The following is a 72,089-nucleotide window of genomic DNA, read 5'->3' as shown; positions in this document are numbered from 1 at the left end:
TCTGTGCTATAGGCTTTTCTACATTCCTCATACACAGTGTTCCCATGGAGCATAATTTTTCACATCTTAGGAGATGAGTGTCCCCTAAAGCCTTTTCCATTCTGATGACATTTCAGGGCTTTTATCTTATTGTGAATTCTCACATCCTCATCATTGATTTCATGGCCAGCCTCACAAATAGCTTCCAGTGGTCTCCACTTCCTTGTATTCCCACCTTGCATAGTGTGACCGCTCACATTCTATGAGGGTTGATATGGGTGACCAACACAATCAGGGAGGAATGATGATGTGTCATTTATGATGATAGATTATAAATTACCATATAGATTCTTGTCTCTCTCTTGGATCACTTGCTTATGGAAATCAGTTGCCATACTGAGAAGCCATTTGTCCTGTGGAGAGATATATGTGGTGAGGACCTGAGGCCACCTGTCACCAACCAGCATCAACTTGCCAGGCAAATGAGTTAGCCATTATGTAAGTGGACTCTTCAGCCCTCAAATACTCAGATGATTGCATTTCCAGCCAACTTTCCACACTGATTACATTCATAGTGATTCTCCTCAGTATGAACTTTCTTGTGCCTTTCGACAATACATCTAATGCAGAAGACATGAAAACATTGATTACATTCAAAGGATGAATTCTCATAGGCAAGCCAAGGGATGAGGGATTCCTGAAAGCTTTCCCATAGTCACTGCATTACTAGGGCTTCTCCCCATGTTGTATTCTCTTATGAACAGTAAGGCAAGAACTACTGCTGAAGTATTTTCCGTACTGATTACCGTCATAGGGTTTTTCTCCAGTGTGAATTCTTTTATGTTGAGTAAGGTTAGATTTTGTGCTGAAGACTTTAAAACAATGATTCCATTCATTGAGTTTAACTCCAAAGTGGCTTCTGCCCATTTTCATATTTGAATTATTGTTTTCTAAAAACAATCTGCTTAGAATTTAACCCTATGGCTTCAAGTACAGTTTCCAAATCTGGACAGATGCCTTGGAGAATTCTTCTCTCTTTTCTTAATACCTTATCTTGTTCCAACTGGAAAATCAGACTGGGCTTATCAACTTGATTCCCATCTGATGCCAGTTTCCTGCAGTTTTTCATCATCCCATATCTGTATAGTGTTCTCTAAGAAGGGTTCAGTAATGCCCAGTCATCCTGGGTGAACTCCACAGCTACATCTTTGAAAGTCACAAAGTCTTGTAACCCTATTTGACAAAGACATATTGGCCAACTGTTTTCTCTGGATCCTTTCTCATGAGAGGTTAGGTACAGGGAAAACAATTGAGCACAAATGGGAGACAGAACAATGGATGCCATCTTGTGATCCAAACCATAAATTTCTAAACAGAGTAGTAGGGGATCAGGATGCTCTCTTCTTATTTCCACTCAATATTCTCAGGATGGGGATCTGGTCATGAAGAAATGCACAATCAGTGAGGATGGGTGAACCTTGAGGCTAGTTTCAACAAAAACCTGAATTTGAAAAATGCTTTTCTTTTCTAGTCCTGCCCCTGATTGTAACTGTCAGGGTATTACATGGATTTAAATAATCAGTCAATTGGTGACATCTATGAATGATTACGTCTGCAATCAGCAAAGGAGATTGCCTTCAGCAAAGATAGAAGTCTAATCCCATCTACTATTGTTCTTAAAGAGAGAATTGATGATTTTAGCAATAAAAAAAAATATTTTTCCCCTACTGCAGCCAGTCAGCTTCTCCTGGAGAATTCATCAAAACCTTCATCAGAATTCCAAACGTGTGATCACTGTAGTCACATGAGCCAATTCCTATAGACAATTTCTTTTTCTTTGTTTCTTTCTTTGTTTCTTTCTTTGTTTCTTTCTTTCTTTTTCTTTCTTTCTTTCTTTTTCTTTTTTTTTCTTTCTTCTTTTTCTTCCTTCCTTCCTTCCTTCCTTCCTTCCTTCCTCTCTCTCTCTCTCTCTCTCTCTGTCTGTCTCTCTCTCTCTCTCTCTCTCTCTCTCTCTCTCTCTCTCTCTCTCTCTCTCTCTCTCTTTCCATCTGTGTGTGTTTGTGTATGTTTTTTGACAGTTCAGTTTCTCTGGAGAACCATATTATAAATCTTTTTGTTTATGTTGGGTTGGTAGTTATTTCTCCCCTTTCATTTCAGATTAGTGTCATTTGTGCCTTCTCCCTCTTTTTTTTTCATTGTCAATCTAATAAATGTTTATCTATTTTATTGGTCTTTCCAAGGAACCCACTTTTCTTTTGTTGATTCTATTTTTTTTTTTTTTTTGGCTGTCACTTATATCTGCTGTAATTTTTATTTCCTTCCTTTTCCTCCCTTTTGGTTTATTTTCCTTTTCTTTCTCTAGATCCTTTGGTTGTGAGGTTAAGTCTCTGATTTGAGGTATTTGTTCTTTTTTAATGCAAGCATTTGGAGCTTTAAGTTTCCCTCTCAGTATTGCCTTTACTGCATCTCATGAGTTTTGTTATGTTGCATTTTCATATTCACTAACCTCAAGTTATATTCAAACTTGGCTTGTGATTCCTCCTTTGACCCATTGAGTTTTCAAGAGTGTTTCTTAATTTCCACACATTGGTGAATTTTCCTTTATGCCCTCTTTTATTGATTTCTATCTTCATTTCATCTTGGTAGGAGAAGATACATTGTATGATTAAATATATTTAAATTTATTGACACTTCTGTTGTGATATAACATCATTTGTCATAGAGAATGACCCATGTGCAGAAGAGAAGAATGTGTCAGTTCATTTTGACGAAGCTGGAAAATCAGTTCTTTAGTGGAAAGGTAGCTTTTTCACTAAATAGTGCTGGAGCAGCTATGCATTTATAGGAAAAATTCAGTATCACCCTAAATCACATGCCTTTTACAAAAATTTATCCAAAATGCACCATAGTCTTAAGTGGAAAATCTAAATGTATACACTTTCAGAAAAGAATAGGAAAAAATTACAGGATCTAGGATTACGGGGAACATTATCTAAATTTGACATCAAAAACCCAATTCTTAAAAGGAAAATTTCAGATATTGGACCTTATAAAAATTATATATGTTGCTTTCTGAAAGAGGATGGAAAACAATCTACCAACTGGGAGAATATATTTGCATATCACACATACATTGACAGAGTAGTATCTAGACTATATAAAGAACTATAAAAACTTAACTGTAAATAAAGAAACCCATTAGAAAACAGGAAAATACATGAAGATACTCTTACAAATACAGCTGAATCTAAAATTATCTCATTTAAAAAATTGAGAAAGGATGAGCACTTTCATTCCTGCTGCATGGGTGTGCCAGCAACCAGCTTGAACAATAAAGTAACTCAAACATGGAGCACCAACTTAGAGGCAGCAGAGCATAAAGTTTGGAGCATGTCTCCCTGATGATAACATGAAGCCACCCTTTAAATCTTATCCTTGCAATTCTTTTAAAGAAGTGAGAGAAATAAAAATCCTTCTTGTTAATGCCAAATGTATATATAGGAAAGTAATTTCTGAAGTCAGTAATCTAGGTTTCCAACTTGAGAAATTAGGTAAATAATAGCAATATAAATCTGAAACAAGCAGTTGAAAGGGAATAAGTAAGATAAAAGCAGGACTCAACATTATTGAAAAAGAAACATGCATGAAAAAACAAAAGCCTCTTCTCTTTTGTTTTTTCTTCTGTTGTTTCACCTTTCTGACATATAGTTCTTTTTTCTTCTTCCTTTTTCTTTTAAGGGCACATGTGATTAGATTAGGTCCAACAGATAATAAGGATAATCTCTCCATCTCAACATTCATCATGTTTCTTTTGCCATACAATTCCCTGGTGTAATGAATTCTTGCAATATCTAATTACTACTACTATCTAATGGATAATTACTCTGAGTTTTCAAAGGTATTTTCTTTAGAGGGACTTTATGTCAAAGATGTCATTATTATTAAGGAGACCACATATCATACATAACAGCACTTTTTTTCCTGCACAACAGCAGTCTTCCAAAATGGATTGAGGATATAACTGTTGGCAGTGAAGTAATGAAAAAGACAAAATAATCCTAAACTTATAACTTTAAGGAAACAATTGCTCAGAGTAACATAGAAATACATATTAAAAAAATGGTTGAAAGAGATGGAAATTTTCTATTATATGATATGCTCTGTCATATCATATGTGATTTTGAATTTTGTTATCTATCTGAATACCTGAAATCTCAAAAGCTGAATTTATGTTCAATTATAGTAGTTATTCCATTCTTTCAATTGGCCTGCTTCACTCCTCCAGATTTGGTTTTCCAAAATTATCAATTAAAATTAACTTTATTGCACAAATAAGTAGTTTGTAAGCCATCTAAAATAGTTTTGTGCATGAAGCATTCAAATACTTTTAATAAAAATACAGTAATTTTCCTGTAGTATCTCCAAAATCTTAAGCATTATGCATATGTAGACTAATTCAGTACAAAAGTAATGAAGAGCTCACCATCAAACATTATGGTATGCCATTTAATCATTTAAACTGTGTTTGTGTTTGCATTTGAATGGATGATATGTGAAGTCAGAAGTCAGACAGTTTACTCAGCTTTTTTAATGGAAGGAAAATAACTCTAAGATAGTTGTAATTACTGTCCAGAAGAGCTCAACAAGTCAAAATTAGGTTCATTTAGCATCTGTGCTCAAGCAAGCGATTTTAACAATAATGTGCAAATCTTTATGTTGAATTACACACCTATTCTGTAAAAGGAGCATTTAACAACTTATCTATGAGAGTTCCCTAAATCATCCATATTTTCATTAATTGCTTTTTTTCTTCTGACCTTATCTGTGCAATTCATTCTTTTCCTTACACCCACATGAATATGTGCACAACATAAGTGTGTTTGGATGTGATCATCAATTTTTATTATTAAATTTTCTTATTTCTCCATGGAGAGTAAATGCGTCTTATAGTACTATATATAACTATGGGGAGTAAATGTTTCTTACAGTACTATATATAACTTTCTATGCAATGTATGTTAGATCTGTTCTATAATATTTGATTTACAACTTCTTAGAAAAATCACATCTGAGTCAAATTTGCTGCATTTCTGGAATTATCCCCAATGTGTAGAAAGTAACTCCAATCCCAAACTCAATCTCCATCCCTTTTAGAATAATAGAATAAAGCTATTAATTGTGTATATGTGAGTTATATCTTTTCATTCACCTTTACAGAAGAAGCAGATTACATCTTTGTTTTAAAGACATGGTCGATTACATCTATAAAATGTGTTAACTAATTTTAAAGCCAGTGGATTCACTGCACAGAAGAGACACACCTGTAATATTTGCTAAGGCCATTAAGGGTGGACAATGCCCAAGAGCTCAGTTTTAAAATTTGTAGACTCAAATGGGCAAGAGTGACAATCCATGCAAACTTGGGCTGCCTGAAGATTTTCTGTGAAAATAAAAGAAAAATAAAGCCAAATTATAATTTCATTTACCATCTAAAACATTTCACACTAAAGTACTAAATGTGTATAAACTTTCTTCAATCATTATCTCCAAATGAAATTCTCCCAATGAAAATTTGATTGTAAGGAATGTTAGAGTCTGTAACTGAACCTCAAAGATGGTCAGAATATGGTAGCTAATAGGTGATACTACTAAAATATAATTTCAAGTCTCTAAGACTACAAAAGCCATGCTTTTCTTTCAGTGAGTAGAACATCCTCCAAAATTGTAATCATGTTTTATTCACTTATGTAATTCAATCTAGAGCCTACTACATGAAAGATGATGAAAATTGTTTGTTGAATGAATCTCCACATCTTTCTAGACTAGCTTGTATCAAGTACTCCACCTTTGATGATATAACCATTGCCCTCAGAATAACTATCCTCTTTATTGTGTCTGCTCTTTCAGTAAGCTGAATTACTGTGTGACTATTAAATAAGATTCTTGAAATAAAACAAATTGTAAAGTAAGAAATATAATTATTCTAATCTTATCCAAGTTATGATCACCTTCTAAATACAATCATGAAAAAAAAAATAAATTTCTCCAAACTTGGAGATGGTTTCACTGAGTTCTATAGAAATCTTTAGAAACTACTATTTATACAACCTTGAAAGAAAATCACTAGATAATTCAGCTATGTGTTGACATCTTTATTTGTTCAAATATTTCATGTTCATTTTTCTGGTCACCCTGAAATAATGATTTTCTCTGATTCAGGGATTGTGTTATCCAATATGGAATCTATCATGACAATATATATATTACTCATATTCAATGAAAGTTTGTAAAACTGAATTGAAGGCAGGAGATAAAAATCAAATTGGATCAGAAACTAAGATGGTGGCTAGCTGAGACAGGGCGAAAAAAACGCCTCCGTGAAAAACACTAGTTAAAACCAGAAAGTGACCTAGAATACCGGTTACAGTGATGTGCCAGCTGGACAAGGGCTCCTAGCTCCAGAGGGGCCGTATACTTGGTGAAACCGGGAGTTGGCATTCTGAAATGAGTGAGTAAGCTGGCTGGAAGACCCGCAGCTGCGCAGTGGGCTGGGGAAGCCACGGTTCAGCATTTGCAGACCAGCTGGCTCTTTAAAAAAAAAAAAAAAAAAAGGAGCGGCTCCAGCAGCAATTGTGGGAACCACACAGTAAAACACAGCAAGAGGGGGCTGGGCTGGCCTCTTGGTGTCTGGCCAGGAAGATAGCCCACAGCAGATATTCTTGGGTTCGGGGGAACGGAGGGGAGAGCTGGAAGCAGAAAGAAACCCTGCGGCTGGCAGCTGGCCCCCCGGAGGGCTGGATAAACTCCTGCCCGGGGCTGTGCCCACAGCCCAGAGCCCCGCCAGTTGTCCTGGAGCTGGGAAGGAGGAACTGTGTGAGGAGGAGGGGGCTGAAACTCCCTGTTTGGCCATTTTTGCTTCGGGTGGAGAGTGCGCCACTGCAGGCCTGGCGGCCCAGGGCTTCCCTTGTGGGACGGTGCGCACTGGTGACGTAGCACAGCATTCCCTTGGCTGAGCTCCTGGAGGAGCGTGGCCGGGAGGGGGGATCCACTCAGAGAACCCAGGGACGCTATGCCAAGTCCGGTGGTTTATGGATCAGCGAGAGAGGGGCTGCGGCTGAACTGAAATGAAGGCTTAGACTCTTGTGGCGGCCTTGAATCTCTGGGATCCTGGGGGATTTGAACATTAGAACTGCCCTTCCTCCCTGGCCACCCATACGCATGCCCCACATTCAGGGTGGACAGCTCCAGCAGCACACCCAAACTGAGTTCTCCAACTGTACCAACAAGAATCATTTCCCCACACAACATGGAAACAAGGTTGAGAACTTACTTGAGGGATATAGGTGACTCACAGATGCCATCTACTGGTTAGTTAGAGAAAGTGTATGTCACCAAACTGTGTTCCTGAAAAATTAGATTGATATCCCTTTTTCTTTACAACTTGAAAGAACCCTGTCAAGCAAAACAAATGCCAAGAGGCCAAAAACAACAGAAAATCTTAACACATATGATAAAACCAGAAGATATGGAGAATCCAACTCCAAACACACAAATCAAAATATCAGAAGATACACTACACCTCGCAAAATTAATCAAAGAACTACCATCGAGGAATGAAAACATGGCAAAGGATTTAAAGGACATCAAGAAGACCATGGCCCAGGATATAAGTGACATATAGAAGACCCTTGAAGAGCATAAAGAAGACATTGCAAGAGTAAAAAATAGAAGATCTTATGGAAATAAAAGAAACTGTTGGCCAAACTAAAAAGACTCTGGATATTCACAACATCCAGACTAGAGGAAGCTGAACAATATCTCAGTGTCCTAGAAGCCCACAGAACAGAAAATGAAAGAACAAAAGAAAGAATGGAGAAAAAATAAAAAAAAAAACAAAATGGATTTCAGGGATATGATAGATAAAATAAAACGTCCAAACTTAAGACTCATTGGTGTCCCAGAAGAGGAAGAGAAGGATAAAGGTCTAGAAAGAGTATTCAAAGAAATTGTTGGGGAAAACTTCCCCAACCTTCTACACAATATAAATACACAAAGCATAAATGCCCAGCGAACTCCGAATAGAATAAATCCAAATAAACCCACTCCAAGACATATTCTGATCAGACTATCAAATACTGAAGAAAAGGAGCAAGTTCTGAAAGCAACAAGAGAAAAGCAATTCACCACATACAAAGGAAACAACATAGGACTAATTAGTGACTACTCAGTGGCCACCATGGAGACGAGAAGGCAGTGGCATGACATATTTAAAATTCTGAGAGAGAAAAATTTCCAACCAAGAATACTTTATCCAGCAAAACTCTCCTTCAAATTTGAGGGAGAGCTTAAATTTTTCACAGACAAACAAATGCTGAGAGACTTTGCCGATGAAAGACCTGACCTACTTCAGATTCTGAGGGGAGCCCTGCTGGCGGAAAGACAGGGAAAGGAGAAAGAGATATAGAGAATTTTAACAGACATATATAGTACCTTACATCCCAAATCACCAGGACACTCACTTTTGTCTAGTGATCACAGATCTTTCTCCAGAAGGTACCATAAGCTGGCACATAAAACAAGCCTCAAGAAATTAAAAAAAAAAAAAAAAATTGAAAATACTCAAAGCACATTCTCCAACCACAATGGAATACCAATAGAAGTCAATAATTTTTGAACTGTAATTCCACAAGTTACTTCCTACATGATATAAAATACACAAACTCTAAGGACAAATCAGTGGTTTTGAACTCAATGTAAAATATGTAATTTTAGACAACTATATAAAGGTGGGCGAATGAAGGAGTATAGGAACACAGTTTATGTGCCCTATCGAAGGGAAGGTGGTTTCAAAGAAAAACAAGATTGAAAGGGATTTAAGAAGTTAATTTTAAGCCCCACAGTAAACACAAAGAAATTATCAGAGAATATAACCATAGAGATGAAAAGTAGAGTTTGGGTTAAGAGAAATGGGGGAAGGGGCAATGGGGAGTTAAGAAATGAGTGTAGGGTTGCTGTCTGAGGTGAAGGGAAATTTCTAGGAATGGATGGTGGGAAAGAGCATTACAACATTCTAAACATGATTAATCTCACTAATGAAAGGCTAGGGAGGGGTTGGAATGGGAAGATTTAGGCTGTATATATGTTTCCACAACTGAAAAAAAAAAAAAAAAGACAGTCTAGCTAGATGACAATTGAATGCTAAGGATGAACTTGGATGGGACTGGAGGATAGAGGACAGGTGGCTCAAAGGAACACAGTTGAGATATAAGGAAAAGGAAATATAGAATGTAAGCTTTGTATCATTGTTGAATCTATTGTACTTCTTAGCTGTGCTTAATGGGATTGCATAAAAGAATGTTCTTGTTCATGGGAAGTGTATACGTGAATTATAGTGTATGCTCAAGGATGTGTGCAGCTAACTCTAATATGTTCAGAAGACAGAGCGATAGATGATGGATGATAGGGAGGGAGGGAGGGAGGGAGAGAGATAGCGATGTGACAGCATGTTAAAGTTGGTGGATTGAGCTATCGGGGGAGAGGGGTCAGGGTATGATGGAATTGTGTGTATGGGGCTAGTATTTTTTTGCAACTGTTCATATAACTTTGAATTTATTTCAAAATAAAAAATAAAAAAAATCAAATTGGCAAATTCACAAATTACACAAATGCAATTGACAAGACTTTTTAAAAATTTCTTGAGGAGAATTCTCTAATGAGAAAAAAGAAAACAGGTCATATTTCCCTAATATTTTCAGATTCTTGATTCTTTTATCATGGTACTTTTAACATACCAGGACTTTCTTTGATAGCAGTAATATATACACCCAATTCAGTAATGCACAACAGTATCATGCTCATTAGTTAAGTATAATTTATTTTAATGAGATACATTCCCCAGATTTAATATATGTAAATATCTTAAATCAATGCTTAACATATATTGTCACTTTATAAATGTTAGCACTTATGATGATGATAATGATAATAATCTTTGATATATTGGCCCATTATTTTACAAAGTGCTTCTCATTTTGTTCTCATTTGATCTTATGATCATAAAAACAGAAATTGCAAAAAATATATGAAACAGTTTGACAGTTTTTTTAATAAACCAAGAATTTATTTTTTAATTTCTGGAATTGAATGTTCTTTGCTGATGCTTAAAAAATAAGAATACAGGCAAAAAATGGTGTTAGACAGACATAGTTCAGGCTTACCTGTTTGTATTGAGGGAAATTTCATGCTTACCTTTATTAACTGAGGTAAAAGGCAGAGGTAAAATCAGAAAAATGAGTTTTTAATGTTAGATAATTTCTTTATTGAAACAGGTGTTACCATCTTCTAAACCACATTCTGTTGTAAGAACAAATATTGCTCTTTAAGTAGACAAGATTCTCTGCCCTAGGGATCAGCTCCTTTCCCATGTTAATTTCTAATTGAACTTAACCATTCTGCCTGCCACTCAAGAAGTTTGGAACAACCAAATACGTATCTCGCCATACCACTCCTAATGTATTTTCTCAGTCTGTCTTTCTGTAATTCTTGATGCTAACTAACTTCAAGCGCATTTCACTTGTCTCTTGGTAAGAGAGATTGGGACCATATTGAAGAGTAATTTTACGATATAGTGTTCATGATATATCTCATAAGCCCTGGCAAAATTAGAACTATGTTTTAGCAGAGTGTGATGAGTGGAAGACTTATGAACCACATGTTAAAAATCCCTACCCTTTATCATATGTCCAGTTGAATTTCTATGTGTCAGATATTTCTAAGAATAGAGAAATGATTGCAATTCAAATGCAGATCATCCTAATTTCAAAAGAACTTAAGAAATGAAATATGCCCCATTTCAAGCCACAGTTTTATATTTTTGTAATTTTAGGGTGACGGACTTACAAAGCTTTTAGCCAATTATTCAAGGATAAACAATTAAGAAATTTATAGCAAATTTTAAATTTGTAGATAAAATATTAGTTAGAATATGTTGGTTTCATAAATTAATCCATTTAACAGAATTAAGATTCTAAATGGCCCAGTTTTCAAATAATATGGGGACTCACAGACTACCATAAGTGCCTCTTGTAAAAGCACAAAGAACATTGGCATATTAGGAAAGTTCTGCCCATTTTCATATATGTTTACCCATATATTTTCCCTGTTCAGATCTTAGAGCCTTCTATTGATAATAAAATCTAAATGTGGAAACCTGTGATAGGATTTTATATGAAGAATAGATTCCTCCCTGAGTCAACTATTCAAGGCTGAGTCTGTTGGAAACTATTCCCCAAGAATTTGAATCTTAAAAATAGTGTGTTAATAAAAACAAAATAAAGGAGTTGAAATTCACTAAGTCTATTAGACACTCCATGCAGATACTAACAACTTCCTGTTGTCATTCCATCATCTAGTTCTTCAGCTTCTCCTTTGTTTCAGTGAGATGCCCATAATTTTTTTTTCTTTTTATTTGAGGTAATTTCTATTGTTGAAACCAGATGCGAAGTCATAAACCAAGAGTTTTGTTAACAGAGTAATAACAAACAAAGCTGCAAAGCAATCATGGCATTTATTTGGGGTCTTAGAATAGCAATTCAGGGAGTACATATTCAGGTAGCAACCCAAATGGTGTCCTACCTTGGCAATTCCAGGCAAGGGTTTTAAGGAAAAGAAGATTACATAAGTTGTTTGTTGGTCATGGTTTTGGGGGTATTCCAATTGTCCTTCAGGTTAGATAGTTCTTTATCTTCTGGTTTGTTTATGGTGTCCGGATGTCCTTAAGGTTTCCAGGAACATTGCTCCTTGGGGCTTTGCATGCTGTGGCAGTTTGTGATATCTGGCTGAGACCTGCACAAGAGTCGACCTCCCAGAATGACCTCCCAACTCCATTTGACATCTCTTAGTCATAGAAACTCATATTTTGCTTGCTTTCTTTTAATAGTTTTTATATTTACATCTATTTCATGCAAATTTGAGAAGTTACTTAAACTTTCTATACCAACACATGTATTATATGTATTCATTATGATTATTTTTACAAAGTACTTTGCTTGTTAGCTAAACTATATCAGATCAATGCTAAATAAAGATCAGCTATTGGAATAACTTATTTTTTGTGATTATTGAGAAATATAAGCATTGAGAACATCAAAAATTTGTAATTAGAGTTTAAGATATTCTATAAAAGATGTAAAAGTAAAGTCTCTTAAGTAGAAATTTCTTTGCAATGAGAAATTCAATAGAAAGGGGTCTAATGTTGGAACAGTAATGTCATCCTTAATATGAATCTTTCACCTTTACATCAAAATTGACCAGATGTACATCATCAAATCCCAGACAACAAAAAGTGGGCTTGGGGAGACATGGAGGGATAGATGAAAAGCACCCACTTTTCCTTTTTAGTTGTACAAATTGGAATCATCATTCAGAACTTCCTGGCATGCTCTGTCATCTAAATTTAGTCACAAAAACAACACCAAACTGGAAGAGAGTCTAGAAAATTTTAACTCTAGCTGCAATGCCTTGTGATCAGCTAAGACTTTCTCTATCATCTCTGTCATTAAATAAGAGAATAATGAGTATCAGTGGAAATGAATGCCTTTCCACCATTCATGTCTTTCTGACCATCTAACTATGCACTTGTCCAATTCTTTCCCTGCACAGAACATGCCTGAATGCTCAAAAGTTAAAACTCCAAGAAGTCACTGCATCCAGCTTAGAGTCAAATATCTACATCAAACTGTGTCTCCTCTTGTTCTATTAATTATAAAACAACAGAATTTTTCCATAACATGCTACCTTCACCATATACATGGGCATGCACTCACAGAATACAATAGAGGAGAATATTATGAGTCTAAAGGAATTGGAAATAAATTCATTCATGAACAAAGAAGAATGTATAAATAGACGGGCAAATATGTTAGAAACATTGATCTACACAATGACCATGCATTCAAAGCTATTATTATGCAGGGATTCTATTATTATTCACCAGTTTTGATTTTTATTATTTTGTCATTTTTTAAGAATTTAGCCAATAAAATACTTATGTAGCATGATCTCATTTTGTTTTTAAGATTCATTTTAATAATAACTAATGATGGTGAGCATTTTATCATGTATTTTTTGCTTTCTGTACAGCACCTTTAATGAAATATCCAAGACTTTTGCCCATTTGTTAATTAGATTGTTTCTTCTCTTAGTGCTGAATTTTGGAAGTTCTTTATATATTCTACACACATTTACTCTGTTGGATGTGTAATGTGAAAACATTTCCTGTATATTGTTTTGCATTTTCTTAACAATATCTTAGAGTAAAATATTTAATTCTAATAAATCCAATTTATCAATATTTTCTTCTGTGCATTTTTCCTTTAGTAACTTATCTAAGAACTCATTGTCTAATCCCAGTTCACAAAGATTTCTGCTATGTTTTCTTCTAAATTTATATAGTTTCACATTATATATTTAGATTTATGACCAATTTTGAGTTAGTTTTTCTATAAACCATGAGTTTTAGGTTTTGGTTAAATTTTTGCTTATGGCTGTTCAATTGTTTGGCTTTATTTGTTAAAACTACAATCTGTTTAGTCTTAGGTTCCTGACTGCTATGACAAATAATACACAGAGTACTGGCTGAAAAATGGAAATTGGGTCATGGTTTTCAGGCTAGGAGAAGCTCAAAATCAAGGGCAAGGCAATGCTTTGCTCCCAAGATCTGTAACGTCCTGGCTCCGGATTCTGGCAAATCTTGGGTTTCCTTGACTTGTGTCTCTGTCTTGCATCACGTGGATATGTCTACTCTTTTCTTTTCCAGTTTCCATAACTTATGTTCTCTGGCTCATCCCCAGACTTTTTCCTTATAAAGCTGTTAGGACTTTAATCTAGGGACCATTACAATAAGTGTTCCCATGTTAAGCTGTGCTCTAAGATTCAATTCTGAGTTAACACATAGTAGATGGTCCATATTGGTGAGGCATTATAATGTTTGCCTTTTTGTTTCTGGTGTAATTCACTCAAAATTCTGTCTGCAGGATCCATTCACCTCATTGTGGGTTTCACAGCTTCACTCCTTCTCACAGTTGCTCAATATTTCATTGTATGCATATACCACAGTTCACCATTCTGTTCCTCAGTCTACATACCCTTACACCACCTCTACCTGTTGCATATCATGAATACTGACTCCAAATTCTGAGATGCTGATCCCTTTGTGTATAACCTGGTCAGTGTCTGGAATTTTTGGTATATGCATGACACCTGAAATTCAGAGCTAGAGCTCGGCAGATATGAATGTCAGTGTTAGCACATACAGCAACTGCTTAAAAAGCTGAAAAAGAGTCCAGACTTCAATTAGAAATATGAATGAAGCAGATCTGGTTAGGACTAGGGCAAATCAGGCCAAAGGGTAAAGGACAATACTGACTGTCTTTTAAAACTTTAACTTCAGTGTGAGACCAAGGCAAGAGATGTTTATTTGGTGCAGGATCTATATTTTCCAAACAATTTAACATATGAAGTCAGCTTGTTCAAGCAGCATAATTACATGGAACTTTGAATAGGTTAGTGTGAAATAGCAGCATATCCCAAAGTAATTTGGACAGAGAATAAAAATAAATATGCAGGTCTCCCTGAGAAGCTGTGGGAAAATGCAGAAGTGTTGGAATTCCTCACCTGGTTTGTTGCTGATGTTCTCACAAACAGTTAGGACAGGCTGTTCTAAGTGCTGAGCCCTCTGTCTCGGGACTTGCCCCTATGAAGCTTGTTACTGCAAAGGAGAGGCTAAACCTGCTTATAATTGTGCCTGAGAGTCTCCCCCAGAGTGCCTCTCTCTTTGTTGCTCAAATGTGGCCCTTTCTCTCTAGCTAAACCAACTCAGCAGGTAAACTTGCTGCCTTTCCCTTTACATGGGACCTGACTCCCAGGGGCATAAATCTCCCTGGCAATGCAGTATATGACTCCCAGGGATGAATGTGGACCTGGCATCATGGGATTGAGAACATCTTCTTGACCAAAAGGGGGATGTGAGATGAATAAAGTTTCAGTGGTTGGGAAATTTCAAATGGAGTCGAGAAGCCAGTCTGGTGGGCATTCTTATTCACTGTACAGATACCATTTCTTAGGTTTTAATGTATTGGAATAGCTAGAAGTAAACACCTGAAAATATCAAACTCCAACCCAGTAGACTTGACTCTTGAAGATAATTGTATAACTATGTAGCTTACAAGAGGTGACTGGGATTGTGGTTTTATCCAGTGTATGGATGGAGGAGTAGAAAAATGGGGATAAAACCTAAATGAAAAATAGAGTGGGATGGTAGGGATAATCTGGGTGTTCTTTTTTTTTTTTTTTTAACTTTAATTTTTTTTATTTTTATTTTTATTCTTTCTGATGTAAGGAAAATGTTCAAAAATAGATTGGGATGATGAATAGCCAACGATAGGATGGTGCTGTGAACAATTGACTGTACACCATGGATGATTGTATGGTATGTGAACATATCTCAACAAAACTGAATTAAAACAAAACAAACAAACAAAAATAAAGAAGGCAGAATAAAGCCATTCTTAGATTAACAATTGTTGAGAGTATTTGTTGTTAGAAGCCCTACACAGGAGGATTAATAGATAAAATCCTTCAAGTTGAAAGTATTTTGTATCATAAAATAACTTAATTTTTAAAAAATAAATCCCTTTTTCAGTCTTTTCAATCTTTTCAAATAGGTAATTGTAAAATACAGTGAAAATATATGTATTTTCTCTTTTACATGATTTAAAGACAAATATTTAAAATAATAATTTAAAACAATGAACAATAAATTTGAAGGATCTTTTGCTAGGCTAACAAAAAAAAAATTGAGAGAGAGACAGAGACAGAGAGTGAGAGAGAGACAGAGAGAGGAAATAAATAAAATCAGAAATGGAAATGGGACATAACTGCTGACCCTGCAGAAATAAAGGAGATAAATAGAGGATACTTTGAGAAACTATATGCTAACAAACTAGACAAGTTAGACAAAATGGAAACTTCTTAGAAAAGCATGAACAACTGACATTGAATTGAGAATAAATAGACAACCTCAACAAACAAATCACAAGTAAAGAGATTGAATCCATCATCAAAAGGCTCCCAAAATATAAATATCCAGAATCAGATGGCTTCACATGTGAATTCCATCAAATCTTCAAGAAAGAATTAGTACCAATCCTGCTCAAACGCTTCAAAAAATTGAAGAGGAGGGAAAGTTACCCAACTTAATTTATGAAGTCAACATCACCTTAATACCAAAGCCAGACAAAGATAATACAAGAAAAGAAAATTATAGACCAATCTTTTAAATGAATATAGATGCAAAAATCCTCAACAGAATACACTGAGATCAAATCCAGCAGCACATTAAAATAATTATAGACCAAGACTGAGTGGGATTTAATCCAGTTATGCAAGGGTGGTTCAACACAAGAAGATCAATTAATGTAATACACCTTATCAGCAAATCAAAGCAGAAAAATCGCATGATCATCTCAATTGATGCAGAAAAGGCATTTGACAAAATTCCACATCCTTTCTTGATGAAAACACTCAAAAGGATAGGAATAGATAGGGTCTTCCTAAATCTGATAAAGGCAATATATGAAAAACCTACAGCTAACATCATAATCTATGAGTGAAGATAGAAAGCTTTCCCTCTAAGATCAGGAACAAGACAAGGTGCCCACTGTCACCATTGTTATTCAACATTGTGCTGGAAGTTCTAGCTAGAGCAATTAGGCAAGAAAAAAAAAAAAGGCATCTAAATCAGAAATAAAGAAGTAAAACTTTCACTGTTTGCAGATCACATGATCCAATATGTAGAAAATCCTGAAAAATCCAGGAAAGCTACCAGAGCTAATCAATGAATACAGCAAATTGGCAGGGTACAAGATCAGCATGCAAAAATCAATAGTGTTCCTATACACTAGTAACTAGCAACATGAGGAAATCAAGAAAAATATTCCATTTACAATAGAAACAAAAAGAATCAAATATTTAGGAGTAAACTTCACCAAGGCCACAAAAGACCTATACACAAAAATCTTCAAGAAATTGCTACTGGAAATCACAAAGGACCTAGCTAAATGGAACAACACACTGTGTTAACAGATTAGAAGACTGAATACAGTTAAGATGTCAATTTTACCTAAACTGATTTATAGATTCAGTACAATACCAATTAAAAATCCAACAACTTACTTTGCAGAAATAGAAAATAAAAGAAAAACAATAACAAATTTTATTTAGAACAGCAGGGTTCCCTGAATAGTCAAAAATATCTTGATAAAGAGGACTGAATTGTGAGGTCTCACATTACCTGTCTTTAAAGCATATTTGAAAGCTACAGTGGTCAAAACAGCATGAAACTGGCATAAGGATAGATACACTTACCAGTGGAATCAAATTGAGTGTTCAGAAATAAATCCTCTCATCTATGACAATTGATCTTTGATAAGGTTGTCAAGCCAACACAACTGGGACAGAGCAGCCTCTTTGATAAATGGTGATTGGAGAACTAGATATTTATATCCAAAAGAATGAAAGAGGACTCCTGTCTCACACCTTATATAGAAGTTAACCCAAACTGGATCAAGGATCTGAACATTGGAGGACTTTTGGAAGAAAATGTAGGGAAATATCTTAAAGATCTTATGATAGGAGGTGGTTTCCTGGACCTTTTCCCCAGAGTGAGCAATGAAAGAAGTGGATGGATGGGATCTGCTCCGCATTGAACACTTTTGTGCATTAAGAGGACTTTGTTGGAAAAGTAAAAGGGTCACCCATGCAATGGGAGACAATATTTGGAGGCCATGATTCAGATGAGGGGTTGATCTCCAGAGTGTACGGAGACATCCTATATATAGTCAGCAATGGGAAGAATGACAATCCAATTGAGGAATGGGCAGAGGGTATGGACAAACACTTTTCTGGAGGGGAAATACAAGTGTCTCTGGAATGTATGAAGGGGTGCTCGGCTTCACTGTTTGTTGGGGAGATGCAGATCAGGGCCACAGTGTGCTGTCATCTCACATCTACAAGAATGGCCTTTATCAAACAGGCAGAAAATTACAAGTGCTGGAGAAGATGTGGGAAAGAGGCACAATTGTTTGCTGTTGGTAGGAATGTGGTATGGTGCAGCCATTTTGAGGGGCAGTGTGGTTGTTCCACAGGAAGCTGGGTATAGAGCTGCAATGTTATCCAGCAATCCCATTACTGCACTTGGAGGAACTGGAGGGTTAGGACACGAACAGACATTTGTTAGAAGGATCACTTTAAGTCCCTGCTTTCAATGTTTTCAGATGTGAATGGGAGTGGGTTTGCTGGGTCATATAGTAATTGTGTTTGACTTTCTGAGGAACTATTAGGTTGTTTTCCACAGGGGCTGCACCATTTTGCATTTCCTCCAGCAGTGTAGAAACATTCCAATTTCTCTACTATCTCACCAGCATTTATCTTCTGTTTTTGAATTATGGCCATCCTAATGGAAGTGAGGTAATTTCTCTCTGTGGTTTTGGTTTTCATTTCCCTGGTGGGGGTTTTGAGCATCTTTTCATGTGCTGTTGGCCATTTGTATGTCACTTTTGGAGATGTGTCTCTTCAGGTCCTTTTCCCTTTTCTTAGTTGGGGTTTTGTCTTTTTGTTATTGAGTTGTAGGGGTTCTTTGTATATTCTGGATGTTGGGCCCTTGCCAGATGTATGTTTTCTAGGTATTTCCTCCCATTATGTAGGATTTCCTCCCCCCCCCCCCGATGATGTCCTTTGATGTACAAAAGTTTTAATTTCAATGAGGTTCAGTTTGGGTTTTTGTTTTTGTTTTTTTTTTTTGGATGTTGTTGCTCATGTCTTTGGTGTCATATCTAGGAATCCATTGCCAAATTCCAAAGTCTTGATGATTTTCCCTTATGTTTTCTTCTAGGTTTCTTTTTTTTTAGTTTAGTCTCTTGTATTTGGGTCATTGATACATTCTGAGTTAATTTTGGGTATGGCATAAGATAGTGTGTCCATCTTAGGTTTTTTGAACTTCTTTAATATTCAATAGAAACTAAAAAGTGACAATGTCTAAGAGTTCAGATGTAACTGTGGGTCATTTAATAGTTTTACAATATTTATATATTGTTTGTGTGTAAGTATACAAAGGTTGACTTTTCTCCTATTCCTGTTGAAAGCCAAGACTAAAGAGTAACAATATCTAAGACTTCAGATATAATTGCAGGTTAATTAACAGTTTTACATTCTTTATATATAGGTTGCATGTAAGCATACAATGACTGATCTTTCTAATGTTCCTACTGAAAGCCAAATCAGCATAATTGTAAGTGTTAGATGAAACTTAAAGAAGAACTTCCCCAAATTAATGCTTATTAAATATCAGGGAAACCTATCAAAATGACTTTTGGAATTTATCTTTTTGTGATTTTCAGTAAAGGAATTACAGTTTTTGTATCTTCCTTAAAAGTACACAGCTATTTGATTAAATCATCCCAAATTGTTAACTGCTGTTGTGTATTTTTGAATTCTACCAATGAGTTTGCTGATCCTGATCTTCCTTCTTCCTTTCATACTTTTGTTTTTTAATATAACACTTCTATATTCATCCAATTGCTTCCTGAATCCATTCTCAATTCATGGTTGAGAGTACAGGCTTATTTTGTGGCAGCAACATTGCCCAGTAGAAAGTCAGCTGATTTCTGAGTTAGATCTGAACATTAATCCTAGCTTTATTGCTTCTTTTCTATGTAATCTTGAACAAATTACTTATTCTGATATTAGTTTCCTTATTCATAAAATGGATGGTGATATTATCAACCATTCAAGGTTGTTGTGAGGATTAAATAGGTTTCTGATGCACTCAGCTGAGCTCTGGCAAACAGCATACCCTAGATAAATGTTTTCTTCTTCCTAACAAATTAAGTTTGTTTTATAATTGATGTGTTCATGATCATAATTAATACTTATTATTTACCAAAGAACATTATCTAGATGTCTGTATTCTAGTCCATGAGAAAGGTCTTATAGTTAATTATCCTGTTGTGGGAGAAATGTTTGAAGTCATATGAATCTATATCCTTAAATATCTGTATTTATAGAATGCAACCGTGTTTGTCTTTTCCTTATAAATGTATTAAATTCATCTTTAAATATTTTTCATTGCACAGGTGTTTCATGAATACATTTAAGTTATAAAAATGCAAACACTACTGATGAAGTCAGTCTCCCCTGCCACTTCTTCAATCCTATCACTATGTAAGGTTAAGCTTATATTGTCAGCTTAATGTCTGTCCTTTTAAACACTTCTTTTCAGTTACACAACCATTATAGTGTATGTACATTTTTCAAAGTGAGTTATTTTCCAGTGATCAGAGCCATAATTTAACTTGCTTCTTCAATTTGCCATAGAGGTTTTATTTTTGTAATGTGTATGTATTTTTAATAAAACATAGTGTTTATATGTTAAAAAAATATCCTACTCATCGAAAGATCCTATTTACAAAGAATCCCCCCCCACAGAAATGGAATAAATTTAAGAACATGATCTTTTCTGGGGTACATACAGCATCAAATCATCACAGTGGGGGACATTATTATCTATCAAAATAGTCATATACTTTAAGAACACAGCTCTCATTTGCTTTTCTCTGCAAAAACAGTTAAACTAGTTCACATCACTTAGAGTGATGTGGCAACCCATGGCCTGAGCAAAACAGGCCTGCAGATCTCTGGTGCACAGCAGTCTGCATGACCAAGGCAGCTAGAGGTTTAAACTATTGTCTTTCTAAGCCAGTAAAGAAAAAAAAAAGGTAAATTGACTTTAAAATGTAACTTTATGGGAAGCAGGCAGGAAGTGAGAGGCTCTTAGTCTCACAAAAAGAGCAAAATGTAATTGTCCAAGTGCTATTCTAGCCCTTCCTGCACCACCCTCCAGGTCAGAGTGACCTGTTCCTGCATCTATGCTCCCCTCGGCCTTAGGAAGGCCTTTGTCTTACACCCTTATAAAAGGCTTTCTTTGCTTTTTGCATCACTCAGTCATCTTCCCTGCGAACGTGATGCCTGCCAGGCCTGAGAGAGCCGTCATGATCTCCACGACTCCTCACCCTGTAAGTAAGCCCTGAATACAACTTCATATATCAGAAAATGCTCATTGTCTTCTTTGGCCTTTGGACTGGCATGGCCCTCTTGGGCTGTGACAAGTGATTAATATTTTTAAAATATTATTTTACCCCTTGTTAGTATCTCTTTCCTAACAACTGACTTTTTTTCTATGTGAGACAGATAGGACATTGATAATTATAGGACTTCTCAGTTTCTCTCTCACACCGTTGAACATTTAATAGCTTCAAGAGTGACCCAATTTCTCCCTGAAAATTTCTCTGGGATTTTTTTTTTATTATTATTATGCTTGTGTACATTTTTAAAAAATTTCCCTGTCTCTGATCATTTCCATTATCTTGTTTGTTTTTGTTTTTGTTTCTTTGTTTTTGATGTGTGTATTCTCTCATATTCTTAATGGTGTATTCCTGCCTTGCTTTGCACTTGGGCTTGATAGTTAATTTCTTCTTGATTTTGCCATCAGGATGGTGAATACATATTCTGGCTCTATTGTCCTGAGTAGCAAGCAGTAATACAATTCCCTATGCACTTGGAGTTAGCTATGTCAATGAAATGTGAGCAACTCTGATTTGCTTCATTTTTGGGAAAAAGCCTTAAAAGCATGTACATGCTTCACCATGTTATTTTCCATCTGTATTTCCTCACTGCAGGTCATGTACTCTTAGAGAGCTGTTCCTTCATACATGAAGGATTCGTTAGGTATCATGGAATAGTACAAAAGGATAAGATTAATTACATCAATTAAAATTGAGAAAAATACATGCAACTAATTGCTATCCTTTTCCTTATCCATAATGAATAAAGATTTATTATGTTTTGATTGCATGGAGACTATGGGTTCATTGTAGTAAACACCAAAAAAATCAGAAAAGCAAAATAAAAATCACTAAAAAATTCACTCTGCAATATCCACAAAGTTTGATGATTATATTTACATTCATAATTTCAATGTGTATGTATTTGTAAACTGTGTATATGATATGTGCATGGTATCTTTTTATAGCAGATATCTAACTATACAGTAACTTTTTTCCTTCTCTCTTAAGATTTCCTTTTCCTTTTATTATCTCCAAGAATATATATATATAGTGTGAATATTTCCATGCCTCTTCTAATTATATGCATATATTTTAAGTGATAATATTACTTTGATCAATTCACAGTATTGTATTAAGCCAAAATTTTGACTCTGATGTACATATAACCATACTGAATAGTCACTTCTATTGATGTACGATCATCTTTCTAAAATTATATCCTCATTGATAGGTCCTTTTTTTTTCCTCCAAGGACTGGTTTCTCTGGAGAGTCATTTCTGGGCAAAGCTGCATGCATATTTTTATTTAATGCACATTTGACAACCTCATTTTTAAAATGACTGTTACAACTCTGTGCAAATCAGTGATATAATTTACAATAAATGATGGAGTTTACATTACAACTGACCATATTACATCAGCCATTATCAAAAAGTGTTCACTGAAAGGGGACATTGCACAATAAAATTATAGAATTATTAATGGAATGATTTGCAATTTGCTGATACATGTACAATTTAGATAACAACATAGGCAAGTCTCTCAATATTAAATTCCATACATTGGAAGTAATATTGTTAGGCAACAAGTACAATTAAAGGCTAATATCTGTTGAAATTTCATTACAAATATATGAGTAAGCATCTCTTGTAAATGCAAATATAATTCATTCTTGAATAAATGACATTATTTATGCAAAATTTATCTCAGTACCATTATGACATCCATGTTTCTTAGACTATATATTATAGGATTAAGTGGGAAGCCACAATAATATAGAAAAGAGAGAGCATTTTGTCAGTTCCTGATGAGTGACTGATCTTGGATCATTTCTGATCCACAGAATAACACCACAATCATAAGATGAGTTGGGCAGGTGGAGAAGGCTTTGGCCCAATTTGTGGCTGAAGGTAATTTAAGAATTGTGCATATGATTTTGGTGTAGGAGAAAAGTATTAATAGAATTGGAACTGTGACAAACAATCCAGCAACTATGTAGACCAACATTTCATTCTCAATGATACACACGCTAGCTTGAGTATTAGGGGGATGTCACAAAAGAAGTTGTTGATATGGTTAGACCCACAAAAGAATGGAGAGAGTATCTGGCATGTCTGCCCTGTCTGGACTGAAATTCCAGTGATCCAAGAGCCAGCCACCAGTTGTATACACATCTTTTGGCTCATGACTGGAGACCAGTGCAGTGGGTTACAAATGACCATGTAGTGGTCATAGGCCATCAGTGCCAGGAGGAAGCGCTCTGTGGCCCCCAACAAAAGGATGAAGCACGTTTGTGTAGAAATAGGCAACTAAAGAAATTCTTCTTCTCTGTGTCCCAAGAGTGGTGAGCAGTCTAGGACACATAACAGTTTTCTAGGAAGGAAAAAAAATACATTGGGATCTGAAGTGTGGGATCTATTCTTGTTGTTAGAATTATGATGCTATTGCCCATCAGGATAAGTATATAGATGACCAAGAAAAATCCAGAAAGAAACCAGTTGAATTTGAGTATATCAGAAAAAAAAAAATTCCGTCATTGTAGTGAGATTCACTTCTGTAATTTTTAATTTGTTTTCTATCTGTGCATTTACATTTTTTGGCTGCATTTTCCTTTTGTAATTCTATTGGAACATTAGTTGCGAACTTATAATTTCTCTCTGACATGTGGTTTCATTGATTCTGGGAGATTTGATGTGAAACCAGGAGCAATGAACTCATCTGTAGATAAAATCAATTCAATCAATTAAATGTACATATAATTAGTTTATAATACTAGATTTGCATTCTTATCATACCAACCATCATGTATTTTAATTCAATTTACAGTGTGACAGGGGGCATGCAATTGAGCTTTTTTTTCCAGTCAAATATGGAATCATGATCTCAAATGCATCCTTGAAACTTTTGTTAAATTTTTGCTCTTCACAGAATTGTGATGCTTCTCACCATATATTCAATTAGAACTCTGTTTTTTCTTTCATTTGTCACTAGGGAATAAATGTTCTGCATTTTTGTTTTCTTTTTATGTGCCTGTCTCATCTCCTTAAATGAATGCGTAAACTTCTGAAGCCGGACATTCTTTTTCAAAGTTTCCCTATTACCATCCACAATATGGTAATTATTATATTTAACACTTACTAATCTAGAACATCAAGAAGTTAGCCAACAAATTTTTATTTTCTATTACAAAATTTTATTCACATTACTCTCCTTGATAAGGTCAGAATCCAAGCTTCATCATTAAAATAATTCTCTCCAACTACTTCTGACACTCTTTTCTTAACATTCTCTCCATTATAAAAGTAGAGTCTTAGTTAATGGCAGCTATTTCTTTTTCTGACCATACACTAGAGTATCTGAGTAATGCTCAAGAAAAACACACATTTCTTTTGTCTCACTTTAAATTAATAACTACAAAGAACAAACAAGTAATTCTGTGCAAAGATCCTATCAAATTTCCTTAGTATATTTGCTCTAAAAATTATGTTAAGTAGTTTCTTCTCTCCTCAAAGATGTCCCCTCACCCATACCACCCATACCATACCAACTGCTATCCCTATTAACTGATAACCCTATTTTATAGTTTACTTGAGAAATGAGAAACAGCCAACATATTTCAATGTATTCTCATTAACTAATCTCTCATGTATATTTACCATAATAAACTTTATTTTCTTTGTCTTCCTATGGCATTTGAATAAATTTTTCCATGAAGATTTCTCTAAAAGGGTCTCACCTAGTCATATTTCTACAATACATACATACAAACAATACATCCCTTGCTTAAGCTAAGCATTCAGGGTTATTTAACCCTTCTTCCCATCCAACATCATTCTATCAAATTTTTCTGATTTCTGGTATATCATATTCCTGTCATTGGGGTGTAGTAGGTTGGGAGGATTGATTGTAGGGTTTGCCAATTTCTGGTACCAAATGTTAAGCGCTTGGGAATTGGTGTAAGTCCAAACTGGCCATGGCACATCACTCACTGCTCCTGAAACTTCAAAATAGGCTGCATCTTCTCATCTTCCATGCTAACTCTATCTGTCTTCTCATTTCTAGAATTACTGTAATTGCCTCATCACACCATAGTTGATTTTGCTCAGTAAATACAGCGTGAACATTTAAAAGATAAAAGTCCTATCACTTTACTGCCCTGTTGAAAACACTTCCATCTATTCCTATTGCATTGAAATGAAGTTCAAATTCCTTCTCATAGATTACAAACTGCTATATAATTTGGCTTCTGCCTGTATTTTTAACCTCAACTGCTAACACCCTCCTCATTTTCCCCCCATACCTTCAGTTCTTCTTTAAGCTTCTACGAAAGCACAATTTAAAGACACTCTTTTTCTTCTGTCTAGAATGTTCTTCACATGACTATTTCTATTTAGGATTTAAGTCAGATGTCACTTTCTCAGAGTGGCCTTCCCAGTTTTATGGTACAGATTATGTTAGTACCATTGAATTACACTAATGCCAGTGTTTGAGTTGTCCCTTCATCATATTCTTATTTTTTTTTTGTTTTAAAAGAGTGTTTATAACCCTATTTTTTTTTTTTTCATTACAAGTAAGGAAATTGAGACTCAAAACATTGATATAATTTTCCTTAGTTTTCAGAGATTCTAAGTTTCACCTCTATGCCACTGCTTCCAAATCCCTGGGTTTGATATTAGAAAAATAATTACATTTTCTAAACCTGTTTTTGTTTTAAGATAAGAGATCTTAAATATGACAATGCTAGGAGATCTCACCTACCATCTGTTAATTATATGCCATGCACAACATTCTTGTTGCATTTTGAACTAAGTTTTTTGTTTTAAAACCATGAAAATATACATTCTCTAAAGCCATAGGTGGTTTATTATTAATTGATGCACTAGTTTTTGAACATCTTTGTAATTTTTCAAGACCGCAATATTTTCTTCTCCCCAGTTTGTCTTCCTGTTATCTCCTAAAAAATACTACTGAATTATTTTTTCTGTATATATTTCAGTATATATATTTTCTATATATTCAGTAAATTTTATCAAGGAGTTTTGTTTCTATTTAGTAAGAACACAGATGAAACAGAGCTAGGACATGAAATGAATACTGGGCTGGGAAGTAGAGTCATCAGGTAAAGCTGCTATATGCCATTTTACACACCTAAGTTAATCCACTTTACCTACATGTATCCTAACTCCCTTGTCTTTATTTTATGCAGAAAAAAGTACCAAGGCACATAAGAATGTGAGTGAAGTGTATAGTACTTCACAGAGTGTTGTGAAGAGAAAATATATCAATAGCTGATACATCAAACAAAATCCAAACTCAATTAATAATCAATTTGATCACCATCTATGAATCTCCTTCCAACCAATCTAAGCAGTAATATAATCTCTGGCCTATAAAATCTAACACTATTTTCCACCGATCAGTCCTTGGACCTTCTATTTGACTGTTCACATCTTTTCTATCTTTGAAATTATATCTCATGATTTCTTCTGTAAAGAATATAGCACATGATTATACCCATAATATGGTACTCCAGATATGGTTATGAATTAAAAGTAGAAATTACTATTACAATTGGTTATTTACCAGGAAGAGGGATTAGGTGAGTAAAAGCACAAAGTGAATGAAAAGTCAAATCTTTGATTTTTCCATGTTAATTTGTATTAACAATGGCATAAGATTCCAGTAATTCTCATTATTTGTTGAATTAAAATGGATATTATTGTTTCAAATACTACTTTTGGCATTTAAATATCCTAATCAGAATATTTGAGCACTTTGCTCTATTTTAAGCCAAAATTAAGTGTTATTAGGGAAAATCAAAACAATGTATGAAAGGGTTAGCAAATATCACTTATCATATTCAAGACTCGCCGTGTTTGTAGACTAACTTTATTGAGGTAAAATAAATGATAATAGATGATATAGACCAAAAAAGTTGGCTAAGTATTGAATGTATAATTTGGAAGAAATAAATGCTGTGTATTTGACCTAATAGAAGGAGATTCATTCTTAGAAAAATATTTTTATGAATGATGGTAACATTTCCTTTGTTATCAATATGAAAAAATATATCAAGTTAATTATTATGTATCATTCTTTGCTTCCAGTCTTCTTGAGATTATTTCTTAAAATAAATGTTTTATTATTATTATAATTGCTGACAATATACAAATTAGGTGGAATTTTATATATTTCAAATGTTTGAAGCTTATTTAAGTTTTTGTTCAGAAAGTAAAAAATCTACAGGTAGTCTATTAGATATGAATGCATTCTCAAATAAAAATATACTCATGGTTTCAAGTATTTGACTTTTTTTTGAATCTTCATCCTCAAATTTAAAAAATAGATCTGAATTGGAATAAAATATCAACATATTAATAGTATATATATTTACTTTATTCAGTTCTGTTGAAGTTGCTTCTTTCTCTCTGATGATGGATATATTTTTTTCTTTTAAATTGTTTGAGATCTATACCAACTTGCTTTTGAACAGCAAGTGCTCTTTATAGAGGATATAATCACTTCTTTCCTGTGGGGATATCTTCTCCCTCTTCACATCAAAATTGCTGGCTAAATGTTCCTGCTTGCAATTAATTTGGTGTTTTTCCAAGTAACCCTTTTATGATTTACCAGACTTTCTCTGCAGTCTCTCTATGGAATATAAATTTATGTACCTTCCATTTCCCAAATACAGTCAGAGTGCATGTCCTGGAAGAAGTCAGACTCTTAATCGATGATACTACCTGCAGGAAACAGTTGAATCTACTGTCTCCTTACCTTTCATACTTTATCTCCTCTGAATAGACATTTTAGCAAATCCTGCCTCTTTTTAGCATCATCTGAATATGCTCTGTGTATTTTCTCATCATTATGATGTATTAATTTGCTTTGTAGGAATAGACATTTATGGTCCTGGAGTAATGTTATGAAGACAAAGGCAATTCTGGTTTTTGAGAAACTAAGATTATTTTATTCATATTGTGATGTCCTCTCAGACAACATGGGAGCCCTTGAATAGACAAACCTAGCTCATTAATGAATACTATAGACAAAGACTAAGAAAAAAATTCATATAAAAATTAAAAAAAAATTCAATTCTCTCTCACATTACCACATTAAATAATTTAACATTTCCCAATTTCAGCTCCCATTCATGAACTTTTGGAGGACATAGCCAAAGGGAAAGTAAATCATAATATTTGGGAAATAATCTAAGAAATATTCATTCTTTCTGAAGTTCTTTCTCATTGTCTGTGCACAAAGATCCTCAATATTCACAAAAGTGAGTTTTGACCAGCACTGTCAATCTTGAGTACTGGTCACACGTTATGTCTCAAATCGTCCCCGTTCCAAGAATATTGATGATGGGTTAGATGTTCCCTTATTCCCATGAAAATGGAGAAGAAACAAGTAAAAAGCAGGGAAAACAAGGTATTCACCAGAAAAACTATTTACCCTACAAAGGATAACCAAAAAAGGATAACCAAGTACATATTCTTTCAATTTAATCAAGGAGAAAAAAGCAGGAAACAGAAATATAGTAATTTTTCCTTCTCTAGTCAAGACAGTCATATAATCTGAATATTTTAGAACCCAAATTCAAATTAGTGGATTGGTATTTATAAGGCTGTTTTATATTGCTTATGCCTAATTAAGCCAAATATAGTTAGATGTTATTTAAAATACAGTTTGTTTTAAAATATCCCATGAATTACAGTTCTCAAAATAAGTAGCAATATGCAAATGCATTGTTACTACCATTGTCATTTTATTCCTTATTCTATTTCCAAACCTGTGGATGCAAATCCAGAAATAAATTTGAATCATGACAAGGCATTAACTCTATCATGCTATAGAGATGAAGTCCTTGGACAATGTTGGCAGTCCCACTGAGAACAGATTCGTAGACTGCATCTTGGACAGGAGAAACTGAAAACTGGGGAAGATATGGATCATAGGCATTTGTGAAATGTGTACTGAAAATAACCTTTTGGACAGTCTGCATTCAGTAACACAGATTTGGTATCAAAGCTCCCAGTAGCCTACCAGCATTTTAAAATTCCATGTGTTTTTCCACATCAGATATATTATTCTGGTCTGAGCTGAACATTATTAAATATCTAATTCATATGAGTCTCATATGAAGGTATCAGTCTTATCATCCAGAGAAAATGTGGTGTGTGTGAACTTTTAAAGGAAAAAAAATAATAAAATTATGAAAGAGGTAAATTGTATTTTGCAGTTTTGTTTAGAGTTTGGAAAAAAAAACACTGGCAATAGCATATTTAAAAATAAGATTTCTTTTGTGTTGCTCTGCATCTGATTTCTGTTTTTACTGTTTTTTGAGTTCACATTACTTGGCTTTATTGGACACCACTATTGGGGGATGAAGCTATGTCCTTACCATCATATCAATGTATCTTTATTGTTTGCCCTTCAAAAGTATTGTTTGTCTTTCTGACTAATGCTTACCAAATATAGCATTTAGGATGATTCTAACACACAGTCTTCTTCTGTAATGCATGATTTGGGCACGGTGACATTCATTATTGAAATAATACTTCAATCTGTTCTTTATATTTTTTTATGCTTCCTGTGTAAGCATTCTGTTTCCCAGCTAAATAAACCTATGCCATGCTCTTTCTGAAACAGGACTTTTTTTTTTTTACTTTGTTTTTTCTGTCTCTTACCAGTATATTGTAAATTCTGACACATCTTCAGCACAAACTAATTAGTTAATATTATTTGTTTCCTTCTTACATTTGTTTTTTAACATCACACACACATACAATTTCACAAGATTAAGGGTTTGGATGGATCCCAATTCTGAAACGCAGATGAGTTTTGACGCATATCTTAATCAGGTTGATAGCTGCTTTCAAAACTTCAAAATTTCATGGTCTATAGTCATCATCTTATACTTTAGAAAAAAAGCTTGAACAATAGTTTTTATTAAGTGACTGAAGTAGCCCAAGAACTCTACTGATGAACAGGCTCAGGGATGCTGCATGGATATTCACAACAGCATTAAAATCACAAAATTTAAGGAGAATCTTAAACATAGCACATATCAACTTCCAGGCAAAGCAAATAATTACATCAAAGTCAGCAACAATTGACTGTTTCTGCTGTCTGATGCCACACATTCCATTTAGCATCCATTCTATGTTGTCAATACAGCTATGAAATCCTTAACACATCCTATTCTACAGATTAAATATTCTCACATCAATTCAAGTACTTTGCATTTGATTTCTTTTTCAGATACCTGGCCATTTTTGGTACTATCTTTTTGACATTATATTGTTTGCCTTTGTTCTCGAAAACAGATTGACTCTAAAAACATACTATTTGCTACTTTATTTGATCAGTATGAAGTCAGTGGGACTATTACTTCAGTTTTCCTGAGCACTAGCCTTATCTTATTTCTGTTTACAGAATGCATGACTTATCATATCATGATAAATATTTAGTGCATGTCAGTTGATATTTAATAAAATATATCCAAAATTATTTTGCATATTTATATTGAAACTTTTTTTTGTTTTTCTTTTCAGCCTAAACACAGCACCTCATCTCTAAATAGTATCATCCTACTATTTTTAGTTTATTATTTGGATACATGTAATTCTTCAGTCTTGATTGCTTCATTCTTTCCAAACTGTTTGCTTTCTTTTCCAATTTTGCTACATTCACAGGTTTTGTAAACAAGTCTCTATGTAACTTTACCCAAACACTGATAAAGATTCCATTAAAATACAAAATATAAGTGAACGTTATAGATATACCTCCATTTTAATCATGTTTTGATTTAATATTGAGATTGATTTGCAATTGTTCTTTATTGACAATTGATGGAAGATTTTCTTGAGGAAGAAAACCATTAGTCTAAAAATTGTTGGTCAGATTCATCCATTGAACATTGATCTAGCTCAGTGGAACAAAGCATCATTTGAATTTCTTGCAGCAGCTGAGTGTGTGTTTGTGTGGCTCTCTGTGTGGGGGCAGGTGGCTCTGTATGTCTGTGTGTGTGAGAGAGACTGACAAAGAAAGGAAAAGGAGAAATTGGAAAGTTTTGAGGAGAAAAGAAGGGAATAGAGTTTTAAGTGGCTCATTGCAATGAATCAACACTTTTCCTTGTGGCACATTTTTGTGCAAACACACATTTATTCTTTAATGTTTGTATGTGTGATGGCTGGAGAAAAGGAAATAAAAGGTGAAGAGTTGAGAGTTGTAATAAAACTACAGTACTGAAACTTTAAGCATCTTCCTTCTATCTTTCTGGAGGAAGATACTTAATTTAATTAAAAAGGAAAATTAGATATTTATATAAAGCATTTCTAATATATGTAACATATAACATCTTACAAATCATACAAAAGATGGAAAGGACTACATAAGGAATAAAAAAGAGTGTCTATTTGATTAATTTCATGTAACATTGCAAATTTTTCCCATAAACATTTAATTCTCTTATTTCAACTGCTAAGATTTTTTTTACAAATAAGCCCTAATTTTTGAAGACACAGGCAAGATATACAATAATTGTAAGATAAAGGGGCCATGTTCCTGTATCAGTCTGGTAATCTACCTTACCAGTACTTGGATGCAGATACTTGAATATTAACAGCATGTGTTTACTTTGAAATAGTGTGATAAAAACCCCTATGGTTAAACAAGTTTTGAAAGTTAATTAAAAGACCTTTTTTAGTTCAGAAAATTAACCAGACTGTCACAGAAAAGAAGGAATTTTTTTCCTGGTAATTGTATTCCATAAAGCTTTCTTTACTTCCTTATTCCTGAGGCTATAGATCAGGGGATTCAACATGGGGATCACTACTGTGTAGAACACGGAAACCACTTTGTCCTGATTCAGGAAATAGCTGGAACTGGGTCTCAGATAAGTATAGATGGAGGTGGCAAAGAACAGAATTATAGCTGTCAGATGAGAGGCACAAGTTGACAATGCTTTACGCCTCCCCTCCCCTGAATGCATATGAAAAATGGAAATGAGAATATAGGAGTAGGAGGTGAGAATGATCAGCAGAGCCCCAACCAAATTCACACCAGCAAAAGTGGAAACAATGCTTTCATTCACGCTGGTGTCAGAACAAGAGAGCTTAAAAATTGGGGGGCTGTCACAGAAGAAGTGATGGATTACATTTGGACCACAGAATGGCAAACTGCTTATATAACTGGTATTAACCATAGAGTTCAACAATCCTGCTGCAAAGGCCCCAGCCGCCATCTTCAGGCATACTGTCCTGGACATGATTAAGGGATAACATAGCGGGTTGCATATGGCCACATAACGGTCATAAGCCATTAACCCAAAGAGGATGATTTCAGTTGTTGCCAAAGCAATGAAAAAGTACATTTGCAGGAAGCACCCAGCAAAGGAGATAGTTTTCTTCTGAGATAATAAATCTGTCAGCATCTTTGGGGTGATAGTGGATGAATAACAAACGTCCACAAAAGACAAGTTAGTCAGGAAGAAATACATGGGTATGTGAAGTCTAGAATCAATTCTAATTAGGAGAATCATCCCAGTGTTACCCACAACTGTAAGTATGTAAATCAGAAAAAATAGCAAAAAGAGGATAATCTGTTCCACTATGGATCTGGCCAGTCCCACCAGGATGAACTCATTCAGTGTAGTATAATTTTTTCTGGCCATATATTACAAATATATTTTGTTAAAACTGTGTATAAAATCCAAATATTTTTCCTTCTTCAAATATTTAGAGCCAAAAGTAAAATTGTTAATGAAGATTTATGCACATGGGTGTAAAACACCTACCTTAACATTGCATAGTAAATTGAGTGACTGAAGTAAGATAAAATTAAGAGGACAAATGGATAATACATTTGATTTAACAACAATGTCTATATTGAATCTGGATTATGGGCACCTTGAATCACTGGTCCCAGTCCAAAGACTTCAGTTTCTGCAAAAATAACATACATATTTCTCTTCTTTCTATTGAAGCCCACATCCAAAATGCAAAGGATAGAAATATTCTTGCTGAACTTTTCCTATTGTCTGAAAAAGTATGTGAATTTAACTCTAGGATATTAGTTTTTCTTTCTGTGAAAATCACTCCATATAATCTTCACCTACAAAATTTATAAATAGTCCCTGGAAATGTCTCATGCAAAAACCCAAGAAGCAAAGTTAATGAAATTTTTAGTTAAGTAATATTTTGATGTTTATTTTTAAGGACTATTTTAATAATTCATTTATAGAGAATCAAACAGTTGTTTTAGTTTTGAGGCTGGTACACTTACAAATATTGCCATGTAGTAGCTGACTTGGTGTCTGTTCAAACCAGCAAATAAAAGCTCCAAATCTTTCTTTCTAGATAGCATTTTACCTCTCTAGTCTATTTTATCTTTTATCAAAAGTTCTCAGTTAGAGACTAAAAATTAAAAAAAGAGTAAACCCCATCTTTACAGTGCACTCACTGTAAAGTTGAATTACCTATTTGTAAAATATTGAGGGACTCTGAGTAAATGCATGTTGCAGCACTTTGTTTTGTTGTCCTTGATGAGGACTGGGAATTAGGTAGTTGTAAAGTCAGTTCTCTAAAGGCAAGAGCTCCAGTCTCAAAGGGAAAAGACTGACACTGAGCTTATGCAAATATATTTTAAAGCTGAAGCAATCAGACATTATGTGGAGCTTGAATAATAAAAGTTTTCTGTTTGCTAGGTTATTTTAAAGTCTTTCAATAAAACTAGAATAAATAATTTTAATTGGCTATACATATTGTATCTATTAGTAATTTATACTTATTCCAAAAGAAATGCATAGTCCAAAACCAAATTTTTATTCCTCCCCTTAGCCTGTGTGTGTGTGTGTGTGTGTGTGTGTGTGTGTGTGTGTGTGTGTTCCTCCCTTTGTCTGGATAAATTTAACCATCACCGTAGGTTTGCCCTGAGTGAAATTAATGAGAAGGGGAAGCAACCTAATATCTTTTGCCTCAATGCTCAAGAAATACTCTATTTTAAATAAACAGGAAAATAGATAAGCACACCTAATTTCTTTTTATTATTTTAACATATTGTTGTTTGTTTGCAATTATTACCTGTGATAATGGTCCTTATACTGGGGATGAAACTAAAGATTTTCTGGATCCGAGTCCATAAGTAAAACAAGGTGAAATAAAATACATTGGGTATTCATCTGCAAGGAGAATATTTTCATAAAGAACTCACAGTGCATCAGATATCATAGTAAACTTTTTCCGTTTAAATTCTCAATTAATCCTCTACACTACTCTTTGAGGTTGGCATTATTGTTGTTTTCATTATGCAGATAAAGTAATCAAGGCATTAGAGTGTTAAATGACTTTCCAGTAGACACACTGCTAAGAAATTTAAGATTCACCTTGAAAACAATTTTTTTTTCAGTGGAAAAGCATGGAAAATCATTTATTCTTACAGCAACACTTGTATGCAAGACAGAATTCATACAGCATAAAACTCTTACAGGTGTTATGAATCAAGACATATTTTCAATAATCACTCATTCCTTAGCATTAGTATTCTTATGATGATGAAACATTCTAGTCAATTTAAGAAAATCTTCAACTGGATTTCATCTCAGAAAATTCATAGTGGGAAATAAAATACTTTATGTGGGCACTTTAGCACACAATTCAGCAAAGAATCAAGAATTTTGAATGAGACTTAAATCCAGCAAAATTAAATTCAGTACATTTGCTCTATAGAATTTAAAAATTCAGAAATGAAACAGAAGTGACAAAAGAGAGCTTAAAGGAAATTTAAGCAATTACTTGCATTGCTTAAATGTAGGAAAAGTAATAAGATATATAAGAGAATTCAAAATATCCTAGGTATATACCTGAATTGTATGTAATTTTAATATGATGTATACTTAGAAGAATAAAAATTTAAGACAGAATAGCTTTAGTTGAAAATAAAATGATGATGCCTTGAAGGCAAATATTGATGGAAGTAGTGCTAGAGAGATTGGCCTTCAGCACCAGGCTGTTCTTGCCCTTACAAGTTGAGCATCAAATTACCCAACTCTATCCTCAGCACCTAAATTAGCGAAAGCATGGCATGAACCATAGAGCCACATTTAATTGCCCACAAGAGCTTTCTCTCACAGTCTGTCTCCCCAGGGTCTTCAGGCCAAATACCTGACCTATCCTTGGAAAAATAGAGGTTTGCTTGAAAGCCAGTTAAATCCCAACCCAGAGTCACGGTCAAGAGTGTGCTAGAGACTCACTGCACAGGAAAAGCTCTCAGTGGTCCCTGCAGTTCCTGCCATGGAGTAACCACTTTCCAGAATGCCCAGTGAGGTCGCTGGAGTGTGCAGAGGTGAGTGAAGCACTGTCACCCCATGATCTGGATCATAGGCTGAATATGGAGCTTATAAAATACTTATTTCACAGGGAAGATAGAATTTTTCACAGTTCTAGAAACTCAATATGGATGTTTACAAAATGTGAAATGGCAACATATTCTAAATAAATTAATACTTCAAGTTTTTATGAAGAACAAATGACCAAAATAAGATTATCATAGAAAATGTTAGTTTCATGCTCTATTATATAAAAAGCAAAATGTCAAACATCTTGTATCATCACTGAGTTTATTCGTATCTACTTTCTTTATCCTCTGTTCAATACCTTGTTTACTCACTCAACTGCTATGCAAATAACACAAATTTGAAGACTCTAAGAACAATTTCCATGACTAAAGAAGACTTGGGGTTCCTCCCATTAGCTATAGCTTCCAGAGAGAACCTGGGGAAATTGTTTCAGACACCAGCCCCTTGCCCCATAGTCACCAGATCAACATTCAAGAGAGAAACAGGTGTTCAGCTTTTAATGAAAGGAAAATATGAATCCAGTCATATTGGGTCTGGCAGTGCTGTGTCTATGGTGGGCTCAGCATGTAGATAAGGTCACATAAATATTGTTGCCATGTACACTTAAAAGTCAGAAAATGGAGAAAGAAAATAAAGTGGGGCAAGAACATGTAATACAAGCGATGCAGACTGCATGATTCTTCCAGCAATATACTCAGCAGTCTCACAGTGTTTGCGGTCCAAGTGAATCTGTGTCTGCCATGGTGAACCCAAAGGCAGGTGGGTCCTGATAGATCCTCAGCTCTTACAGGTGTGCAGTTGCCTTTCTGAAATCTTGTCCTCACTCACTGCCTTGTGGGGTTGCTGAGAGGCTGCTCCAGGTCAGTCATGAAAATACTGTCTAATTCCTAGACTCACCAGTGGCATCTCACAGGATCTACAGCCTTGACCACTTATTGTGTTTTCCAAAGGAACATTGGTGAGCTCATGTGTCTTCCAAACAGGAGAAGGGGTGCAGATGCTCCCTGAATGCATGGAAGTTGCCCCCTGCACTGGTAGTCCCAAGCCAGTGTGTGGGGTGGGGGAGGTACATGATCCCACATGATTCCCTGTGGACATCAGCTCCTGGATCTGAAGGAAAGGGATTAAAAAATACATACCTCTGGATCTAGCATATAGAGATTCACAGTAGTGTTCTTTGCCATTGTAGGTTACAGAGAAATTGGACAGAAAGTACAGAACATTCCCAAATACCTTCCTCCTCTGTCAAACATGTAGAGTTTCCCCTAGTGTAACATCTAGTATTAGTAAGTAACATTTATTATAATTGGTGAGCTAATATATGGTATATTATTTTTAGCTAATGCCCATACTTTGCATTTTGGTTCACTCTTTGTGTTGTTGAACTCTATGTTTCTTCAATTTTTATGTTTAAATAATTTGAAATTTTCTGGATGTACAATAAAACTATACAAATACTTACAAAGAATGCCAACGTACTCCAACCTTCTCAGATAACCAAATCCATTTATTTTATTTTGCCATGTTTGTTGTGTCATTCTAGCTATAATATTACCATTTATCTGTCTACTTCTACTGAAATTTTAAGAGCAGGTTGTTCACATCATACTTCTTGAGTACATGTACATTTCTTATGAACAAGTATATTCACTTATGTAATCACCTTAAGTCCAGTTATCAAATCCAAGTAATTTAATGTTGATATAAAGCTTTACAGTGTATGTTCAATTTTTTTCTTATAACCCAATAATGTCTTTTTGAACATTTTGCCTCCATTCTTAGATTTCTTCCAGTATCCATGTACTGCATTGTGTTATCATTATCATTTTATTTTACTTTTATTTCATTTTTTAAAATTTTGCAGACATATATATATAACATAAATCTTCCCATCCTAACCCCTCTAATGCAGTGGGATTAATCCCATTCACAATTATTAGCAAAACAAACAATTTTTTACATAGAGAATTAATATTTTGCTACCTCCTGATTCTTGACGAGTTCCATCTTAACATTATGAAGTATTTAAATCAAGATAAATCTTATGTTTTTATATATACATATATATATACACATACACACTCATATACTTCATACACATACCTCTCATTTCTCAAAACAGGTAGAGTATAAATATCTACATGTAAAATGAAATATGTAACATCATCCAAGATACTGATTAAAAACTTGACCCAAAAAGATTCTGTGACCATGACATTAAGAATTGTTCCCAGACTCACATCTATCACACAATACATAATTTCCTTATATATGAAACTGTTAGTCAATTTAAGAGATTAAAGTAGTTTAAAAAATTAGAAATGAAGCTACATAAAGTGTGAATTCAGAAAGACAGGAGAAGAATCTGTATAGCAGAGTATCATAGAAGCAAGAAGAGTGTCTTGAAATGCCCTTTATTCAAGGAAGAAGCAGAAATAAAAATAAAAATATTTCAAATGTGTTAAAGAATGAAAAAATTTAAAAAGATAGAAACAGGTTTAGTCACTTTTCTTGCAGTATGATTTTCCTACAGCAAAGCTGAGCTTTTTTAAGTCTATAGTTTAATGAGTTTTGGCAAACAGCCATGCAATTACAACCAAAATCAAAGCAAGTAATATTTCCCTCAGTCCAGTGAATACCATTGTCCCCCTTTATAGACTAACTCCTCCAGCCACTCCCTGGCACTCACTGATGTGACCATATATGCCTAAACTTTGCCTTTTCTAGAATGTATGTAAATTGAATGTAACACCCATCACAATGTTTTGAAATTCTACCTTTGTGTTATTTTTATCAGTAATCCATTTCTTTTTATTGCTAAATTATAGTATACTGTACAGATGTACCACCAGTTTAGGGACATCGAGTTTGTTTCCAATGTAGAGCTAAATTATGCATTCACATGCCTAATTTCACATGCAACTATAAACATTCACATGTAGCTTTTTGTATGGGCTTATGTTTTCATTTCTTTTTGGTAAATACCTAGGAGTGGAACTGCTAAGTCATATACCAATTATAAACTTTTTCACAAACTGCCAAACATGAACAAAATTACTGAACAATTTTGTACTGCCACTATCAATGTATGAGAGTTCCAGTTACCTCAAATCATCAGCAGCACTTGGCATTTTCAGTTTTTTGTTTTTTTTAATTTCAACCATTCTAAAAGGCATGTAGCTGTTTCTTATGGCAGTTTTAACTTAATTTCCCAAGTGACTAATAATTTTAAGCATCTTTCCAGGTGCTTATTTGATATCTGGATTTTGTATGTGTGTTTGAATGTGTGTGGACAAACCCTATTTGTTCATGATGTAGTAACGTTTTATATACTGCCAAATTTGTTTTGCTGATAATTGATGAAGGACTTTTGTTTCTTTGTCCTTGAGGGATTGGTTTATGGTTTTCTTTTATTATGCTAAATTCTCTACTTTAATATCAGGGTAATTTTGGTCTTACAAAATGGTAGCATTTGATTAATGTTAGTATTATGCCTTCCTTAAATAATTAGCAGAATTTACCAGAGAAGGCATGTTCGCATGCAACGTTCTTTGTGGAAATTTAATTAATTATGAGTTATGTAATGTTATCCAGATTATCTATTTCTTCTTGGGTGAGTTTTAGTAGTTGGTGTCTTTCAAGTAATTTATACATTTCATGTAAGTTATCAAATTTATTGTCATGTAGTTGTTGGCAATTTTCCATTATTATCTTTTTAATTTCTGAAGGGTGTATGATGATGTCCTATCTTTCAATTCCAAGAATCTGTGACCCCTCTCTTTTGTCCCATTATTGATTTGCCTAGGGATTTAAAAACTCTTATTTATCTTTGCAAAGAACCTGGTTCTGGTTTGTTTTTCTGTTGTTTCATTTTTAATCTCTCATGTTTTCAAAAATCACTTGGAAGGTACTTTGCATAATGATTAGTCCCATTTGAACAATTGGTTAATTAAAAATCTTCAGATATTTTAAATGGAAGCTCTAGAATATGCATTTTTGTTTCATATTGTCAATTATATAATTTAACAAAAAATAACAAAGCATAAATAATTTATAAAACATAATTTTGAAAATATAAAGAGTTAAACAAGGAAATAACTGAAATGGTGGAAGTGTGGCCCATAACATTTTTTGAAATTACCTGTATAACTACTTGTTAAACACTACTTTGAGAGTTGTCACTTTTCTGTACATCTGTTATATATAACAATAAAGAAATAACTGAAATTGTGGAACTGTAACCCATGGCATTCTCTGAAGTTCGCCATCTAACTACTTGTTAAATTGTACTTTGAAAGTTATCACTGTTCTCTATATATGCTAAATTTCACAATAAAAATGTATTAAAAAGGGTTGAACTTAAGATCTATTTGATGCTACAATATTAATAGCTTAGAATTCAACTTATATTTGCAAATTAAAATTTATCATATAACAAAGAGGGCTCGCAAGGCTCTTACTCAATTAAACAAATTCTATTACATAATATAAATTCCCATCATACCATGTATGTACAGATTCCTCATCAACAAACACACCAACATAGAAATTTGGTCATCCTTTTCCTATAAATTTTATATTTTATTAAAATTGAAAGATATTATCTACAAAAAACACTGCTGTCTCAGTTACATAAAGTTACTTCCAACCATAAAACTTAAAAAGGGGTTGGTATCAGCCGTCTTTGATCCAAGTTTATATCAGACTTACATAAGTTAACTAAAAATCTTCCATTTTCCAAGTGTCTCAAATGAATTTCACATTTACTGTATTTTTATAATATGTAAGTTTATAATCTTGGACCTGGTGGAATACCAATATATGTAACTGTATATTCAAACTAATGATAAAGACTTGTGATGTCGATGGAGTCCTTGGAGGATATAAATGGATTTTCTGTTTAGCTTTAAATGCTTTAAACTTATTGGAATGTTATTTTTATAATCTTGGGATCTTTCAAAGCTTATAAATATTTACAATAACTCTAGACTGGCAAGATTTTCTGACTATTACTCAGAAGCTCTCTCAGGATTGCCTAGGAAACCACTGGATTTCTCTCCCTATCCCCCTTCTGCACCAGAGGGGCTAAAACTTTTCTTTGTCCCAAATCAGTGCAGGTTCTGGGCAACTTACATTTCTCAGCTGTCTCCTAAAGAGCAGGTAGTCAAATTCAGACTTTGGCACCAGAGTTTATGACATTTGTCATCCACTTATAAGTACACACACACGCACATACACACACACACACACACACACACACACACACACTGCAACATACCCTGATCCAATAAGATGACAAGATTTGCACTGAAAAGTTGTGGATAAAATGTGAACTGATGATTCTGTCTAAAATAGTAGAAAATTGTGTTCAGATGTGATGCCTTCTTGTGCAAATTAAGGGGTAAATTTTCTAATTTAGTGGCTTTAATGTTGGTTCCAAAAAATCTGTGATTACAAATGTGTTCTGAGGTGTGATTTTTCTGTCTTCCATCATGTCTATAATAGTGTTGGGCAAGCTAGATAAACGGCTTTCAGACACTCATACACAATATCAAGTAATACTTAAGAATGACTTTTCTTTACCATGATCCTGACAAATTACGGGGACTCATAAAAGGCTTTGTCTGGTTCGCTGAAAATAGGACAAATATCTGAAAATATGTTGCATTTCTAAACTCCAGACAACTATTTAGAATGCAATTTTTACAAACATAAAATTTATAATGTACAAGTTCCCCCCAGGAAAATATATATGACAACCAATACTAAAAACTTTTATGGGGAAAAACTAAACATGAACACAAGATATTAAAGAAAGACAAATAATTAGAGAGATACACTGCTTATGAGAAACAATAATTTCAATATAAAAAATTCAAACATTGATCTGTAATTGCAACATAAGTCCAAACAGAATTTCAAAACTTTTCTAAATGAAAGCAAAAAGCTGATTTTATTTTATTCTATTTTTTGGTGGTGGGGTGGGGGTGTAGGGGATAAGTCAGAACAGAAGAGCCAAGCCATTCCTGAATAAATCAATATTAAAGTCATTGTATGAAGGAAACTTTATCAATGAAAACATTTACCATTGACATAGAGAACATAATAGATCCTAGACAGATCCACACATCAATTAATCAAGTCTTTAGACTTGAACCCTTCTCTTATTTTTGTTATTGCTATTCAACAGGTAAGTCAGAGGCCTGAATTGAAAAAAATGTCTGGCTCCAACTTCACCGAGTTGACTCTCTTCATCCTCTCTGGATTTGCAGATCACCCTGAACTACAAGTCAGCCTTTTCTTGCTGTTTCCCTTCATTTACTTATCGTTTGGGGGGACCTTGAACTTATCATATTAATAAGAATTATCCCTCAGCTTCATACATCTGTGTACTTTTTCTTTATTGACATATTTTATTTCTCTACTGTGAGACCCAAGTCACTGGTCAATTTCCAATCCAATCCAATTTTTTTCTCAGCTAGACTATAAGCCCTGTACACAGTGTCTGGTACATTGCAGGTATTCAATAAAATGCTTTCTGAGTAAATGAATAAAACACAGTGAATAATTTGTTCATAACTCATCTAGTGTGTAATTAATCCAAGTAAAACTTTGAAATTTTAATATCTGAATAATATAGTTGAGAAGACTAAAATTGCATGTCAATATTTTCATTACAACTTTCTCAGCATCTATGAATTGTTTACACAAATTTATTACAATTAGTCCATGCATTTCAATAAATTTCCGAAGTTTAGTATAAAGGAGCCGTATTTCCTGAGAAAATGCAATTTAATTTAAAATTAACATCCCAAATACAAAAACTGCGAGACTGTTCAACTAGGAAATTAAAAATAAATCTAAAAACACAATCTTAAGTAATCCTTGGTGAAATGGGAAATAAAAATGTGATTTTAGATATTTATAACAACATATGTAATGCATATGAATGAATATAAGATCAAGGTTAAGTGGTACTCAGATGAATAATGGAAACATTAAATTCCTGTATTCTTAAGCAGGGAACAAAAACTAAATAATAAAATTAATTGTATGAAGGTGTTAGAGAAAAAGCAATGAGTTCAATCTAAAAGAGTATAGGAAATATAAATGATGAAATGAAAATATCATTAACGCATTAGAAAGCCAAAATCCAAATTATTAAAAAGAAAGAAACAGAACCAAAAACCATCCTTTAATAAATCCTGCCCCCACCCCCAAAATAAAACAGGAAGAGTAATTCATGAGAAAAAAGAGAGAGACAAAAACATTAGAAAAGACTTAGTGGGCTAGGATATGAAATTACATCATCATTTAAATCAGAAAAGATTTAAAATCTCTGGTTAGACTTTGGCTTCTGCCATGACAGAGTAAGTGGCACAAGAATTTCTGTGACATCATGACTAACTCTAAACCTGGACAAAATGCACATGGCAATTGCTTTCCAGTATTGGACAATGGGCAGCATGAGTCATTTATTTGTGAGATTCTGGAATTATATAAGAAAAGCCTAATGTTTACCTTGTCTTTCTAGATCGTTGAGCAGAATACAAACAGAATATAAGCAGAATATGAAAGTCTGATCTTGTAGAACTGAAGAGATAGAAATTTGAGTTTCCAGCACCTGAAGAAATGGAACATTCAAGAAAGGGAATCTAAAGGAGGTGCTCCAAAGGTCTGTATGGAGAGTCACTGTAGGTCCTAGGACCGAAGACCGAACAGAATATCCGCAGTGGGGACTAAACAGGCCTAGCCAAGGGATGCTGATAAAGTGCTAAGAGCAGAACATAACCACAGAGTTCATGAAGGGCTGTGAGAAGTTGAAGTTATGGCCCAGTCATGATGAAGAATATCTATGATTGACTCAGGCATGACATTGAAACAAACAAACAAAAACAGAAACACAGAAATGAGAAGGAACATGCCCTGGCATGAGGGCCATCCCTAATGTTAAGGAGAAAACAAAGTAGATCTTCCTTATCAAAATACAAAATAAATCTGAGAGGTTTAAAAGGCACTCTCAGTAATTTATTGTCTGCCAGAACAAAACTGAACCTTTAAAGGAAAACAACATAATCAAAACAGTCTATATCACTTACAAACACAGTGTATAATAAAAAAAAAAAAAAAACCAAACGTAAGACAAATCAAGGACATGTGAATGTGAATAAATAAAGAAGTTAATAGCAACATATTTCAAAATAATTGAGAATGGAAAGGTAAAATATCTGAAATGAAAATTTACCTGGAAGAACGAAATATCCATTCATCAGCTGGTGCTCACTCCTAGAGGGAAGTTAATGATGAGGCACCACCCAATGCGTAATACATGAAATTGTGACCTTTACAAAATGCTAATATCATTTAGATCAAGTAGTTTGTAATTAGTGATAAAATTAGGATAAGTTGCTGAAAATACTGTATGATAAAATAATGCATATATGTAAGTAGACATATAAATAAGCATCATATACATAAAGGAATATAATTTGAAGAAAATACATGTAAAGATTAACAACAGTTATGAATAATTTGCATTTTATCCTTTGAATTTTGTTGTATTCTAAGTTTTGTGTAATAAACTAGTTTCACTCCTGTGATAGTGCCACACTTTTAAATAAAAAAATATTTCATTGTGGAAAATGTGCTGTTGCATCCCTGGTGGTTAACGATCTGGCCTTTCAGTCACAGAGTAATTGTATCTTTCTAGAAATACCTTCTCTGTTCCCCAGTCAAAAAAAAAAAAAAAAATAGAGCCTCACAAAGAAATACCAAACAATCATGCTCAAAATTATTAGACTTCTGAGAGAGAAGGAAATTTCTGGTAGAAACCTAATATGGTTGCATTAGTCCTTTAACTTTTATCCTTGGAAACATGCCCAGCAATTATCCTTGGAAACTGGTCCCCAGGGATGACCAAAGATTGCATCAGCTGTTCTCAATATTACAGGAGCTGCTGCACTGTCAGGGTGAAAGGCAAGGGATTCTTCACTCTGCTTTGTTCACAGTAGCTCCTTGGTATTATTGTGAGACACAATTTCCAGATGAACTTTCCATTTGAGACCAAGACCTGACCAAAATTTGTAGGTTGATTTATTTTACCTCAGACTAAAACAAAATGCATGCACAAATATGTAAATAATTAAATAAATAAATATGCATTCACAAAATTAATTTATTTCAAAGAGAGCAAATATTTTGTCTCAGGAATTTGGGCTCCTTATATGATATACATATTTTATTTGTGTGAAAAATTTGAGGTTGATGAATCTCTAGAAAACTGCTGTTGAGAGAAATGTTTTTCATCACTTTTTGCTCATGGTAAGTATTATTCTCAAAAATAAAGGGTTTTATTTCAAAACAAACAAAATGGTAACATTATTAGTAGAATATACATCCAAATATACATATTATTTAGGCCTTACCTCAGAAATGCCAGGATTTGTGGAAATGGAAATACAGAATTGATAGAATCTAAGTCAATAAGTAATGTACCTATATTGGAAGTATAATTTTAGAGGAGTTTTTATTTTGAGTGGTCAATTTTGGAAAACAGCTTACCTTCCAGAAATTAAAATTATGTGTGATTTTAATTTTAACACATTCAAGGAAAGTGCTCTTAAATTTATACCTATGATATTTTATTTGTGTTAAGTAATGTTGGATACAAAATAAATAAATGACTCACTAAAACTTTTCCTATCGTTGAGTATTACATATCTAATTTAATATACATTTAATATCTGTGACTCTGAATAAGTTACTCCTTTTCTGCCCTTTTCTTCATCTAAAAATGTAGATAATAGTGATACCTGCAGTTATTAAATTGTCAGGTGAGTTAAATGTGTTAATAAAGGCAAGCATTTATAACCCCATCAGTTCTTTCCAATCCTTCAATGTATGTAAACTTCTATTATATAATATTGAAATGATATTTTATAGTTAATTTATACTTGACAGTAACGCAGTCTTTTTTTGCAAATTAATGTTATGAATTTCTAGTAGCACTAACCACATTTTTTTAATGCCGGATCATTCATGTAAACAAAAGTCTTTTACACATCATTCAATATCAGAATTAATTTCACAACAATTTGCAACAGTTGAACACTATGGGAAGTAGGAATAACACAAATGTGGCTGACTTCATCCTTATGGGATTGGCAGACTCTGAAGACATCCAGTGGGTCCTCTTTATGTTATTTTTACTGATATATCTGATTACTATCCTGGGGAATGTAGGGATGATACTAATAATTCACATGGATCTCCAGCTTCACACACCTATGTATTTTTTCCTCAGTCATCTGTCATTCCTTGACCTGAGTCACTCAACAGTCATCACACCTAAAACCTTACAAAATTTGGTGACTTCCAACAAGTATATTTCATTCATCTGCTGCTTCACCCAGATGTATTTTTTCATCCTATTAGGTGCCACAGAATGTTACCTTCTCTCTTCAATGGCCTATGACCGCTATGTAGCTATCTGCATTCCTTTACATTATCTAGTTGTTATGTCCAAGAAACTCTGCTGCACCCTTGTCACTGTGTCCTACATGATTGGTTTTACTGGCTCCTTGGTAAATGTTCTTTCTATGAACAGTTTGCAGTTCTGTAAATCCAATGTAGTCCATCACTTCTGTGACACAACCCCAATTTTAGCCCTGTCCTGCGCTGACACTCGTATCACTGAAATCACAATATTCTTTCTCGCTGGTTCCACCCTAATGGTGTCTCTTATCACAATCACTGTGCCCTGTGGGTCCATTCTGTCTACTGTCCTGAAAATCAATTCCACTTCAGGCAAGTGCAAAGCCCTCTCTACTTGTGCCTCCCACCTCCTGGGAATCACTGTCTTTTACATCACTACAGTTTTTACTTATTTAAAACCAAAGCAGTCCTACTCCTTGGGAAAGGATCAAGAGGCCTCTGTGTTTTATACTATGGTGGTCCCCATGCTGAATCCACTCATTTATAATCTTAGGAACAAAGAAATGAAAAATGCTCTCATTAGAGTCATGCAGAAGAGAGAGGGCTCCAGGCAATTGAAATGACTGTGATTCTGAACATTCAAGCTCATCTTTTCTTTTGGACATTTGGGTAATTACTTGGATTCTCTTTGAAATCATGTATCTATTAGTTTGTATTTCTTTTGAGTCATCTTTTACTTGGCCAAGCATGATCTTGAATATTTCCAGAAGAATGTTTTTAGAAATTCATTTTGAAATTGGAAACCATGATATATGTGTTAAATGTGTTGTTTTAATATGTATGTTTTATAATAGTAACTAAGGTACAAAATAAGAAAATATGATGTCATCTTTTAAATTATAGCACATAAATCCCCATGCATGTTCCAATTTCAGAGACATTTATTATAGAAAATATCTACTTTTGGGCACAATAATAATTCAATGATCTAGAGAAGAAACACAGCACATTGGTTAATAGTGCTTCCTTTGGAATCAGACATTCCAAAGTTTAGATTCTAGATCTGTGATCTGTTTTGCTATATAACCCTTAATAAATCACTGATAATTAAAGTCTAAGTTTCCTCAACTGTATAAGATAGATAACAATAAGTCCAGGGCTGTAGAGTTACTGTGAAGATTTATTCAGATGAGGAATGTAAAGCACTTGATGCAGTACAAATACCTTGTGGCCATTATCATTAGAAAACTTACATTTAACAGTATTTAAATACAAAACGGCTATTCTTATGAAGAATTTTCACTGGTTTTCATAAATTATATTTTGTTATCTTAGTAAACTCAAATTATTGCAAGTTAAAAACTCAGTGTTCAATCATTTGGACATAGAGGTAAGCAAAATATTGAGATACTTAAGCTATAGAGAACATGGTATATATTAACAGTGAACAAAACTTGGAAACATCAAAAAAATATTAAATAAAATGGAAATGACCTGATTACTGGCAATTCTGTTCTTCTAGATTAACCATTATGTTTATATATGTATATATTACATATATATAAACAGTTTTGGGTTATCTTCTATGTATTCTTCTGCAGCCTTCTTTTTCTACTTATCAGTACAAACCTTGGTAATTCTTTTGTCATTTAAATCTGCTAGATGACTGTGTTCTTGGTAATTGGCAAAATAAATAAATTGACAAAGCTTTAGGACCTGAAATTTTGTAAATTTGCCAGGTTAAAAATCTGAATTCAGTAATGTTTATTTGGTGTCTAATTGCTAAATATTTGAGAAATCTACCTTTGTGTGATGTGCCTACAAAGTGCACAAATTTCTTCACTGAAATTCTGTGTGTTTAATAAAATAATTCCTTTATCTTGATTTCAAAGGTTTTTTTTTTCTTTAAGTTCCTTAAAAATTAATAAATTCTTGGGTTAATGCTTAGCTCATTTATTTTAAAATTTGGAATTGAGAAAAGGTGTAAAGCTAAGAATTTTCTTGGTGTTCTTATCTTCTGTCATCTCTTAAATTTTAGTAAGGTAGAGTGCTAAGGTTTCATTTCACTAGAAATATTCTCCATGTAATCTGAAAATACAATTTTATTTGTCTCTGCTGTTCAGTTTGTTTATGAAAGTACTTTTTCGTTTTACAAGTACTACATTTTTTGTTTATTTAAGCTTTTGTAATTGTAATTTGATATATTGTTTGCCCTTAAGCAATGGGATTATAAAACTTGATTTTCTTTTGAAATTTATATTAAGATTTTATTTGTAAAATTATATGTTTATTTTTCCTAGATTTTTTTGAACGTGTTAAAGTTCAATCTCTATTTCAGCAGTAAAATGTTTAACAATATTCTGCTAAGTAAAATCTAATTAAAATTTTAAAATTCTACATTATATTTATACTTTCTCAATTTAATTTTGAAATTGTGCCTTGTACCAATACCAAATAAAATTACTTTAGTATGACTTTTTTTTTGCTTTGAAATATATGCAAGTATAATTTTTATTTATTGCTATTCCTGTTTTATTTACAGTAATTAGAGGTAAGTCCTTCCTAAGAATTTATTTTTTAATTGTATGCTTTTTTCCTCTAATCTTGTAAATTCACTTATTTTTTAGTATATTTACATACTTTTTAATATTTCTGCTTTTTCTATTAACTATACTTTCTTTGTGATATTTTTGTCATAAATTTTACTTTTAGATATGACTCAAGCCCCACAATGCATAAAACTAGTTTTTCTTTTGTCAACTATTTTTAGAGCAACTAAAATTTTTAAATTCCAATATTTGATTTATTTTCTTTCAATTTTACAGTTTTAGTGATATTATTTCTTTGAGGTGACACAAATTTCTATTTGGTATCTTTTTTTTAAATTCAGTTTTATTTAGACATATTCACATCCCATACAATCATCCATGGTGTACAATCAGCTGCTCACAGTACCATCATATAGTTGTGCATCATCACCCCAATCTGTTTTTGAACATCTTCCTTATACCAGAAAGAATCAGAATAAGAACAAAAAAGAAAAAAGAACACCCAAATCATCCCCCCATCCCACCCTATTTTTCATTTAGTTTTTGTCTCCATTTTTCTACTCATCCGTCCATACACTGGATAAATGGAATGTGATCTACAAGGTTTTTCTATCTGATACCTTAATCCTTCTGCCTGGAAAATTTTTGAAGCTCAAGTCTGCTGGCTATAAATTATTTCTCTGTGTACGTGTGTGTGTGTGTGTGTGTGTGTGTGTGAGAGTTAATTTTCCTGAAAAATTCTTTATTTGCTTTTATATTTGAAAGATATTCCAGTGGCTATTGGATTCTGCAATGACAGTTATTACCTTTCAGTATTTTAAACATGTCTCTCCATGATGTTCTGGTTTGTATAATTTTTGATGGCAAGTCTGATATAGTTTGTGGTTTTCCTTTTATATGTGATATGTATTTTCCCCTGACTTCATAATTTTCTACTTGTATCTGTTTTCCCGGCAGTAAGACAGTGATTATGTGTGTTCCTTCTCAGTTGATTTGCTATTTGTAGTTTTCATTCTTGCTGTCTTCTAACATATGTGGACCTGTGATTTGATGTCTTTTGTTATTTTTAGAAAAGTTTTGCCCATTATTTCCTCTAAGATTTTTTTCTGATGCCATGCTCTCTAAATTATTGTAGCACTCTAACTATATGTATGTTAAAGTTTGAAATTATCCCACAGCACTTACATATTATTTCCCATACTTTTTTTCAGACAGTTTTTTTATTCATTTTATTGAGATATATTCACATACCATGCAGTCATACAAAACAAAGTGTACATTCAATTGTTTACAGTACCATTATATAGTTGTGCATTCATCACCAAAATTTTTGACATTTTCATTACCACAGATACAAAAATAAGAAGAATAAAAATTAAAGTGAAAAAAAAAGCAATTAAAGTAAAAAGAACACTGGGTGCCTTTTTTGTTTGGTTTTTGTTTTGTTTTGTTTTGTTTTTTTGTTTTTTTCCTTCCCCCATTTTTCTACTCATCAATCCATAAACTAGGCAAAGGGGAGTGTGCTCCATATGGCTTTCCTAATCACATTTTTAAATGTCTTTTCTATTTGGTTAATTCCTATTGGTTTGTCTTCAAGTTCACAAAATCTTTTGTCAACTCTGTTTACTCTACATAATCCTGTTAATGGAGTTCAGTTGTTGCCTGTATTTGTGTATGTGTCTTAAAAGTTCTACTTCTACCATTTCTTTGGACACTACCTAATAGATTCCATCCCTCTGATGAAATTTTTCATATATCTATACTTGTTTTTATCTTCTCTACTAATCTCTGAACTTAGTAATCATCAATGCTATTTAGTCATAGACCACTAGGAACACATGTGGTTGAACAATTTTGTTTTATTTCTCATTGCAGTGGGGAAGAACGTATGCCATGGAGAAATGTGTGGTTTCTAAATAAGGGTGGGGGGCTTTAGGAAGAATATATTACAGGATTTAGACCTTGGCTGGGTAATTTGCAAGCAGTAGAAGGAAGCAGAATTTTACCATTTTATTGGATGTTGTAAGAAAGCAGGGGCAATTCTATAAGTATCTTAAATTTTATCTGTCTTTAGGGAAGACTAAAATAAAATAAAGCTGTTATTGGTAAAGTAATAGCAATTCCTCATTTGGCTAGATAGGAGGAGAAGGATATTTGGTAATTGTAGGTTGCAGAGTGACCTTGTCTGAAGGACTCCCAGCCTATTCTGTCTTTTTCATGAGCACTTAAGAAAGACCTGTAGGGGATATACTGAGAATGAATGCAAATCTCTTGATTCTAGGGTTCACTTTTCCACACTTGGCTTTAACAGTTCTTTACAATTTATCTGCATTCTTATGTTCTTGTACAGTGGCCACATCTTGCTCCCAACCTCTGACAAAGGAGAAACAATGCAGTTGTCCCATCTTCTGTTTGAGGGGCTTGTCTTTCCTTGGTATTCTGATTTCTTGGATGTTGCCCACCTCAACTTTCTGGTGGGCACCTGGAAAGTTGTGGTTTTTTAGATTAGTGGCTTTTTAAAATTGCTTTGAGAAAATGTTTTTTTCAGATTTCTACATCCTGAGTAGAATTGGAAGTTCTGTATTTCCTTTTAAATCTTATTCACTGCTGTGGCTTCAAATACTTCCTTTCTGGATCACTGTGCACTCGCCAGTATGAGATCTATCTGGAGTTCTGTTTCCACATCTTAAAAATGTAGTGGAGATTCTGGGAAGATGGTGGCATAGAAAGAGGTGGAAGACTTAGTCTCCCCCAGAACAATTCATAAATGAACAAAAAACAGTAAATAACCTGGAATGGTAGCGGGGAGACAAATGTGACAGTCCACTCTACATCCACCGACATGATTTGGGAGGAAAGCCCGAGATCACAGCATAAAATCTGTAAGTAAAATTGCAGACCTGTGCTGAGAGCCGAAAACCTAGGGCCGGGAGCCCCTCCCTCACAGAACCCGCGCCATGCACTTTCTCAGCCCAGCTCCTAGAGCCGAGAGTCCCTCCCTCACGGAAGCTTAGCCATGCACTTTCTCAGCCCAGCCCCAAGTGAGGTTTTAGCGATAACTGCTCAATACAGACAGCGAATCCTCAACAGGCAGACAGAGGCTTTTGGTGATGGCTGACCCTGGGAGAATCGGGGGAAATATTCTCTCTCTCACTCTCTCTTGGTGGAGAAAACCTCAGCTGCTTTCAGCCCACAAGGAGTTGCAGGGGAGACAACCTCACACAATCGACATTCTGAAGCAAGCTGAGAGCCCCGTGGCACAGCTAAGCGGCCCAGGGCTTCCCTAGAGGGATGGCGCACACTGATGACGTAGCATGGCCTTTTCTCTCAGCTGAGGGAGGATCACGGCTGGGAGGGGGCATCTGCTCAGAGAACCCAGAGGTGCTACGCCAAGTCTGGTGATTTATGGGACACTGAGAGAGAGCTGCTCCGCCTCTCTGGCCACCTGTGCGCGTGCCCCACATTCAGGGTGGGTGACTCCAGCAGTGTGCCCAGGCTGAGTTCTCCAACTGAACATACAAGAATCATTTCCCCACACTGCTGACGGGAGGGATATAGGAGGCTCACAGACGCCATCTGCTGGTTACCTAGAGAAAGTGCATGCCATCAAACTGCATCTCTGAAAAATTAGATCGATATCCTTTTTTTTTTTCTGATACAATTTGAAAGAACCCTATCAAGCAAAACAAATGCCAAGAGACCAAAAACAACAGAAAATCTTAATGCTTATGGTAAAACCAGATGATATGGAGAATCCAGCTCCAAACACACAAATCAAGATTTCCGAAGAAATGTTATTCCTCACAAAATTAATTAAAGAGGTACAAAGAATGAAAACATGGCAAAGGATTTAAAGGACATCAAGAGGACCATGGCCCAGGATATAAGCACCATAAAAAAGACCCTAGAAGAGCATGAAGAAGACATTGCAAGAGTAAATAAAAAAATAGAAGATCTTATGGAAATAAGAGAAACTGTTGGCCAAATTAAAAAGACTCTGGATACTCACAATTCAAGACTAGAGGAAGCTGAACAACATCTCAGTGTCCTAGAAATCCACAGAACAGAAAAAGAAAGAACAAAAGAAAGAATGGAGAAAAAAATTGAAAAAATCACAATGGATATCAGGGATACAATAGATAAAATAAAATGTCCAAACTTAAGACTCATTGGTGTCCCAGAAGAGGAAGAGAAGGGTAAAGGTCTAGAAAGAGTATTCAAAGAAATTGTTGGGGTAAACTTCCCCAGCCTTCTACCCAATATAAACACACAAAGCATAAATGCCCAGCGAACTCCAAATAGAATAAATTCAAATAAACCCACCCCAAGACATATTCTGATCAGACTCTCAAATACTGAAGAGAAGGAGCAAGTTCCGAAAGCAGCAAGAGAAAAGCAATTCACCACATACAAAGGAAACAATATAATACTAAGTAGTGACTACTCAGTGGCCACTATGGAGGTGAGAAGACAGTGGCATGACTTATCTAAAATTCTGAGACAGAAAAATTTCAAGCCAAGAATACTTTATCCAGCAAAACTCTCCTTCAAATTTGAGGGAGAGCTTAAATTCTTCACAGACAAACAAATGCTGAGAGACTTTGCCAATAAAAGACCTGCCCTACTTCAGAGTCTAAAGGAAGCCCTACCAACAGAGATATAGTGAATTTTAACAGACATATATAGTACCTTACATCCCAAGACTCCAGGACACTCATTTTTCTCTAGTGATCACAGATCTTTCCCCAGAAGGGACCATAAGCTGGGACATAAAACAAGCCTCAAGAAATTAAAAAAAAAAAAAAAAAAAAAAAATTGAATATACTCAACATCCTCCAAACACAATGGAATACAAATAGGAGTCAATAAATTTTTTTCTTTTTTTTAATTAAATTCAATTTTATTGAAATACATTCACACACCATACAATCATCCATGATATACAATCCACTGTCCACAGTATGATAACATCGTTATGTGTTCATCACCACAATCTATCTCTGAACATTTTCCTTACATCAGAAAGAACCAGAACAAGAATAAAAAATGAAAGTGAAAAAAGAACACCCAAATCATCCCACCATCCCACCCCATTTGTCCTTTAGTTTTTATCCCCATTTTTCTACTCATCCGTACACTAGATAAAGGGGGTGTGATCCACAAGGTCTTCACAATCACACTGTCACCCCTTATAATCTACATTATTATATAATTGTCTTCAGGAGTCCAGACTGCTGGGTTGGAGTTTGGTAGCTTCAGGTATTTACTTCTAGCTATTCCAATACATTAAAGCCTAAGAGGTGTTATCTATATAGTGCATAAGAATGTCCACCAGAGTGACCTCTCAACTCCATTTGGAATCTCTCAGCCACTGAAACTATTTCGTCTCATTTTGCATCCCCCTTTTGGTCAAGAAGATACTCTCAGTCCCACGATGCCGGGTCCACATTCATCCCCAGGAGTCATACTCTGCATTGCCAGGGAGATTTACACCCCTTGGAGTCGGGTCCCACATAGGGGGGAGGGCAGCGAGTTCACCTGTCGAGATGGCTCACTTAGAGAGAGAGAGGGCCACATCTGAGCAACAAAGAGGTACTCATGGGGAGACTCTTAGGCACCATTACATGCAAGATTAGACTCTCCTTTGTGGTAATGGGCTTCATAAGGGCGAGTCCCATGCTCGAGGGCTCAGAACATCAAACCGCCAGTCCCAATGTTTGTGACAACCTCAGCACCAGTCCAGGTGAGGATGTCCAACACATCTGCACCTTCCCCCAGATCCTCGGGGCTGGGGAGGGGGAGGCTGTAAATATATTTTTTATTATCTGCCCAAATTACTCTAGGATGTGTCACTATTTCACTCCAGCCTATACTAACCTATTGTATTTCACTTCCTATTCAAAGTTCCATGCAAGTGTGATGTTTGAACAAATCGACTGTAGAGTTGTACCATTTAGAAAATTTAGATCCTGTACCAAATAGATATCTATTCCCTTTGTCTCATATGAAAGCTGAAGTTTTAAAACACAATCAGTTTCAACCTTTACCCTTTGGCCTGGCTTGCCCTGGTCTTAAGCAGACCTGCTTCATTCATATCACTAATTGAAGTCTGGGCTCTTTTTCAGCTTTTTTTTTTTTTTTTTTTTTTTTTTTTTTGACAGTGGCTGTATGTACTAATACTGACATTCATATCTGCTGAGCTCTAGCTCTGAGTTTCAAGTGTCTCAGAGATATGCATTGTTCCAGAGACCAATCAGGTTATACGCTAGCAGATCAGCATCTCAAAGTTTAGAGATAGGCCTTACAATTCAGGGATAGAGTTAACTGCTGTAAGAGCTTACAATCTAGGGACTATTACAATTATTGTGTCCACATTAAGCTATGTTCTAAGATTCAATTCTGAGTTTACACATTGTAGTTAGTCCATATTGGTGAGGCATCATCCTTCTCACCATGTTTTCTCCAACACTTTTACTCCTATATATATATTTTCCTGCAATTTTATAGAGTTATATTCACATACCATACATTTATCCACAGTGTACAATCAGTGGTTCATGGTATCATATAAAGTTGTACATTTATCACCACAATCAGCACCTGAACATACTGATTACTACAAGAAAAAAAATTTTTTTTAGCAATAAGAAAAAAATGATAAAAAGAAAAATAACATATCATACAATACAATATACTAGCAAGGACAGCAAATAACACCACTACCAAGAATCCCATATTACTCCCCTATATCCCCCTCTCATATACATTTAGCATTGGCATATTGCCTTTGTTACATTTAATGGAGGTATATTACAATGTTACTGTTGACCATAGACTCCAGTTTGCTTTGATTATGTTTTTTCCTGAATACCATCCCCTTTTCAAATTTCTACATGGTTGACATTCATTTGCTTTCCCACATGCAAAAACATTTTTATATTTGTATATTTAGTAATAGTCATTGGCCACTCCAGTTTTTGCCATGTTATAAAGTCCCAGTATTTATCATCTATCTTTACCTCTGGTGTCATACATTCTCCTATCCCACTTCTTTCAGCTTTACTCACAGACATCTTTGTTCAGTGTACTTACAATACCGTGCTACCATCACACAGTATTATGTTACCTATTTCTGGATCTATGCAATCAATCCTAAACATTCTGTAGTCCTTCAGCATCAAATGGCTGATCTCTGCCCTCTTTCTATCTCCTGGTTGCTTGTGTTGTCAGCTTTTAACTCCCAAAGTTTGTTCATTAATGTCTGTTCATATTAGTGAGACCATACATATCTGTCCTTTTGTTTCTGGCTAACTTCACTCAACATAATGTCCTCAAGGTTCATCCACATTATTACATGATCCATGTCTTTGTTCTGTCTTACAGCTGCATAATGTTCCATCATGTGAATATACCACAGTTTGTTTATCCACTCGTCCTTTGATGGGCATTTGGGCTGTTTTCATCTCTTGGCAATTGTGAATAATGCTGCAATAAACATCGGATTACAAATGTCTGTTTGTGTCTTAAGTTTCAGTTCCTGTGAGTATATACCTAGCAATGGAATAGCTGGGTCATATGGCAAATCTATATTTAGCCTCCTGAGGAACCTCCATACTGTCTTCCAGAGTGGTTGCACCATTCTACATTCCCACCAACAATGAATAAGTGTGCCTCGTTCTCCACATTCTCTCCAGCACTTGTCATTTTCTGTTTTTTGGATAATGGCCATTCTGGTAGGTGTGAGATGATATCTCATTGTGGTTTTGATTTGCATTTCCTTAATAGCAAGTGAAGTTGAGCATTTTTTCATATGCTTTTGAGCCATTTGTATTTCCTCTTCAGAAAAATGTCTGTTCATGTCTTTTGCCCATTTTTAAATTAGATTGTTTGTTTTTCTGTTATTGAGATGCAGGATTCCTTTATATATTTGGGATATTAAACCCTTATCTGATATGTGGTTTCCAAATATCTTCTCCCATTGTGTAGGTTGCCTTTTTACTTTTCTGACAAAGTCCTTTGATGTACAAAAGTGATTAATTTCGTGGAGATCCCATTTGTCTATTTGTTCTTTGGTTGCTCGTACCTTGGGTGTGAGGTCTAAGAAACCACCTCCTATCACAAGATCTTTAAGATATTGCCCTACATTTTCTTCTAAGAGTTTTATGGTCTTGGTGCCAATGTTTAGGTCTTTGATCCACTTTAATTTTGGTATAAGGTGTGAGATGGGCATCCTCTTTCATTCTTTTGGAAATGGATATCGAGTTCTCCAAACACCATTTATTGAACAGGCTGCTCTTTCTCAGTTGCTTCGGCTTCATTGCCTTATCAAAGATCAGCTGTCCATAGATGCGAGAGTCTACTTCTGAACACTCAGTTCAATTCCATTGATCAGTATATGTGTCCTTATGCCAGTACCATGCTGTTTTGAGCACTGTAGCTTTGTAATATGCTTCAAAGTCAGGTAGTGTGAGACCTCCCACTTCATTCCTCTTTCTCAAGATATTTTTGGCTATTTGGGGCACCTTAGCCTTCCAAATAAATTTAGATATTGGTTTTTCTATTTCTGTAAATTAAGTTGTTGGGATTTGAATTGGTATTGCATTGAATCTGTAAACCAGTTTAGGTAAAATTGCCATCTTAACTATATTTAGTCTTCCAATCCATGAACATGGTATGTTCTTCCATTTTTTCAGGTCTTGTTCAATTTCTTTTAGCGGTTTCTTATAGTTTTCTATGTAAAGGTCTTTTGTGTCCTTGGTTAAGTTTATTGCTAAATACTTGATTCTTTTGGTTGCTATTGTAAATGGGATTTTTTTCTTGATTTCCTCCTCTTGTTGCACAGTACTTGTGTATAGGAACACTACAGATTGTTGCATGTTGATCTTGTAGCCTGCCACTTTGCTGTATTCATTGACTAGTTCTAGTAGCTTTGCTGTAGATTTTTCTGGATTTCCTACATATAGAATCATGTCATCTGCAAGTAATGAAAGTTTTACTTCTTCTTCTCCAATTTGGATGCCTTTTATTTCTTTCTCTTGCCTAATTGCTCTAGCTAGAACTTCCAGCACAGTGTTGAATAACAATGGTGATAGTGGGCATCCCTGTCTTGTTCCTGATCTTAGAGGAAAAGCTTTCAGTCTCTCCCCATTGAGTGTGATGTTAGCTGTGAGTTTTTCATATATTGCCTTTATCATATTGAAAAAATTCCCTTCTATTCCTATCCTTTGAAGTGTTTTCATCAGGAAAGGATGTTGAATTTTGTCAAATGCCTTTTCTGCATCAATCGAGATGATCATGTGGTTCTTCTGCTTTGATTTATTGATGTGGTGTATTACATTAATTGATTTTCTTGTGTTGAACCAGCCTTGCATACCTGGAATAAATCCCACCTGGTCGTGGTGTATAATTCTTTTAATGTGCTGCTGGATTCGATTTGCGAGTATTTTGTTGAGGGTTTTTGCGTCTATATTCATTAAAGAAATTGGCCTATAATTTTCTTTTTTTGTAGTATCCTTGCCTGGTTTTGGTATTAGGGTGATGTTGGCTTCATAGAAAGAGTTAGGTAGCTTTCCCTCTTCTTCAATTTTTTTGAAGAGTTTGAGCAGGATTGGTACTAATTCATTCTTGAATGCTTGGTAGAATTCACATGTGAAACCATCTGGTCCTGGGCTTTTCCTTTTTGGGAGCTTTTTGATGACTGACTCAATCTCTTTACTTGTGATTGGTTTGTTGAAGTCATCTATTTCTTCTTGAGTTAATGTTGGTTGTTTATGCTTTTCTGGGAAGTTGTCCATTTCATCTAAGTTGTCTAGTTTATTAGCATATAGTTGCTCATAGTATCTTCTCATTATCTCCTTAATTTCTGCAGGGTCAATAGTTATATTTCATTTCCCATTCCTGATTGCATTTATTTGCACCTGCTCTCTCTTTTTTTTTGTTGGCCTAGCCAGTGGTCCATCGATTTTATTGATTTTCTCAAAGAAACAGCTTCTGGTTTTGTTGATTCTCTCTTTTGTTTTCCTGTTCTAATTGCATTTATTTCTGCTCTAATCTTTGTTATTTCTTCCCTTCTGCTTGCTTTGGGGTTAGTTTCAGTCTTTTCTGCAGTCACAAAATATTCTATTGTATGTATATACAGCAGTTCATACTTCCATTCATCAGTCAATGGAAATTTAGGCCACATCCATTCATTGGCACTCATGAATAATGCTGCCATAAACACCAGTGTGTAAATTTTTATTCATGTCCCTGCTTTCAGTTCTTCCAAGTATATGCCTAACATGGAATTGCAGAAACATATGGCAACCCTCTACTTAGCCTCCTGTGGAACAATCACTCTGCCCTCAGGAGGGGCTGAACCATTCTACCTCCCTACTCACAGGAAATAGGCATATCTCTATCCAGATCTTCTCTATCACTTGTAACTTTCTGTTTATTAACAGTTTTATTGACACAAAATGCAATTGATCCTAAGTGTACAATCAATGCCTTCTGGTGAAATAGTTATGCATACACCATCACAAACTATATGTGATTGTTTCCATTTCTTCCACAAAGAAGAAAAGAAATAATAAAGGAGCAAGAGCAACAACAAAAATCCCATATCTCTCTCTTATATCCCCCTCTTACTGACATTTATCTTTGGTATATTGCCTTTGTTACACTTAATGAAAGAATATTACAATGTTACTTTTAACTATACACCCTAGTTTGGTAACTTGCATTTTTTTTTTCCAAATACCATCCCATTTTAACACCTTGCAATGGTGACATTCATTTGTTCTCCCATCTGTAAAAACTTTCTTCTAGGATAGGTTGGGAATTTCACAGTGTAAGGAAGTGTGGAATTTAGTTAGTCCTCTAGAGCAACTAGCAAATAACAAGAAACAAATACTAAGTAGTCAGGAAAAATGTTTGGAGTAGACATCATACACCAGTCTGGAATGGGTGAAAGGGTGTAGAACTGTAATTAAAGCTCCCCAAATGACAGAGACTGGTGCCCCTCCCCCCCTAGCATGGCAGGCTGAGTTGGAACACTTCCCTGTCAAAAAAAGAAGTAGTGTCTACTAGGAGCAAAGGGAGATAGCTCATCTAAAATCTCATTGTGGTTTTAACTAACAGATTTGAACTACTGAATACAAGCTATAAGCACAGATAAACCCAAGGCAAGCAGGAAAGTATCCCTGAGGTCCATTCTGGCAGAGGGGAGGTGGAGTGGATGGCAAAATAAATGAATACATAAATAAGTAAATACAGAGGCTTTTGGGATTAGCTGAGTTTAGAATACTGGAAAAGTTCTGTGTCCTAAGAAAAGGGTCACATAGAACCAGTTACCAACTCCATGTCTTGACTGGTGAAAGAGGAGGGCTGGGATTGATTGACACTGAAAAAGGTATTTCTTTTTCTTTCTTTTTCTCTCATTCTATGTAGATCATTAGAGAAAGCCTGAGTCATATTAAATTGTCAGTTTCTGAAACAGGCAAGGGTGGAATTAAGATATTCAGAGAAACAAAGGAAGAAGTCAGGTGAAGGAGTAAATTCCTTTTAGGGTGCATCTTCCCTAAGAAAAGGGCTGTGTGGCACCCAGCTCAGGTGGTAACCCTCTCTCAGAGAATTCAGAAATGCGTGGCCTGGGGTAAAATAGAAAACAGAAAAAGATTAAGCTTCACTTCTGTCTCACCCTCAAACCCAAGAAGGGAAAGGGAATTCTGAGAATTAAAGGCACCACAACCCTTTACACCAGTGGGGAGCTGTGGACTGAAAAGCACCACCTCCTGGGCAGGATAGGAAAAGCACAGAGCCTAGAGAACTCACAAAAAAGTCTTAACAATCTGTTGGTCTCATCATCAGGGAAACTTGATACTTATTACACCCTCTTCCTGAGATCTGGGCACATATGCCTGGGAAAATCTGGTTGGGGTGATCAAGGAAACCAGATGCCTAGGCCAAACAAATGACAAGTCACATTAGGCAAAAGGAAATATGATCCAGGCAAAGGAACAAACTGGCAGAATCTATGGAAATGAATGGCAAAACACAAGAGATGAAAAACACAATGGAGACATACAACAACAGATTTCAAGAGGCAAAAGAAAACATGCAGGAACTGGAGAACAAAACACCTGAAATCCTACAAGCAAGAGAACAGATAAGGAAAAGAATGGAAAAATATAAGCAACATCTCAGGGAATTGAATAACATGAAGCTCATGAGTGTACATGTCATGGGTGTCCCAGAAGGAGAAGACAAAAGGGGCAGAAGCAGTAATAGAGGAAATAATCACTGAAAATTTCTCAGCCCTTGTGAAAGATATAAAATTATGGATCCAAGAAATGCAGCACACCCCAAACAGAATAGATCTGACTAGACATATGCCAAGACACTTAATAATCAGATTATCAAACATCAAAGATAGAGAATCCAGAAACTAGCAAGAGAAAAGCGATCCATCACATACAAGGGGAGCCTGATAAGACTATGTGCAGATTTCTCGATAGAAACCATGGAAGCAAGAAGGTTGTGACATGATATATTTAAGATACTGAAAGAGTAAAACTGCCAATCAAGAATCCTATATCCAGCAAAGCTTCCCTTCAAAAAAGAGGGAGAGTTTAAAATATTTCCATATAAACAGACACTGAGAATTCATGAAGAAAAGACCTGTTGTACAAGAACTACTAAAGGGAGCATTACTAACAGGAAAAGACAGGAGTGAGAGACCTGAACAAAATTTGGGGTGATGGTAACACAACAGTGTAATACACTGTACAAAGATGACTCTGAGTATGCTTAAAAGAGGAAGGTTAGGGGCATGTAGGACACCAGAAGTAAAGAAGGCAAATGAAGCCTGGGACTGCATAAATTGGTGAAACCTAGAGTGCTCAACAATTATGATAAAATGTATGAATATGTTTTTACATGGGGGAGAACAAATGAATGTCAACCTTGCAAGGTGTTAAAAATGGGGTGTTACTTGGGAAAATACGATCAATTCAGACGTAAATATTGTACTTCCCTTAATGTGACAAAGGCAATATACCAGAGCTAAATGCCTATAAGAGGGGGTGATAAGGGAGAGGTATGGGACTCTTGGCATTGGTGATGTTGTCTGACTCTTTTATTGTACTTTATTTTATTCTATCTTTCTTTTTGTTAATTACTAGCTTTCATTTTTTTTCTTTCTTTTTCTTTTCCTTTTATCTCTCTACCTTCTTTGTTCCTTTTTCAGTGTGGAAGAAATGAAAATATCCTTATATAGATAGTGATGAAGGTGGTGCATGCATAAATATGTGATACACAGGAAACTATTGTTTACTTAGGATGGAATGAATCGTGTGGGAGCAAAGCCATCTTAAAAAAAATGGGTTGGTGAAGAAACTTTGATGGCTTTATATTGAGTTAAGTGGGTCAGACACAGGAGGACAAACATTGTGTGGTCCCACTGATATGAACTAATTATAATATGTAAACTCATAGACATGAAATATAGGCTACCAGGAAATAGAATGAGACTAAAGAATGGGGAGTGGTTGCTTATTCTGAGCAAAATGTTTAAGTAGGTTGAACTTAAGTGTTTGGAAATGGACAGACGTGATGGTAGCACATTATTATGAGAATAACTGACAGTGCTGAATGGTGTGTGAGTGTGGTGGAAAGGGGAAGTTTAGAGACATGTATGTCACCAGGAGGAAAGTTGGGGGTTAAAATATGGGAAGGTATAAAACAGTGAATCTTTTGGTGTACAATGTATGTGATCAAATGCACAAATATTACAAAATTCCCTAATGAATGGAAACAAATGTATGACACTATAACTAAAAGTTAATAATAGAGGGGTATATAAGGAAAATATACCTATTGCAAATGATGTACTACAGTTAGTAGCATTTTGACATTATTTTTTGAACAGTAAATAATATACTATACCAATACTAGGGGTCAATAATGGAGGTGTGTGGTTCAGGGTAGGGAATGATTTGAATTTCCTTTTTTATTTTTATTTATGTTCTGGGGTAATGAAAATATTCTAAAAATTGAAACAAATTAATTGTGGTGATGAATGCACAATTAAATAATGATACTGTGAACAAATGATTGTACACTCTGGATGATTGTATAGTATGTGAACAAGCTCAGTAAAATTGAATTAAAAAATGCAATGGAGACATACAACAGCAGACTTGTAGAGAAAGAAGAAAAGAGTCATGAATTAGAGATCAGAACACCTGAAATCTTACATGCAAAAGAAGAGATAGGGAAAAGAATGGAAAAATATGCACAGGGTCTCAGGGAAGAGAATGACACATGAATTGCATCAATATGCATGACATGTGTACCCCAAAGGAGAAGAGAAGGGAAAAGGAACAAAAAGATTACTGGAGGAAATCATCACTGCAAATTTCCCATCTCTTGTGAAAGACATACAATTACAGACCCAAGAAGCACAGCATACTTCAAACAGAATAAATCTGAATAGATCTGCTCCAAGAACATGTAATCTGATTATTAAAAGTCAAAGACAAAGAGAGAATTCTGAAAGCAAAAGAAAAATGATCTATCACATACAAGGGAAGCTTGATAAGACTATGTGAAGATTTCTCAGTAGAAACCATGAGGAAAGAAGGCAGTGGTATGATGTATGTAAGATACTGAAACAGAAAAGATGCCAACCAAGAATTCTGTACCAGCAAAACTGTCCTTCATAAATGGAGAGTTTAAAATAGTTTCAGACAGAAACCGAGAGTTTTGAACAAGAAACCTGCTCTGCAAGAAATACTAAAGGGTGTCCTAGTATAGGCAGATAGTCATAGAAAGAGACGTTTGGAGCCAAGAATAGAAACTCTCAGTAAGGGTAAAAAGAGAGACAGAGTAACAAAACAAAATACATACATAAATAAAATAAAATAAGCTATGACACGTAAAATCCAAAAGAAAAATGGTAGACAGTAGACATGTTGAATGAAATTAGCGAGAAACATAAGGACAAATACTGCATGGTCTCACTAATATGAACTAAAATTAATTAGTGAACTTTGAGAGTTAAAATTGAGAACACAGGTTATCAGGAGATAGAAAGAGGGTAGGGAATGGGCATTTGATGCTGTAGGAGTACAGAATGTTCAACAGGATTGATTATGTAGATCCGGAAATTGATAATACATTACTGTGTTATTGTAGCACAGTATAGTAATTATTGTGAAAAAAGCTGAGTGTGAGTTCAGTTGAAAGAGGAAGGCTTCCATATATGAAACTATAAGGAAAGATAGAAGATAATGGCTGGGATTGTACAAATTAGCAAAACCTAGAGTGGTCAATGATGGTGATTAAATGTACAAATATAAGAATGTTTTTGCATGAGGGAGAGCAAATGAATGTCAATATTGCAAGGTGTTGAAAACTGGATGGGATGGGGAAAATACAATCAATGCCAACTGAAGTCTATAGTTTAACAGTAACATTGTAATATGCTTCCATTAATTGTAACAAAGACAATGTAACAAAGGTAAATGTCTGTAAGAGGGGGATTAAGGGAGTCACCTGGGATTCTTGGTGTTGTTATTGTCTGATCTTTCCATTGTATTTTATGTTATTTTTTCTTCTATTTTTTATTATTTTATTCTTCATTATTTTCTCCTCTCCCTCTTTTCTCCCAGAAGAAATGGAAATGTCCTCATATAGATTGTGGTGTTGAATGCATAACTATGTTATTATACTGGGAATCATTGATTGTTTTCTTAGGATGGATTGGGTGGTGTGTGAATAAAACTTTCAAAAATAAACAGAGGAATAAGATTCTGGATAAATGAGAGAGGGATGTACCTATTGTCTTTTGGTGGGGAATTAGAATGGCACAGTGACTCTGGAGGGGAGTGTGGAGGTTCCACAGGAAGCTAAGTATGGGTTGACATATGGTCCTACAACCCTGTTATTGGGTATACTCATGGAAAAACTGAGAGCAGGGACACAGTCATATGTACACTGGTGTTTATGACAGCAGTATTCATGATTTTTAATGGATGGAGGTGGCCTAAAGGTACATTGACTGATCAATGGAATGGTGAACTGTGGTACGCGCATACAATGGAATATTGGCCAGTGGCAAGAACAAATGAAACTGTGAGGTATGTAACTAGGTGTATGGATCTTGGGGAGAGCATGTTGAGGGAAATAAGCCAGAAGAAAAGGACAAACATTATAATGCCTCATTAATATGGACTAACTATAATGTAAAAACTCTGAAAACTGAATCTGAGAGTATAGTCTATCAGGGGAAGAAATATCATGAATGGATCCTAGATTGTAAGCTCTTACAGCAGTCACATCAATTCATGAGTAGTAACAGTTATTTCTAAATTCTGAGATGCTGAGCTGCTTGTGAATAACTTGGTCAGCCCCTGGAAGTTCAGGTGTTTGTGTGACAACTAGACTAACAGCCAGAGTTTGGCAGGTATAAATATCAGCATTAACCAATATGGCGACTGTTAAATAAGCTGAAAAAGATATCACACTTCATTTAGAGATACGAATGAAATGGACTTTGTTAGGATGAAGGTAAATCAGACTCAAGGGTAAAGGATGATATTGACTGTGGTTTTTTTTTTTTATTTTGTTATCATGGTATAAAACATATTTCTATAGAAATTATAACTTTCCAAGTGCAATTTAACAAGCAGTTAAAGAGAAAATTTGAAAAAATACAGTAGGTTACAGTTCCACAGTTTCAGTTATTTCCTTATTGTGAAACATAACATATGCTAAATGGTGATAACTTTCAAAGTTTGATTTACAAGTAGTTATACAGAAAACTTCCAAGAATATTATGGGTTATGAGGCCATAGTTTCAGTTATTTCCTTATCGTGAAATATATATACAAAAGAGTGATAACTTTCAAATTACAATTCAACAAGTAGCTATATAGCAAATTTCAATGAATGCTATAATTTTCAAATTACAACTTAACAAAGAGCTATTTAGCAAATTTTGGTGAATGCTATGGGTTACAGTTCCACCGTTTCATTTCTCTCCTCTTAGCAATTCTAAAAACTTGGCAACTAAGAGAAAGAAAATTATATAGTGATTCAGTATTCATAATCCTTCATTAAATTCTATCTTTTCTGTTGCCACCCCTTTGTCTAGTTCAATCACTTTCCCAAACTTCAGGGATAACTAGGTAGTTACCACCCTAAATTTTTCATGTTGAAAAGGGGTGTCAACATTGCAGGAGAAGGGGATGCAGCGGGTTAATATTCTTGAAGAGGCTGTTGACTCTGGGATTTGGGACTTATCTGGCATAGGAGCTCTCTGTAGGATTAAAGTTTCTGAAGAATAAACTTAGTAAGTAGAACTGTTATGGTCTCAGATAGTGACCTGGGTGTTCTTCAGGTTTGGGGTCTACTGTTGATTTGGGCTTATCAATCATACTGTGGCCATTTGGGATATTTAGCTGAAGCTAGGTATGTATCTTGTAATATTAAATTCTGCATGAGACCAAAGGAAGAGATATTTATTTGATGTAAAATCTATATTTTCTGTAACACACTATATAATTTAACTTGTAAGGTCAGTTTATTCAAACACCATAACTTTCCATAATTTCCTATTTCCTTGAATAGGGTGTGTGATCTGGTTGGTTTGTACAGGTTAGCATGAAACCCTGCTAAATCCCAAAGTAATTCGGGCAGAGAATAAAAAGTATTTGAAAAGTCCCCTTTATAGACTGGGTAAAAATGTGGAAATATTAAACTTCCCCACCTGGAATTTCTTATATCCTCACAAGCATTGTGGTCTACCAGTTTAGCAGACCAAGTCCTTGAATTTGTGGCTTGGACTTATGAAGCTTGTTACTGAAAAGGAGAGGCTAAGTCTACTTATAAATGTGCCTAAGAGTCACCACCAGAAAAACTCTTTTATTGCTCAGATGTGGACTCTCTTTCTAAGCCAACTTGGAGTTAAACTCACTTCCCTTCCCCCTACATGGGTCATAATTCCCAGGGGTGTAAGTCTCCCTGGCAACTTTGGATATGAATCCCTGTTATGAGACTGGACCCAGCATCATATAATTGAGAAAGCTTTCTAGACACAAAAGGGGAAGAGAAATGAAACAAAATAAAGCTTCAGTGACTGAGAGATTTTGAGAAATCATTCTGGCAGTTACTTTTATGCATTATATAGATATCCCTTCATATTTTTAGTGTATTAGAATAGCTAGAAGGAAATACCTGAAACCTGAATTGCAATCCAGTATCCTTGATTCTTGAAGATGATTATATAACTATATAACTTGTATGCTGTGACTGTGTGATTGTGAAAACCTTGTGACTCACACTTCTTAATCCAGTCTATTGACAGAGAGTAGAAAAATAGGGGCAAAAATTAAATGACTAATGGGGAGGAGACGGTGTCTGGGATGTTTTCGGTGTTCTTTTTAACTTTTAATTTTAGTTTTCATTATTTTTATTTTTATTTTTTGGAGTAACAAAAATGTTCACAAATTTTTTGTGGTGATGAATGCACAACTATATGATGATACTTTGAACAATTGTGCACTTTGGATGATTGTATGGTATATGAATATATCCCAATAAAATTGTGTAAAAAATTCTTTTATTTATACATTTATTCAACATTGTTGTCCACTCTAGCCTTGGCTAAGTTATGAAATCCCTGACTTAACTTCTATATTTCCATCTGGTGCCATACATGCCCTCTGCCTGACTCTCCCAACCATACTCACATTTAGCTTTGTTCATTATACTTAAAATATTGTGCTACCATCACACATTATTGTGCTATCCATTTCTGAATCTTTACAATCAATTTTGTTAAACCTTCTATACTCCTTTGGCATCAAATGCTGAATCCATACCCACTTTCCATCACATGAAAGCCTGAGTTCTCAAATATAACTCTCAGAATTTTATCATTATATTTAGTTCACATTAGTGAGACCATATACAGTACTGTTCTTCTGGTTCTGGCTTTCTTTGCTTAACATAATGTCCTCAAAGTTCATCCTCATGTTGTTTGCATCATGAATTTATTCCATCTTACAGTTGCAGAATATTCCATCATAACTATATATCACATTTTGCTTACCCACTTATCAGTTGATAGACATTTGGGCTGTTCCTATCTATTTGCAATTGTGTATAATGCCACAATAAACATTGGTGTGCAAATGTCTATTTCTGTCCCTGCTCTCAGTTCTTACTGGTACATACCAACTAAAAGGATTTGTGGTGCATACAGCAGTTTTATGCTTAGTTTCCTGGGGAACCACCAAACTGCCTTCCAGAGTGGATGCACTATTCTACATTTCCTCCAAAGGTGAATAGTATACCTTTTTCTCTACATTCCTTCCAGGACTTGTAGTTTTCTGTTTTTTTTTGGTAATGGCCATTCTAGTAAGTGTGACATCATATCTCATTGTGTTTTTTTAACAGTTTGCAAACAATTAAACTTTACTTGAACCATTAAAATTTGCAGGGTCAAACATTATTTTAAGATCTATTGGCAATGGAGTACAAATTCAGTACAGAGCAAATTATCAAGCAAAATGCTATATAAAATATGACTTACAATCAACTTTGAAAAAAGATATCTAACTGTTCACAGAAAAACAAATAAAAGCTAGGCACACATAATGAGAATGTAGAAATTAGCATATTTCTAACAAGCCATGTTTTTAAAATTCACATTAATAATATTATTAGGATCTGGAAGAGTGTATGATATATTGTCAAGGGTGTAAAGGAAACTTTCTCCTTGGTAGTATACAAATTATTTCATCAAATGAAGATAAAGTCGTCATGAATTTAAAGTAATGATTATTCTTCCTGTTACTCCAATTTTTTATCTTTTGTTTCCTGTCTTATATCTCTCACCTATATTCAAGTTAAAAAAAGAACAAAGACAAGAGCAGCTCCAGACCAATGTAACCCTTTATTTCTGTATTCTCACCATTCAGAGAAAGAATATATGGCTTGGAATTGTTGGTCATCAGTTAGTGACAGCCTCCCTCTCCTGGATTAACTGTAAAAAGAGTTAGGTATCTTCTTAATGTTTGACCTGAATGGGGGAGGGTAGCCAAACAGTTTTGCATACAATGAAAAGCTGATGTCATGTAGTGGCTTAGTACTGTAAACTTCACTTAAGCCAGACCCATGAAGCCTGTATCCACAGGCAAGACTGTTTTCTGCTTTTGCTTTTCAACCACTCAGATGTTGAAAAACCAGTCTTCTAAGTTCATCTCCAGTTCTTTAACTTTTGCCAACATGGTTTCAATCTATTTCAATCACACTGTATTAGGAAAAGGCAAATGAATGCACAAATGTAATTTCTAGACATGTTTTTCAGCCTCATTTACTCTTTTTTTTTTTGTTGTAATGTTTGTTTACTTGAAGGGATATTAAAAGCAGAAATTTACTTTTCTTTCAATGAAATTCTCTGTTTTCCCAGCAAGGAATATTGTCCTATATCTTCACCAAATAAATCCCAATGGAAAAAACTAATAAAAGAGTTAATTTTGAAATTTGAAGTTGAGATACAATCCAATGATTTTTAGGACATCAGTGTATCATCAGTTATGCAAAGAGAACTCAGATAATGCTATTGGAACAACCACAAGTTTGATATCAGGTTATTGTTTAAATATATACTCAAAATTCCTATAAAAACAAAAAATACAAAAAATTTCAAAGACATAACACTGACTTATGTGATAATATCTTGTCTTACAAAGAAATTAATCTACTTGAAGCCAATTCATATTAAAATTTACTTTCTTGATTTGGATCTTTTTAGATGATTTTTCTGGAAAAAAGAACAAAAAAAAATTCAAAATCATTTCTAAATATCCATTTCTTACAATAATTTAAATATTTGCATTACAACAGGATCATTTTTATAGCTTTGACCATTCAAATAAGAGTTTTATCTTCTTAAGATGAAGTCTGAAACAAGTTGATTCCCTGGTTTATCAGTTTATTTCAAATTAAAAAATTTAATCTTTGTCTGGGAAAGTTAGAGATGAATCCTAAGAACAAAGATTCATTCACATATGTCTGAAAATATCTGGCCACTAATTAATTCAAGAAATAATACAAAAATAGATGTCATGTTAAGATGCTTGAAATTATTCCTCTATATGCTAAAAGTAGAATCCAAGTCATGAGAACTAGCAGTGTCTCATAATTTCATTCCAAAGTTCATCATGGAATGATGGCATATTCAACCCTCAAATTAATAATTTTTCACTGTTCATATCTCAGCCAATTATCTTTATATCAAGTATGAAATCACTGATTTCCCTGGCATTAGGGAACCTCTCTTTTTTATCATTTATTAAGTCATTATTTAATATTTATTGTTGAGAATATTTGATTAATAACTAGCTCTGCCACTCCACTGGATTCAACTTCTAAAAGTGTTCTCCATGATAAAATTCTCTGACAATGGAACACGCAAGGGAATATCTATTATACAATTTGAAAACTAGCACCACATATTTTTTGTTACACATTAGTTACCCTAAAATCTATGTATATTTCAACCACAAGTTTAACACATATTTCAGGGCTACCATTTGGTATGCAGATTTCTAAAAACATTCTTGGAAATGTTCCAGATCATGTGTAATCAAGTAGAGGATGGCTCAACTGAAATTCAAACTAATTACAGGATGCTAATGTATTTAGAGAGTAATCAAGTAATTACTCAACAGGAAAGAAAGAACATATAACCTTGAATAATATGCATCACTCCCTTTTCAATTGCTTACAGCTCTGTCTGTTCTGCATGAGTGTAACAAAAGCATTTACACTTCTTTCTTTCTAAGACTACAAATGAGTGGCTTCTGCATGGGATCACTATTGTATAAAACACAGAATCCACTTGATCCCTTCCCAAGGAGTAGAAATTCTGTGGTTTTAGATAGATGAAAATTGTATTGCCATAATATATGGTGACTCCCTAGAGGTGTGAGACATGAGTAGAGAAGGCTTTGCACTTTCCTGGAGTGGAATTAATTTTCAAGATAGTAGTCAAAATGAGCTCATGGGACAAAGAGATTGTGATAAGAGGCACAATTAGGCTTAAATTTGTGAGAATGAATATAATGATTTGGGGTTCATTAGTGTCAGTGCTGGAAAGTGCTAAAAGTTTTCATAAAAACAGTGAGAGTTATAACTGGATTTGTGAAAATGTAAACTGTTCATGTAAACAGTATTGACTAACTTGCTTATCTTTCCATTAAACTCACTGTTTTCCCAGCAGGGATAGTTGTTGTGCTGGTTTGATTCCGTTATGTACCCCAGAAAAGCCTATGCTTTTAATCTCATCTTGCAGTGGACAGAAATATATATTGTGGGTGGGACCTTTTGATTAGATTGTTTCCATGAAGATGGGAACTTGCCCATTGAAGGTATATCTTAATCCCCTTGCAGGAATCCCTGTATGCTGCATGTCAAGACAACAATTTTTTTGCAAGATCTGTTTAAATGGAACCACTGCCAGACTGGATGTAAAGGGGCAGAAAATGGACAGACTGAAGGAAAAAAATGACCTCAAAGACAGGACCATGGAAGCCAAAGTCTTGAGAGAAGACACCTCAGGTGAAGAGAGCAGATCCACCCATGCACATAAAGAGGTTGAGTTTGTCCCAGAGTACAAAGAGGATGGAGCACATTCCCTGGGAATTGGGGAGAGTCTAGCCATCACCCCACTGTTTGGAAAGGGGAGAGCCTGTGCCTCAGAGATGACAGAGACTCCAGGTGCTGCCCCAATGCTTGAGAAAGCTGTGATTGAGAACAAGGTAGTCTCCCCAATGCTTGGATAAGTTGGAGCAAATACCTCAGCATTTGGAGAGAAGAGAGTCACTGTGCAAGCCCTTGGAAAGGGTGAGACTGCCATTCTCTCAAGCTCTGAGGATAAAATTCTATAAATGACTCTCAATCTTGAAATCTAATGGAGTTTTTCCTGCAGGTTTTGGGAACTTTCTTTCCAATTTCTCCCTATGGCAATGGAAATGTTAATCCTATGATTGACTCTCCTTTGTACATTGGAAACAGATAACTTGTTGTAAGTTTCACAGATCCACAGAGGAGAATTTTGCCTTAGGACAAACCACACATGTAAATGATTTTGATGACTTTGTACTTAATATTGTACTGAAATAACTTAAGGCTTTTGTGATATTCTGATAGAATGAATATATTTTGCATATGGAAAGAACATGCCTTTGGGGGTTCAGGGGGTGGAGTGTGCTGGCTTGGGTCTGTAATATACCCCAGCCTATGTTCTCTTAATCCAATCTTGTGGGCACAGATCTACTTTTGGTTGGGACATTCGATTAGGATGTATCAATGGAGTTGTTGCATCACCCATTAAAGGTGGATCTTAATCCCCTTGTTGGAGTCCTCTTTGAGAGAACAAAATGCAGTGACATTTTGTGGAGAGCTGAGAGAAGCTTAGAGAGAAGCCCAGAGACATTTTGGAGAAAGCCACTGAAGCCAGAAGCTAAACCTGGGAGATAAGATCAGCAGAGCCAGTCTGTGACATCCCATGTGACAGAGGATCCCCAGATGCCATCA

At 34.8% G+C, this 72,089-nt stretch overlaps 2 protein-coding genes and 1 pseudogene across 2 annotated transcripts; 1 reads left to right on the top strand and 2 right to left on the bottom strand.

Moving 5' to 3' along the window:
- Positions 1 to 22,844: 22,844 nt before the first annotated feature.
- Positions 22,845 to 23,634, bottom strand: LOC119536804 (annotated as a pseudogene).
- An 8,256-nt stretch (positions 23,635 to 31,890) lies between these two features.
- LOC119537445 (olfactory receptor 5F1-like) lies at positions 31,891 to 32,835 on the bottom strand. The gene has a single exon (XM_037839892.1). The coding sequence runs from the start codon at positions 32,833 to 32,835 to the stop codon at positions 31,891 to 31,893; it is 945 nt and encodes a 314-aa protein (XP_037695820.1).
- Positions 32,836 to 45,629: 12,794 nt separating this feature from the next.
- On the top strand, positions 45,630 to 46,574 carry LOC119537444 (olfactory receptor 8H1-like). The gene has a single exon (XM_037839891.1). The coding sequence runs from the start codon at positions 45,630 to 45,632 to the stop codon at positions 46,572 to 46,574; it is 945 nt and encodes a 314-aa protein (XP_037695819.1).
- Positions 46,575 to 72,089: the final 25,515 nt, after the last annotated feature.

Source organism: Choloepus didactylus, chromosome 6 (assembly GCF_015220235.1).
Source record: "Choloepus didactylus isolate mChoDid1 chromosome 6, mChoDid1.pri, whole genome shotgun sequence".
Taxonomy (NCBI): domain Eukaryota; kingdom Metazoa; phylum Chordata; class Mammalia; order Pilosa; family Megalonychidae; genus Choloepus; species Choloepus didactylus.
This window is presented reverse-complemented; position numbering and strand designations above follow the sequence as displayed.

Coding starts and splice junctions, on each gene's coding strand:
- LOC119537445 (XM_037839892.1), bottom strand. CDS start 32,835: ATGGCCAGAAAAAATTATACTACACTGAATGAGTTCATCCTGGTGGGA.
- LOC119537444 (XM_037839891.1), top strand. CDS start 45,630: ATGGGAAGTAGGAATAACACAAATGTGGCTGACTTCATCCTTATGGGA.